We start from the raw sequence: 58,200 nt of genomic DNA, 5'->3' as shown, positions 1-58,200 counted from the left end.
ACACAGGGCGTAGCCCGTCCAGGGCACAAGGGTGTCACACACAAGGTAACTCCGTCCAGGGCATGGGGGTGTCACACACAAGGTAACTCCGTCCAGGGCACGGGGGTGTCACACACAGGGTAACTCTGTCCAGGGCACGGGGGTGTCACACGCACTGGGGGCGACACAGTCGAGGCAGGGGGCAGGGTCACACACACTGTCCCGGCAGCCACAGCTGAACACGGAAGGCAGATGGGACAAGTGCATCCTGGTTGTGGTGGCCTGGATTCAAACATCAGAGAGGAAAGAGAGGGAGAAGGGGTCTGGTCCGGTGACCTTAGTGGCAGATGCCTGTCAGCCCAGCACTTGGGAGGCTGAGGCAGGAGGATTGCCAGGAGTTGGAGGCTAGCTTGGGCTACAGGGCAAGGCCAAGAAAGAAAAGGCAAACCCTAAAGTCAAAAGACACTTCTATCCCCAGAGAAGCAACTCATTGCCAGGACCTCCAGCGCCTCAGGGCTCACGGGATCCGAACCCCAGTCCGCACTGCAGGGGAAACAGGTTGCTGTGGGCAGGAGACAGCACACCACAGGACAAGCAAGGACAGACGGAAAGCAGCACCCACCAAAGAGGCCAGGCGTGGGCCGTGACCCCAGAGACCTCGAGACACCAGGGGGAGCGGAGGAATGGGTGACGACACTGTGATGTCACAAATTACATAAAGTGATTCCAGGCATGATGGCCACACCTCGAACCCCAGCGTGGGAGGCTGAGGCAGGAGGATCTCTGTGAGTTCTGGGCCAGCCTGGGCTACACAAAGAAACCCTGTCTTGAAAAAACAAAAAACAACTGTGTAAAACCAACAAACCCCCAAAACCACCAAGGTGGGGAAACACCGAGGATGATGATGGCCTGAGACCCCAGGATCCCACACTGGCCCTTGGGGTGGGAGACATGGAATGCTGAGCCCAGTTTCTCTGGAGGGACTCTGGGGCCTGAGGATGGAGTGGGGCCCCTTGGGGGTCTGGTGGGGGTCTGAGGACGGGGTGGGGGCCCTGGGGGTCTGAGGGCGGGGTGGGGGCCCTGGGGGGCTGAGAACAGGGTGGGGGGCTCTGAGGGTGGGGTGGGGGCCCTGGGGGTCTGAGACGGGTGGGGGTCTGAGGACAGGGTGGGGGCCCTGGGGGTCTGAGGGCGGGGTGGGGGGCCCTGGAGATCTGAGGATGGGGTGGGGGGCCCTGGGGGGCTGAGGACGGGGTGGGGGGCCCTGGGGGGCTGAGGTGGGTGGGGGCCCTGGGGGGCTGAGAACAGGGTGGGGGGTCTGAGGGTGGTGGGGGCCCTGGGGTCTGAGGGCGGGTGGGGGGCTGGGGTGAGGGCGGGGTGGGGGGCTGGGAGGCTGAGGTGGGGTGAGGGGCCCTGGGGGCTGAGACAGGGGGGGTCAGGGGGTGGGGGCCCTGGGCGTCTGAGAACAGGGGGGGCTCTGAGGGTGGGGTGGGGGCCCTGGGGGTCTGAGGACGGGGTGGGGGTCCAGGGCCGGGAGTGAGATCATATATTCAGCAGAATCTCAAACAAAAGCCCCTGGCTGTCTGCCGCTCTGGCTCTCCAGTGATGAGCGATGAATTACCCACAATGCCCGGCCAAGCACAAGTGGCTCTTGGCCCGGATCCTAAACTAATTCCTACATGTTCGTGTGTGTAATTTCCCTCCCCTCCCTCTCCCTCATCAGAGGGAGTACAGAGGGAGGCGTGGGGGCAGGAGGAACCCCGAGCGGAGGCAGGGGGCCGCCCACCGAGGGGCCCTGGCCAGCTGGCATCGGCCTGCAGACGGGGAGGTGAGTCTGGAAACTACCAAGCTGGGGTTGGCATCCCTGGGGGTGGGAACAGGCCTGGGGGGGGGAACAGGCCTGGGGGGGGCGTGCCTGCTGAGTGGCCTTTGGTCAGCACCCTGCCTGCCTGTCCCAAGTGCTGTTCTGAGTTCATGCTGAGTGCTGGGCTAAGTACTTCCACTTTGTTGCCTCTGTCCAGTCTCTGACTTGAGCCCTGTCCCTCACACCACAGTCCGTCCACCCCGGCTCAGAGCCCTCCCCGCCTCCCGCCTCCCTCCCCGCACCTCGGTTCCTCCACCGGTGCCACCTGGAGCATTTGGTCCAGCCGGGGCTTTGTGCCCTTGCTGTGAGACCTCAGCCGAGCAGCTTGGCCTCTCTGGGCAGCAGCGCCGTCCATTCAGAACACTCCAGCCTTCTCAATGGAGCTGCAACCCCATTTCCCTGTCCCTCAGCTGGCGACGCTGGCCTCTGCAGTCGGCCTGCCCCAGGGCCTGCGCCCTCCCCGCCCCGCTCGGCAATGCAGACCTCAGGATCGGTGAGTGCTAAGCTGGCTGCACCGCCCCAGATGCGTTTACAAGATCCATTTTTATTTGTGTGTGTGTCTGTGCACGTGGGTGCCGCGCCCACAGATGCCGGAAGGGGGCGACAGGCTGGTGGCCTTGGCCCCACCCCAGGCCGGCAGGAGGCGACCCCAGCCTTAGAGCCACCGACCGCTACCCAGCACAGAGAGGCCTCGGAGCTGCCGGAGGTCACACAGCACTCGCCCTCCTGCCCTTGCCAGCCGGACCCCTTTGGTGGCCACCACGGCCACACGTGGTCCCGTGGGTGCCCGACTTCCTCAGACACGGGGGGGGGGGGGATCCCCACAGCAGCTATTTCTGCAGCCGCAGGACAGCGCGTCACATCCGTGGGCAGCGCCGGAACTCGGGACGCGGCTATTTCTGGAGGCCGAGGTGAGAAGAGGGGGCGGGAGGAGGGGCTGCGGCCCGGGAGAGGGATCGGAGCCACGGCCGCTGTCCCCGTCGGGCAGGGCGGTCCTGTGCAGGGGGTCCTGCTGCGGGCAGGCTGGGGGGCCAGATGTGTCCTGGGGCAGAGGACGCGCAAAGGCCCCGGGGCAGGTGGGGCCTGGGCTGGAGGAGGGAAGGAGGCTGGGGGGGGGGGGGCGGCAGGGCCAGGGTTTGGACCTGGGGGAAAGGGGGCCGTGGAGGGAGGCGGGCAGAGGAGGGTGGGGCTGACCGAGGGGCGGGGTGGGAGGGGGCCTTCGCAGGGCCTGGGGACACTGGAAACTGCTTTTCCCCTCACTCGTCCCAGGCCGCAGGAGACTGACAGACCCAGAGCCAGGCCTGAGGTGCGGACAGGCAGGGTGGTGGGTGCGAGGGAACAGGGAGGGGTCCCCAAGAGCTCTCCTGCCGAGAGCGGGTCAGCCTGGCCCTGGCTGGACTGATTCCGGAGGGTGCTGTGCGTGAAGCACCCAGCGGGGAGCCTGGGACAGCACCAATAGTCCACCATCACCCTTATCAGCATGAGAACCGGCCCCAGAGAGCACTTGAGTTAGTCTGCAAGAACCGGGGTCCTCAGGGCTCAAAAGCAGCCGCGGGAGCACCTGCCATCGCCACCTCCTCCACGCTCCAGCCGCTCCCCCTTTCCACACATTTCCAGGGTGCGCTGCGGCTGCAGGGGACACACAGGTGACCTGAGGCCACGCAGGCCCCACGGGGCCACCGAGGCGGGGACCCCAGCGCCAGCCACCCGCAGCCTCCCGGCCCCTCCAGCGCCGCCGCCAATTTATCTCTTCCTCCTCCGTAAACAAATGTCAGGGAAAATAAATAGTTTTTAACAGGCTCATTAATTGAGTTCGGGAAGGAGGTCCCTCCCCCAGGCTACAGCGGCGCTGTCCGCGCGGGTCGGGAGGGGGACCGGAGGGGAGGACGGGAGGGGGGCGAGAGAGGGGCAGGGGGAGGGCGGGAGGGGGAGGGGGGACAGGACCCCCCCCACACGCTGCCTCGTGTCTCAGGGGAAACTGAGGCCCGAGAGGAGGGCCCCGGGATTTGAACCTGGGACCTCTGGCTGTCAGGGACTTCCCACCTGCAGCGGGAGCTCGCTGATTGGCTGGGGGGTGGGTCCCGCGAGTCCCAGGCAGGCCCCCCGCTGACTCCACCTCCACAGCGCCCGGGTCACGGGGTCACAAGGCAGCGCCACACAGGGCTCTTCCGGTGTCCACCCCTCAGACTGGCTCAGAGAGGGCACTGAGCGCCTGCGGGCACACAGCCGTCCCCCTCGCACCCGCCCCGGGAGGGTGGGAACCCCAGCTGCGGGCCACGGGGAGAGCGCCGCCGGCCAGACACGGTGACGCAGGCACAGCCCACTGCCAGCCAGGGAAACTGAGGCACGTGCGTGGCTCCCGGAGTGTGGGGTGCCGGGAGTACGGGGTGCTGGGGAGTGTGGGGTGCTGGGGAGCGGGGTACCCCCAGATCTTGCGGTGCCATCAGGTTTTTTTGGACCGAGACCCGGGACCGGAGCAAAAACGGCTGGACTCGGGTGAGACGAGTGAGTGACGTGGCGAAGCCCAGGCCGTCCTCGAGCTCCCCATGTAGCCCAGGATGACCTTGAACTCCTGATCCCACTGCCTCCACCTCCTGAGTGCTGGGGTGACTGCCGGCCCCTGAGGAGCTGCTCTTTCTGAGGTCTCTGCCTCAGTTTCCCCTCTTTCGACGGTGGGAGGTTCCTAGCCTGCTCTCGTGCCCAGCTGAGTCCACGCGGTGCTGTGCAGCCTCGGACCCGGACCGGCGTCCCTGCTCAAGCCTGGAGAGTTCTGGGAACTGACCCAGTGCTTCCTCTTCTAACGGTTTCCTTTACCCATTTTGTGCGCCAAGCACGCGCCGAGGGTCGTGGGGCGCTCGTGGACAGGGGACAACTGGGAACCGGCTCCTGCTTCCACCCTGGGGGTAGGGACTCGAACTCAGGGCCACAGGCTTGGCAGCATAGCCTAGGCTAGCCCGGCACCTGCTAAACAGCCGAGGATGGCCTTGAACCCCCGAGCCTCGCACAGGCGAGGCCCCTCCAAGGCTCTGGGCGCGTCTGGGGACCCCCCACCCCCGCCTCCCCGCAGAAGTGGGGTGGCCTGGTTAGGCAGTCAGCGGCGGGGAACGCCCCAGTTTGCAACGCTGAGTCATCCAGCTCGAGGGCTTGGGGATGAGGCAGGGGGATGCCAGGGACTCGGCGCGACCCTCACACTGCTGAGCGCCCACTGTATACATCCGCAGCAAATGCACAGCACAGAGAGGTCCAGCCGCTGCCCCAGGCCACACAGCCTCAAAGCAGCAGAGGTGGGATTTGAACCTCGGTCCCGGGGCGGCGAGTGAGACGCCAGCGCAGCCACTCCGGCTGCGTGATGAAGACGCACCCGCGCGGCGCCGCATCAGTGACCCCCCGTGCCCTGGACGGAGCTACCCTGTGTGTGACACCCCCGTGCCCTGGACGGAGTTACCCTGTGTGTGACACCCCTGTCCTCGATGGCGTCCCTCCCACCCACTGCCCTGCACTTATTTCTCTCCCTTCACTTGAAAACAGCTCCTGGCCTTTAATCCCAGCACTCAGGAGGCAGAGGCAGGAGCATCTCTGTGAGCTGGAGGCCAGCCTGGGCTACATAGAGAGACTGTGTACATAGAAAGAAAACGACCCCTTTAGGCTAACTGCAGCTGAGCACCGCCCACCCCACCCCTGCAGGCTGACCTCTCCGGCCTCACAGGTTCACCCTGGCGGGATCTGCCACCAACCCCGCTGGTGGTCTCTGCGACTCTTCCTGTAAGGACTCCCGTGTTGTTCTCAGGTCACTGCAGACAGGGTGTCAGTAGGCCCAAGGGAGCATGCCTTCTGTCACTCGCCTGTAACGCTCTGCTCATGAGTCTGGTAGACAGCAAGCACTCTATAAATGCTCATCATGATGGGGCGTGATTGTTGCTGACCCCTCCGAAACTGCCGCTGGGTTTTGCCCCTTCCCCGCTCTCTTCTGATTGGCTGTTCCAGCCACAGGTCCTTTGTACTTGCTGGCCTGTCTCAGGAAATCACCGATCCTCCCTCTTCACAGAGGACATTCCCTGGGATATCTATGAGTCTTGCCTCAGTTTCCCCAATCTTCATAGATCTTGAAGGCATAAAATTCAGTCTCAGCCACCAAATAGCCAAGGCTCCCTGGCATGCACCAGCAGAGGAAACATGCCGGAGAGTAGCAGAAGCTTGCTCAAGGCTCCAGAGATGCCCCGCTTCCAGCCGGGCTGGGGGTGGGGTGTGCTGTAGGACTGCAGTGCCCTTCCCCCCAACAGGCGCTGGGCCACAGTGGTGTCACTGGGGACCCCAGCTGCAGCATTGGGGACCTTCCAGCACCACAAGCATGAGGGTCTGTCACCCTGGTGTATGCAGTTGGCATCTAATGTGAACCTGTTTAAGGCAGAGCCACGTGACACTAGCCCATGTGTGGCAGGGCTGCGTCTGGGCGACCCCACCAGTCCCCTGGTGCCAAGAATGGGTGTGACATGTGTGAGGTGTCGTGGTGTGCGCCAGCTCTGTGTCCTTGGCAAATGGGAGTTTTGTGACCCTGTGGGACCTGAATTGTCCAGCTAGGTTAGACGGTCGACAGCTGGCCGAGGAGGCTAAGAATCCTGAAATGGCACAAAAAAATAAAATAAAATAAAATCCAGGAATGTGTGATGGAGGGTGAGGGGTGAGGAGGCCCCGGGGCAGAGGATGCAGCTGGGCAAAGGTTCTGGGGTAGGAAGGAGCCTGGCATGCTGGAGGAGCAGAGAGGGAGGAGAGAGACAGAAAGAAGTGTCACTGCACCTAACCACACCTGAAAGCCTTTCGGATTAATCCCAAAGGAAAGGAAGCCCAAGGTGCCCTCGGGTGGGCGGACCGGGCAGGTGACAGTTGCTGGCAAGTAGCAGGATGTGCCCCCAGGCTGTGAGCATGGGCAGGGCGGGGCAGGCGCGTGTCTAGCCGGCACACGCTCCTGCCCCGGGTCACACATTCTCTGCTGGGTGGGGCAGCTGGGCGGAAGCCGCACCGATGGCCGGACATTCTCCAGAAGCGGCTGCCCCAGGTGTGGTGTTGGGTGTGATGGGATTGGGGTCCTGACCCACCACAAGGGGCCACGTTGCCTGCGGACCCCACTTGGAAGCAGATTCAGATGCACAAGAATGTCTCAATGAGTCACGTCATTGTCAGACGTCTTCAGCCCAGACCGTGGGACACGGGAACACCATAGTGAACCTGGCCATGTGTGTCATGGACCCTCGACTATACTGGGGACACACACTAGCATGTGGTCGGGAAGATAAACCCCGATGTCAAATTAAGGTGTTACCAGGCGTGGTGGTTGAGGTCTATTGTCCCAGCGCATAGAACAGAAGCCAGTGCAGACATAGGCCAGAAGGAAGTAGTTGGCCTCAGGGCCTTTGCACTGTCTGTTCCACCCAGCTGTAGTGCTGTTCCTCCTGTGGGATGTTTTTGTGTCTGACTCGGTGACTTCACCCAGGTTTAAACTCGAAAGTCACCCCAGAGACAGTGTCCGAGGGGACCCAGCGTCACCCAGCTCTGGAGCCTCCAGGTGCTTTTTCTGCCACCTCATGCCTGTGGTGGGGCTGCTCCTGGCCCAACCTCCACCTTGTCCCAGCAGCCCTGCACATAGTAGGTACTCAGTTTGTGTTCCCAGGAAGGACTGAATGCTCACGGCCAGGAACACTGTTTCTGCCCTGGTCCACGGGATTGTGGGTAACTTTTATTTTCCCCTTTTCTGCGGACGTCTGCGGATTTTTTTCTGCACGGGACTGTTTCATAATTAGAAGAAAAGTTATTTTGAAAAAACAAAAATTACCCCCAACATCCCAGCTGCAGCTGAGGCGATGCGTCCCTGTGCCTGCTCCCCAAGGGTGGCTGCATCCTGGTGGCGATGGAGGATGTAGTGAGAACGGTTCCGGAGCCCCTGGGGTCGGTGCTCAAGGACACCCCCTCGAGTGCTCACCTTCGAGGGGGCTGGATGCTGGCGCTTGTCTTTCCTAGCCTCACTTCTCATAACCAGTCCCTGGAAAACTCACTGGGGCTTTAGAGTCTACCCAGAATCCTCCTGCCCTGCCTCCTGGACCAGCCCTGTGTCCTCCCTCCTGCCTGCGGCTCTGTGGCTCCACCTCCCTCGGGGTTAAAGCCCACAGAACCCTGCTCTGTCCCCTCCTGATTCTGTCTCCTGCTTCTCTGCCCTTTGCTCCAGCCACATGACAGGCTCAGCACTACCCAGGGCCTTTGCACAAGTACGACCTCTACTTGGAACATTCTTTTCCTGGCACCCCCTGGCCCGCCTTTCCATATGGATCCCATTCCCACACAGCCCCTCATTTATCCACAACGCTTATTCCCCACCCCAGCCGGCCGTTTCCTGTCTGCCTCTTGGTCTCTGATGTGATTGGCTCTCTACAGTGGACTATCAGAAACATTGTTTTACAGGAGACACCAATGTTGTGACAAGGACAGGAGTGAGGTGGCTCTCTGCTGAGAGCTTCCTGGGTGGCCTGTCCTGTCCTGATGCTGGCCGGGGTAGAGGGGATGGCAAATCCCCGCTGCTCCCGTCTGAGGACACCTCTGATATAGAGGCGGGTCCTGTGACCAGCTGATGGATATGTAGGGCTGTGACAGGGTGCTTGGGGTTCCACAGATCGGGTTGCCCAGTGGAGAAGGACACCTGGCCCAGATTTCTCTGACTCCCATGGCGGTGGCTGTGTCCCAGCCCAGTGTGGTTACCATGGTGAAAAGGGGCGGGTGTCAGTTCCATACCCTTGGCAAAAAAAAAAAAAAAAAAAAAAGACCCAGGCTGGCTGGGAGCAAGCCGCTATCCCTTGGCTACTGTCCCCTGTGTGCTGGGCAGCCCAGAGGCTCCTCCCTATCTGCACCACTCTGCCCAAGGGGGTTAGGCAGGTAGACATCCTAGCGCGTGCTGTGGGTTGCCTGGGCCTGTGCATGCCTGGGCCCGGCCAGACAGGCATTTTGTTGATTTTGGAGACAGGCTGGCCTCACACTTGCTATGTGGCCCATGGGGCAAGCATCTGGCCCGGGGTTGTCGTCTCTAGGTCACTGTGTCCTATACCAACTGGGTGGCAGGGGACTCTAGCCTTGCTGTGTCCCAGATGTATCAGAGGGCCTTTAAGTTCGTGGTGAGCCGCCCGGTTGTGTGTGGGTCGCCCCGCTCTTTGGGACACGGGGGAGGGTGAGAGCAGAGTCCCCTGCGCGGCCCCCAAGCCTCCGCCAGATCTGAAGCCAGATAGGCTGCGCGCGGAGGGTGTGGGAAGCAGCATCTGTTTCCAATCTGGCCCGCGGCTGGGCGGGAGCCTTGGCCACCAGGTCCCCACGTTACAGCCCCGGAGATCCCAGGGGAGCCCAGCGCGGGGACAGAGGTCTGGGCTGGCTTGGGGCTCCTGACCACCTCCGGCCCTGCCTGCATCTGTTGCTATGCCGACGGTGCCGCTGTGAACCGGGTCCGGGGTGTCAGTGAAGGCCATCCCCCCGCTGAGACTCACGGGGGGGGGGGGTCACTCTGCCTCACTTCTGGCCGGGGTCCCGCCCCCCACTCCCGCAGGCCCTCAGGAGCCACGCCTCTAACCCAGCTTTGTAGCAGAAAGCCACGCCTACCGAAAGCCCCGCCCCATAGGGCCCTACAATCCACGCCCCTAGTCCGGGAGAAATCACGCCCCCAACCTGCCAGTTTCTCCCAACACCACCGGAATCTCCGCCCCTGGGAGGCCTTGGAGTCTCCTAAGCCCCGCCCCCAGACGCTCGCCAGAAGCCCCGCCCCGCCCCAGCCCTTCCCTCCTGCCTCCGGCTCTCAGCCTGCCACAGCGAAGCTCCGCCTCCTAGTAGCCTTTCTCGGAAGCCCCGCCCTCGGCCTGGCTCTAAGAGGCCCCGCCCCCGGCCAGCCTCCTCAGAAGCCCCGCCCCCTAGCTCCCCCTTCCTCCCGAATCTGCCCTCAGTCTGCCACTGTGAGGCCCCGCCCCTAGCCCGGTTTCCTCGGAAGCCCCGCCTCCTGGCCCCTCCCCTCGGAATCTCCGGGCCGCGCCCCCGCAGGCCAGGCTCCGCCCCCGGTCCGACCACTGCTCCGCTGCCTGCGCCAAGTCTCGGCGCTGCGTTGTGCCGGCGCTGACGGACGCGCGGACGGACGGACGGACGGTGCAGCCAGGACCTCGCGGCCGCGGTGAGTCGCTCGGGCAGGTCGTGTCCCCGCCCGGCCTTTGTCACCGTCCTGGACTCCCCCACAGAGCCTGGGGACCCCCGCGTCCCTGCGCGCCCGACTTCGGGGCTGCTCGGCCGCGATCGGGGCCGCTCGGCCGCGATCGGAGCCGCTCGGGTCCCCTCGGCCCCGCGCGCGCACCCGGCCCGCACCCCTCACTTGGCTGAGCTCGGGACCGTTATGCTCCGCGGTCCCCTCCCCCACCTGGGGGCGGAGCCCGGGGACCGTGGAGGGATCCGGAGGGGGAGGGGCGCACGGAGCACAGAAACTTTCCCGCTCGCCGCGCCCCGGGGCTGCCTGCACCCTTGCGCACCTTCAGGGTCCCGAGACTCAAAGGGGTCCGGGCCACGCCCACCGTGCACCCCACGACTTCACGCCTGGGCCCCTGCTGCACCCAGGTCCCCAGCAGACTTGCATCTCTGTCTCCTGTCCGCAGAGCTCTGCTCTGCGCCCTCAGTTTCCCCTTCTAGAGCAGAGGGGTGTCGTGGATAAAGCGCCCAGCGAGGTTCGGGTATGCAGTAGGCGTGGATGTGTGTGCTGCGACTTTGGGTTTAGTTCTTGCCGGGGAGGAGTGGGGGCGGGGCTGGGGAAGTGTATTTGGGACAGTGCCCCGACAGTGTTTTTGAGATTCCAGCTAGGGTGTCCAGGTTGGCAACATGGAGGGATGCAGGCTGGGGAAGGATGTGCAGCTTGCAAGGAACAGCACGGACTCCTGCAAAGGGATGGGTCATGGTGGACATAGATGGGAGCCACGGAGAGTTCTAGAGAGGAGTGGAGACCCAGCCCCGATGGGGGGCGGGAGTTGTCTTGGGGCTTGAAGGATGTGTTGTTGGGGCCATATCTGAGAAGGGGGCATCTGGTAGAGGCCCAGCGCTCTGAATCGTGGGTAGTGTGGAGAGACTGCAGGATGAGTGAAGGTCCCTGAGGGCCAAGCCAGCAGCCGGGAGGACCTTTCTCAGCAACCAGGGACGGTCAGCTCCTCCAGCCCGGCCCTTTGGGGACAGCAACCTCAGCCTCAGTTTCCTTGACCAGTAGGTGTGATGGGCTGTTCTCTGGGGTGGGGCTTGGAGCTCAGGCGGCCTCCACCCATTCCCAGCCTTCATGTCCACTCCTCAGTAGATCCCCAGTAATTAGAGCAGGTTCTGCGTTGGGGAGAGGTGGAACAGGCCTGAGGGACTAGTTGACTACAGAAGTGGTGCCCTGTGGGGACTTTGCCTCCTGGCAAAGTGGGGTTCCAATGCAAATCCCTCTTGGCTGACACCCCATTGATGGGGGGACATGCCCCTACACCCTGGTGTCTCTGAGCTCCCTTCCAGGGTCACCCAGGCAAGGGGCTTGAGAGTCATGGGACTGTCTGAGGACTCCAGCTTCCTGTGTTCCCCGGGGCTGGGAGAGCGTGTCTAGGCTCCAAGAGACTCCCCTTGTGCGGGTGACCCAGAGCCTGTGTGTTACCCAGCCTGGGTTATAATCACCCTTTTATGCTCCCAGGCCGCGTGGGCACATAAAGTCGGCTCCAGGCCCGCGTGACCTGCAGCCTGGTGTCTGCTCTTTCCCTGAGGTGCAGTGTGGGAGCCCCCAGAGCTGGCTAGCTAGCAAGACTCAGTCCAGACTGCTCCCAAGCTCACACCCCAGCTGAGGCAGCCTGGGGGAGCTCCCTTCTGTAAAGCAGTTGGGACCTGCCTCCAGCCAGCGTTTGAGAACAGTGAAGTCCTTGACTAATGGCTAGAGGGGTCGCCAGGACCTCAGTTTCCCCAGCTGATAATGATGGATCACATTACATCCAGCTGAGTACAAAGGCCCTGGGACACGATGGACCAACATGGGGTGACACAGTGTCCTCCCCCCAAACCTTCAAGGAGGAATGAGGTGTGACACACCTGGAACTTTCAATGTGCATGGGGATGGTGTGGGAAGTTCCCTCAGTTGCTCTTTCCTGCCAACACCCCATATCCCATCAGGTCTCAGGGTGAATGTAGGGGCGCCTTCCCATCCCCTCCAGCCTATGTCCCCATGTGGCACAAAGCTGGGACCCTGAGAGGCTAAGAGTAGTGCCACCTTGGGGAACATCCCCTATACACGCCCTATCTGGGGTGTTAGCCTTGGGACCTCCCGGGATTTGCGCTTGGTTGGTTCCTCAGTTTCCCCCAGAGGCTCTCCCAGGGCTTGTCCGAGTGGCCTGGGCCTGACTGCTCTTGTCCTCGCTGTAGCCATGCACAGGCGCCTTGGGTGGCACTGGCATGGGCAGCCTGTCCCTGGCTGGCATGGCTCTCCTTCCTGAGTGTCTGGGGCTCTGTCTGTCCACCTGGTTGCCAGTCGATTGAGTCAGGGGGTGTTGTGTGCAGTCTGGCCGTGTGGACCTGTGCTACCATGGGGGCAGGGGCATAGCTCTGCGGGGCTGTGTTTGGTGAGAGGGGCCTAGTGGAGGGCACCCAGCCAGCCTCATCCCAGCACCCTTGAAGGGGGTCCTGGCCCTAACCGTGTGTCTGATAGCTGTGGCCCTACTTTGTGCATCCCACTGTGGTCCTGGGTCCTGCTCCCATGGACCTCTGCATATTAGGCTTGTGGTCTGACTGTGCAGAATCGGACTGGGTATGGAAGTGAGGCATCTTCATCTTGGCAGCCTGAATAAGTGAATGTCAGGGTCTGGTGTCTCTTGTGTGTCCACGGCCTGACTATGTCCAGGTCCGCCCATCATCTGACTGTGTTCCCTGGGTCTGCTTGCAGCCTGATTGTGTGCCTAAGTGTGTCTACTGTCTGACTGGCCGTGTGTATGTCTGTCTGACTGTGGTCTGACTGTGTGTAGTTAGCCCCCGTCTTGCCCTCTCCCATCCATCCTGGCTTACACTAGGCCATGAGCTGGCCACTGCCGGCCCTGCCCTCTTCTGGAGATGGGTGAGGCGGCCACAGCTGGGTATTTTGGGAGACACAATCACAGGGCCACCCCGTCATTATATGCCTCTCTCCTCCCAAGGCCACAGCCTGGGCCTTCCTGGGGCGTGGTGGTCACACTATCTGACCTCTCCTTGGCCTTTCTGCCCCACTGCCTTAGCTTGAGGCCAAGTGTGAACTTCAGGACATGGGTGTGCAGCTGGTCTTGGGTTCAAGGTGTGCCCGAGGGATGCTGTACCCAAGAACGTAGGTCTTTATAGGTGGGTGGGCTGGAGACTGGCTCCCGTGTGGGATGCTGGGTAAATGCCGTGGAACCATATCTGTCATTTGCGGACTGGACAGTGGACTGGCTTGATGAAATGGGACTCCCCCAGTGTGGGAGAGGCAGCACCAGCTGCTCCGGGGGCCCTAGGAGCAGTGGCTGGGCAGGGCAGGGAGTGAGACAGGTAGGTTCAGCCGGGGGTTGGAGACAGCCCACACTAGCCTCTCGAAGCCAGAAGGCCAAGGTCCAAGCTTGGCAGGTTCATTGTCGGGTGGGGCTCAGTGTGTGGGTGGAGGTGCCCACAGGGCCCTGGCTTCCACCCCAGCACCGGAGAACTGGGAAGCTGGAGGTGGAAGGGTCGGGGGTTCAAGGTCATTGGCTGCATAGCAGGTTGGAGGCCAGCCTGGGCTACAGGAGATGCTGAATGTCTCTAGAAATTGTGTGCCCACCCAGGACAGGGCAGTGATCCCATCCAGACCCCACATGTGGTCCCTGGGTGTGGCTCCCTCTCCCAGAACCACCTGCAGGAATCCCTGGGTTCCCACCCCACACTCACTGCCGCTGTTGTCTCCGCAGACGCTGCCCCTCTGGACACCTCCGCTTGAGGCCTCTCCGTGAGGGACGGGGGTGGGGTGCCGTCCCCCACCAGGGTGGAGGCCAGAGGCCACTGCCAAGCATGGCGCCCACCTGGAGTCCCAGGGTGGCGTCTGTGGTGGGTCCCGTGGGGCTCTTCCTCATACTGCTGGCCAGAGGGTGCGCTGCTGAAGGTAAGAGGCTGGAGTGGGTGGGCCTGGCTGTGTGTCTGTTCCAGGGTGTGTGTACATGCAGCTCCCCAGCCCAGGACTTCCTGGTGTGGCCCAAACAGAACCTCCATGCTCGAGGAAGAGGCTTGGTGCCTGGATGTGTGAAAGGCCTTATACAGCAGAGGTGGTAGTGACCCTCAGTAGCTGGCCCAGTGTCCACTGCTCCAGTGTCAGGTTTGGTCCCAGACAGGCTTTTAGGAGAGAGGGCTTGGGGGCCAGGGTTTTGCAGGTATGTAAGAGTCTGATGACACTTGGTGGAGTTGACTGACCATGGAAAAGTCTGGAAATAAAAAATGTTGATGGGGGGCTGGGGATTTAGCTCAGTGGTAGAGTGCTTGTCTAGCAAGCACAAAGCCCTGGGTTCGATCCTCAGCTCCCAAAAAAATGTTGGTGGTTCTGGAGTGGTGGCACATGCCTTTAATCCCAGAATTTAGGAGGGAGGTCGAGCCAGGTGGATCTCTGAGTTTGAGAGGTCAGTCAGCCCTGACTGATTAGTGAGACCTTGTCTTTAAAAAAAAAAAAAAAATACTCAAAAGGGGCTGGAGAGATAGCTCAGCAGTTAGAGCACCGACTGCTCTTCCAGAGGACCCGAGTTCAATTCCCAGCACCCACCTGGCAGCTCACAACCATCTATGACTCCCATTCCAGGGGATCTGATGCACCCTTCTGGTTTCCAAGGGCGCTGGGTGTGCACACACAAATAAGTCTTTTAAAGTACTGGTGTACATTAGACAAAGTCAGCATCGCATTTTACTTATTGTTAAGATGTATACAGGGCCTCAGTTTGGACTTGACACCAAGATCCATCATCATGTAGGAGACCCCCCTACCCAAGTGACCTTGGAGGGTAAGGGCAGGCCAAACCACTCTCCTCATGGGAAGTAGGGAGGGGCAGAGCTAGTGAGGCAGTTGTAGAGGACAGGGCACTGGGGTCCCAACAGCTGGTCCAGGAGGGGCTGAGGAAGGCGGTGGTCCCGGACAGGAGTACCAGCCTAGGCTTGGGTGCTTGTTCTGTGGCCGGTGTGTGAAAATGCAAGCCAGGTCTGGTCTCTGAGGCTGTGCTGTCCGAGCCCAGAACATGGGTCTGTCCCACTGGAAGCCCTTCACCTTGAACCTGGATGGTCACAAGCACCGTGGCTGGCGCTGGAGTATTCAGTGGGCTCAGAGGGTCATTTCTGATAGGGAAATGACTCAGGATCCAGGGGACTGTCCCAGGCTGATGGGTGGGGTGGGGTGGGGGTTGGATCTAGGGCAGATGTCCTGTCCTAGCCCTGATTCTCACATAGGCTGAAATAGAAAAGCTGAGCCAGGCCACAGAGCTGGAGCCTCTATAACATCCGAGCTCCTTTGTGGACTTCAGTCCCTTCTAGAGTTGGGGCTAGGGGAGCATGGCCCCCTTTATATCTCAGAGGTGGAGTCCTGTGGGGCCAGGTTAGACCCTAGCTCTGCCCAGCGTGAGCTGGGGGCCGGGAAAGTTGCATGTCCCCTCTGGGCCTCTGCACAAATGAGTGTGAGAATCACTGTGAGCCCATTCAGGCCCAGTGCCGAGGGGCCTCAGTCCCTCATAGCTGTGGATCTGCCCTCACAGGCCCAAGGTGGTTTTCCTTTTTGGAAAACACAAGCAGAGATGGCATAAACCCACAAGATCTTGTCTACCGCAGCGGGCGGAGCAGGCTCTGCAGGGTCGGCTCAGGGCCCAGAGCCGGACAGACCAATGGATGTCCGCTCAGCACCAGGGGGCAGAGGGTAGAGGGTCAGGGACTCACGCTCTTAGAGGTCACCTTAGGGGTCACAGAAGGAAAGAGAGGTGTGTGGGGACTTGGGCTCACCAAAAGGGGTCAGTAGGAGGGAACAGTTCCACAGGGCTGGCTGGATTGGAGGATGTGAGGGTGTGTCCACCTCTGAGGGCGGTGGTCCGACCCAGCTGGGGTGACTCTCCCCACAGCCTTGGATAAAGACATGTGACCCCAGGTCATTCCTCTGGGCATCAGAGGACAGGCCCCAGGAGTAGTCCTCTCAAGGCTTAGACCAGACCTGACGTGGGCCGAGAGGAAGCAGAGACCTGGATTGTCATTTCTGAGTTCTCTGGGGATCCTTGTGGAAACCCATTAGTACCCCTAAATCTGTAGCAGGGACACACATGCAGCAGCCTGGACACTGGGGGCTGCGCGTTCAGGAGCAAGCCTCTTGTGGGGGGAGAGGAGGCCACCATTCCTGTTGATAGCTTAGTGTGACCCGTGACCAGAAGAGACCCGAGAGGCCAGTGTGCTCCCTCTACCCAGTCCTGGCTCACTGGAGCTGAGAGGGTTGAGAGCTCACACACCTGCCCCACTCCATGCCTTTCCCAGTTCCTCTTTTGTTGGGTGCTTGTGTTGTGTACCCAGCATTGCGTTGGGGACTCCGGGGAGGAGGTTGCAGTGCAGCTGTGATTGATGCACTGTATCCAGTGCCGGGGCGATGCTGGGCTGCTACCAAATGAAAGGGAAGCCTGGCAGAGTCTTCCCGCCTCAGATCCCCAGGCAAGCATCAGAGCAACGCAGTGGCCTGGGGAGTGGTGGGTGGGTCCCCTTGAGGCCCTCTGGATGGAAGACCAAGCCCCTCCCAGACCTGTGCCCCTGGCTCACGCTACTCTCTGGGGCTCTGGGTTCTAATCCTAACTCTGGTCATCTTTTACATTTCTTTTTGGTTATCATTTACATATTAATGACTGTGTGCATGGGCTTGCCCAGGCACATGAACTGGAGTGGGAGGGCTTGTGGCCCCCGCCAGTGCCTTAGTTTCTCGCGAGTCCCATTAAAGAGTTAGGGGACATCTTGTTTCTTTTGAGAGTGAGTCCAGGTGTAGAAGGTCATCACTGAGATGACCTCCGAAGGGTAGCGTGTGCACGTGTGAGCATGTGGGAGGCCCTGAGCCCTCAGACCTCCCCTCTCTTGCTGAACCCCCAGAGCCACCCAGGTTTATCAAAGAGCCCAAGGACCAGATCGGTGTGTCGGGAGGCGTGGCTTCCTTCGTATGCCAAGCCACAGGGGATCCCAAGCCACGGGTAACCTGGAACAAGAAGGGCAAGAAAGTGAACTCCCAGCGCTTTGAGGTGAGCTGGGCTGGGGTGGGGGTGCCCTCTGCCCAGCACACCCCTCCAGGTGGGGCCAGTGGCTGAACCTTGGGGTGCTACAAGGTGGCTACAGCTCCCATGCTGCACTCCCTGGCCCCACAGCGTTCCCTAGTCCGCCACTCCGTGCTGTGTGTCCTCAAGCAAGGCCTTGCCTTTTCTGAGTCTAAACTCACACCCCCACCTGGGAGGAAAATTTGCATGGCTGAGTACACACGTGACCATGTGACCATGCCCTGTAATCAGTGTAGAGTATGTGAGCTTCAGGCTCAGCCCCGTCCAGGTGCTTAGCGTGGTCTTGTGGGCATCTCTTGGCTCCTCCTCTCTAACTGCAACTGATCCTGGGTGGTGTCTTATGTGCACACTCACGAGTTCCCCCCAGCACACACATGACGCCCAACCTTGTGTCTGGGGTGGCTGCTGTCCCCGCCCCAGCAGCACAGTCCTGCTGGGATGGAACCCGCCTCACTGCCCACCTGTCCTGGTCCCCCATTGTGCGTCCCTGTCCACGTCCTGCCCCTCCCTCCCCACAGACCATTGACTTTGATGAGAGCTCGGGGGCGGTGCTGAGGATCCAGCCGCTGCGGACGCCCCGGGATGAGAACGTGTATGAGTGCGTGGCCCAGAACTCGGTGGGAGAAATCACTGTTCATGCGAAGCTGACCGTCCTCCGAGGTACTGGCCCAGGCGCACAGTCCCCGAGCCTGGAACCATCCTCATTGCCTGTTGCTTTGTTCTTTAAGGACTTGGGTTTCTGCGCCCGCCCCCACCCCCCGCATTGCCCAGCCCTGTGGTTTGTGTGGTTTAAATGTTTGCAGTTGGTGGGCTTCCGGCTCCACTTGATCGAGGTGCTCAGTCAGTGCTGTCTGTGTCTGTCCCCGTGTCTCCTGTGGCCCTCTGTCCCCAGGTAGCCTGGTCACAAGTGCCCTGCCACTCAGAAGCAGATAGCCGTGGTTGGTCTCATGTCTACCTGGAACCACCAGTGGGCCAGCCACCACAGAACTTAGCAAAGGGTGGGTCCCCCAAAGGCAGGACGGAACAAGCCCACCAGCCTGAGCCCCAGACATCCCGTACCCTGGCTCATTCTAAGGGACACTGAGATGTTCCTTTAACACTGGCACCAGACAACAAATCCAAGGCAGCCACTTTGGATCTGGGTAACCCGGCCGGGTTAATGAACCTGTCAGAACTGGGGTGTCTGTCCCTTAGGGACATTGCATTGTGGCCATGAGCGTCTGCCCTGGGCATTGCAGGACCCCAGGGGCTCTCTTGTGAAGCTGAGACGTGGGGCCAGTCGCATTGGGGAGAGCTCTGAGCCACTCAGGGCACTGTGTTATCGGGGGGATTCCGTCATTTCTAACAAGGGGCCCCACAGCGCGCTCTGTGACCGCCAGAGCCACTGTGGGCAGGGGCGGAGCTGGGCAGAGTCCACACACCCCAGGGCCCCTCCTCTCCCTTCTCTCTTTGGGATATTTTTTGCCTTGACCTTTCCCGGCACAGACTCGGCAGCCAGCCTCCTCCTGCCCATGCCAGCCCCATTGTCAACACTCCCAGAGTTGGGACTCACTGCATCCATCACGCACAGATCACTGGGAGTCTGGAAAGATTCTCAAGCCCCAGACACCCCGACCACCTCCCTTTGTTCTTTGACCATTGCCTACTCCCCCCACTGAGGAGGCCCCAAGACAGACCCCCTCCCTCTCCCTGGCCTCGCAAGCTCAAGCTATGCCTCCTGCCTCCTGTGGGCTGCCAGAGCCAAAGCCATTACGCCTGCCTCCCTCCTTCCTTCCTCTCCATCTAATTATGACCCAGGGTGTGTGAACACCGAGGAGCTGGGCACAGTGTGGCGTGTGGGGACACCGGGAAGTGTCCCCTCCCCAGCTCTGTACCCCAGCTGGCTGCTGCAGTGCACATACACTCACACAGGACCCTTCGGGGCTGTCTGGAGCCCGCTACACTCCCCTCCATCCACAGCACCCCAAGTGCTCCTGAGAATCCAGGCTTTTCCTTCCAAACACTTTCAACTACAACCCAAACGGCTCCCATTGCAAACACCAATGTCATGGCCGAGGACGTGCCACAGATGACAGGGCCACCTGTGCGAGAGGCTGTGCCTGTCACACTGTTAACACAGTTCTTGGTCCTTGGTTTATCCCATCTTTTTCTAACACAGCCAGTTAGGAGCATGTCTGGCGACCCCCACGCTGGCTTTAATGTCCTGTCCTTCCGTGTATGGCAAGGCCCCTTGCAGCGTCTCATTTCCATTGCCATCTCCAGGGACTGACGTGGTCATGTCCCAGTAAACTGTGTTTGACATTCTGGAGGGGACGTTTGGGTTCTGAGAAGTTCTGGAAGGATCTAGAACAAATCCCTCCGTTCCAGGGGGCATTTGGATGGAGGCAGGAGTACAGGGATGAGTTTGGGAGGAGGGGAGGCAGGAGTAGCAGGGTGGTGGCTGCTCCAGCTGGCGTGCTAAGGGGCAGGTGTTGGTGTCACCTCTCCATGACACCCAGTGTCCCCATCTCTGGCTGTCCCAGGAGCAGTGTAAGCCCAGGTTAGTCAAGGTAATAGGGAGCTGTAGCAGGTGACAGAGAGCTGGACCGTCAGTCAAGCCCGAGATCCTCCTGCACTACCACAGCAGCCATGGAGGTCTCGGGGCGTAAGCCAGAGAGGGTGGTGGGAGGATGTTGGCTAGGACTGCGGCCACCCAGGGCCCATCCTTAGGCGTTTCCCACAGTAACCAGACTCGGGTCCCATTTTCTCCCCATCTTCACACCCCCAGAGGACCAGCTGCCCCCCGGCTTCCCCAACATTGACATGGGCCCCCAGCTGAAAGTTGTGGAGCGCACGCGCACAGCCACCATGCTCTGTGCCGCCAGCGGGAACCCCGACCCCGAGATCACCTGGTTCAAGGACTTCCTGCCTGTGGACCCCAGTGCCAGTAACGGGCGCATCAAGCAGCTTCGATCAGGTGGGCAGAGGTGGCCAACGGCATGCGGGTGCCCTCAGGGGTAGCAGACGGCCCACACCTCGGGCCTGGTGGGGATAGGCTGGTACACGGCGTGGGTGGCGGTGACCGAGGATGGACATGGTGCACATGGAGCTGGCTGGGAGCAGGCTCAGGCCCAGCACTCAGACCACAGGGCGCCACTGAGGCCCAGTGGGAGCAAGGCTCTGGGACTCAGTAGTGTGTGTTGTGGGTGAGGACGGCTGTAGCCAGTGGTAACTGCACGGCACTGGCCATGCAGGCAGGGAGGCAGGGGTAGGACCCTAAGTTAATAGGAGGTGATCAGTCAAGGTAATGGGGAGCCATGGGAGGGGAGGGGCATAGTGATAGAGCAGTCAGGTGCAGGGAGCCCAGGGGAGCTGGGAATGGCGATGACCGAGGGTTTGCAGCACCAGAGGAGATTGAGAGCCTGTGGGGTGATGGGGGCCACAGAGGCTCCTGGGAATGTCCTCGGTGCTGAAGGTGTCAGAACCAAGCTGTGTAGATGAGTGTCTGTCATCAGCCAGTCTGGGGAGGCCTGGAATAGAGGCCAGGTCCAGGACTGGGGAGGCTGGGTGCTTCATGGTGATGCTTCAGCAGAGACCCCACTTGGCCCATTGACCAGTCCGTGTGTCCGTCTGGTCTGTCACTTGTCTATGTCTGTGTGTGTGTGGCTCCCTGAGTGGCTCACCCTGCCTTCCGTGTGTGGGCAAAGAACAGGGACTGGGCCCTCTGCACACGAGTGCCCGCTGGCCCGAGTGTCGCCTGTGACCCCTGTATCTCCTGGTCTCCCCAGCACCCCACGCCAGCCTCTTCACATTCTTACTCTACTCCTACCCCCAGCACCTCCCTAGCAAGGTCACCCCTTGTCCTCGGGAGGGCCACTCCGCCCTCCCACCCCGAAGTCCCCAGAGGTGGCTGCCCAATGGCAGCCGCAGTGATCTGCTCACAGCTCGGGGAGCCCTCGTGCTCTGAGGTGTCTCCTGACCACCCCGTGGCCACGGTCCAGGGGCAACAACTAAATCTTGTGTGAACACACCACCCTGGGGGCTCCCCACGCCCTGCGGTCCCTCCTCCCTTGTGCCCATGAGCAGCCAGATGCCCAGTGGCCACCTTGTGACCTTCTTCTCTCTTCTCCTTCCTCTCTGAAACGCTCAGAAAGCTTTGGTAAGTCCTCACTTCTTTGCCACGTCAACCACTAACGCTCCTGCCACCCCTCTGCCCCCACACTAACAGCCACCGGGACAGTAACTGACCCACTGCGTGTGGCATGTTTACTAACGCCCTCTCCTGCCCCCCATAGCGGGCTGAAGACAGACCCCACCCATAAGGAAAAGAGGAAAAAGGCCACCAGACCCCAGGCTGGGGGACCTCCCACCTCATGAGCCCGCGCTCCAAGCGGGTGGAGATGGGATTTAATGCCGAAGATGCTGTGTCTAACTGGAGCATTCATTCTGACACCAGCTGCCGGGCCAATTCTTGCTAAAGTTGTAGTGACTGGTACAAGCTGATACCCAGAACCATCACAACAGAAGTGGAAAAGGAAACAGGGTTCCCTGTGGGGACCGCAGCACCCCGCCACTGCAGTCCACACAAAGTTAGAATTCCCACCACACAGTTGACAGGCTCCCACTGGCTCCCACTGACAGTGGGAGGAGAGGCCTCTGTCTCTATGGGGCATCATGGTTACGTACCTTTAACACCAGCACTCAGGAGGCGGAGGCAGGAGGATTTTGCAGTGAATCGGAGGCCAGCCTGGTCTACATGGGGGGTAGCAAGCACACAGCAGGGAGGGTTCAGGGTGCACATCCACAGCTCAGAAGGTGTGAGACATGGTGTCCAAGCCCCACTGCCTTCTGCTAAGAGGCTGCTGGTCCTGCTTGGCTTTGGCCGCATGAGCGCTCCCAGTCTGGAACCTTCTATTCCCTGGGTGTGGCCGACCCACAGACAGCTTTTTCCTCTTTTCCTTCAGAACCGAAAGAGGCCACGGGCTCCCCTCCGCCCTCTGCTCCCTTCCCACATGTCCCTCCCAACCCTGGTGACCCTGTCCCCACAGCACCAGTGCCCAGCCCTCTAGCGCTAACTCCTGTCCTCCCTGGTCACTAACAAGACTCCTGGGATCCTGCTGCTACCCACCTTCCCATTTGGATTTCAAAGTTACCCCTTGCTGGAGCCCCCAAAGTAACCTGAGGGAAGAGGCTCAGTTTCCCTGGGGGCGCACCCAGACCTTGGGAGGCCGCCTGCAGGAAGCGCCAACCTCGAAGTCCCAAAGCCCCAGCCCGAAGCCCTCAGGAGCTGGCTGCAGCTGCACTGTCCGGCAGAGGGACAGGTGTGGCTCCTGGCCCCCCGGTCCCCACTCCTGTGACATTCACCTGTGTCTCTCTGTTTCCCTTACAGAAAGCACCCCCATCCGAGGTAAGAGGTCTACCCCTCACCAGCCAGTCCTCAGATCTCACTAGCCCCCACCCACCACACAGCGCCCCCCATATCCCTCTGGTGTTTGTGTCTGTCTGTGGTTTGGGCTGAGTGTGGCTTCAGGGGACCATGTGGGCATCCAGCTGCAGGGACAGGACTGTCTCTGGTGTCCACCTGAACCCCTGCCCTCTGCAGAGTCCTCACATGCACAGCCATCTACCATGAATTGCAAAAGGGCCTTCTCAGATTTAGGGGTGTTCAGACTGGAGGGATCAGAGAAAGGAATTCTCCAAAGATGGGTCTGATACCCCGCTTCCCCAGGGCACATGAAAACAGGCCCAGTGCTGACATACTGTGCTACCTCAAATCGGTTTCCTGCCCTCTCTGGTCTCTGCAGTAGCCTTGAAGTCAGTAGGAAGCATTCTATGGTGGCTATCAAGAAAGAGGACATGGGTGTCTCTAGATCCTGTTACTACTGGGGTACAGCTGTCCACAAAACCAGAGAATGTGAACAGGAAGTCTGGACCAGCAGGGTTTGGGAGCCCAGGGTTCCTGCACATGGCTGTTACTGCATCGATCTCAGTAGGAGCTGGGATGCAGGCCTGTAACCCAACACACTGAGCCAGACTCTTGCCTTTGCTCTGCCATAAATCAAGCATGGTGAGGCAGGCCTTTGGTGGCAGGTATGGCTGCCTCCACCTCACTTTCTCTTTTTAGTTTGTAAACGCTAAACTGTTTCACCGAGGCTGAGATTTCAAATGTCCCTATCTTTGCTGTGAAGGGGGAATACTTGGCTTTAGCTTGCTTGAAATGTCCTTGGGGGAAGCGTGGCCTCCTTCAGAGCCCTGTGGGTGTGGCTGATCACAGCTCCCTCTTGGGTCCTCCATATTGTTTGAGTTTTGCTTTGTGTTGGATTTTGGAACGAGGTCTCCCATAGCCCAGGCTGACCTGAGGAGCATGCTGATCTTCCGCCTTGGGCTCAGAGGGCTGGGACCTCAGATGTGGGTCCCCCTGGGCCCCAGGACATGGAGTGAGGAGTCTGGGGTCCTGAGGAGAGGTGTAGGGGCTTATCAAGGTCTCTACGCTCTACTAGGGGCTTCAGACTTGAGATCTGACCCAAGCCTGACACTATGCCTGTGGCCCCATGCACTTCCCCCAGTCATCCTCCGCCCTGAGGAAGGACTGCTCCTTTCCGCTGACTGGCAGCTGCCCTTGAGGGGAAAACCTGGGCTCACTGCCATCACATGCGAGTCTGGGTGGCCTGTTGGTCCACAGGAGGCTAGGGTGGCCTCTGTTTCCTCCCCTGTGACCCTGGGAGTGGCACCCCACGATGCTGTGCCCCATGGAGCCCCTTCGTCGGTGGGCAGTACAGATGTGGCCGTGGGGGTGCTCATTGGGCCCAGCCCCGACCCAATGGTGTCAGTCATGGCCAAGGTCCCGTCCCCTGTCCCCGCAGGTGCCCTGCAGATTGAGAGCAGTGAGGAGACAGACCAGGGCAAGTACGAGTGTGTGGCCACCAACAGCGCAGGTGTGCGCTACTCATCACCCGCCAACCTCTACGTGCGAGGTAGGGAACTCCGCCAGGCAGAGGCAGGGACCCACTGTCCCACCCTGTCCCATCCCTGGGCTCACGGCCTCCCGGCTCCCCTGTCCTGTGCTGACCCGAGCAAGAAGGCTCTGACCCCATCCACGGGGTCATTGGAAGGACAGTCACCACACTTTGGGCCTCAGGGGGTCTCACTGATGGCAGGGTGGGTGGGAGCAGAGCTGGGTTTGGGAGGGCCGATCTCGGGCCTACAGGGCTGGGGGAGCCTGAGGGCCACTGCCCCCCCCCCCCGCCACGTCCCCAACCCCCAGTCGGCTTGTGTGGTGTGCGCCTCCTGTGTCCTGCTGGCTTTGCTTCTCTGACCCTGTGGCCTCGTGGCTCCCTGCTTCCCTGCCCCGTCCAGTGTCCTCTAGTGAAGACTGTGGGGAATGGGGTTTCCAGATCTCCTCCCACTGGCGTCCCAGAACCCAGTGCTTGCTCTAGAAGGAATATACCTAGACCGTGGGAGGCCGGGGCCACGGCTCACGCCGTGCCAGTGGCTTGGTAGCGGGACATGCTGCCCTTGGGACCCCATGTGGGTCTCAGAACCCCAGGCTCGCTCAGTTGTGTCTGGAAGCCTGGGGTCCTTGACAGCCGCCTCCCCAAGCCTCCGCCCCCGAGGCTTGCTTCCTGCGGGACCCTTGGTGCGCCCTCCTCCATGTCCCGCGCTACATCGGGGACTCCCATCTGCTTGTATCAGTTGACCTGCTCACCTTCCCGCCCAGCCTCAGTTTCCCCGCAGCGCCCCTGGCCTTCATCCCTCCCACCCAGGGAGGCCGGCAGGCTGTCCCTCCCCTCCAGCCCTTGCCTTCCTCAGCCCCTAGTCAGCTCCTTTGGGTCCTGGCTGTGGGTTTTCCATCTTGGCTCCAAGCAGGAGGCCGTGTGGAGGGAGGGTGCGAGTGGATGGGAGGGGGGCCAGCCTGATCTTCTGCCACCCCGGCACCGGTGAGTGTGGCCCTGCAGGAAGGACTCTAGCGGCCGGCCTTCATCTAACTTGTGTGTGTCTTCGTGGACACTGGGGATGGGGGTTTGTGAGTCTGGTAGGGTTCAGAAAAGAGGGGACGGCAGGGGTGGAGTGGGGAGGGTGGAGCCCTTAGTGAGGGTGTGAGGAGGGAGGAGGGCCCTGTGTGTCCCGGCCGCCCCGCCTTGGGGGCAGGTGAGGGTCGGGAGAGCTAGTCGGCGGCGCTGCTGGCTGTGCTCGGCGCTGAGCCAAGACAGGGAGTTTATGTTCTTTTTTCTTTTTTGATTTTAATTTTTTTTTTATTTTTTTGGTTTAAAGAAAAAAAAAAAAGCAAACGATTGCAGCTTTAGCCGTGGGAAGTCCTCTTTTTACTCTCTGTATCTCCCCTATTTTTTCTCTCCTCCCCATGTCATTGTGCGCATCAAACCCCCTTTACATCCCTCAGAGCTTCGAGAAGGTTGGTGTGGTTTTTTTCTTTTTTACTTTCTTCACCCACATTTTTACATTCTGAAAAAAGTAATGACAGCTGACACGTGCTCACACACACAAGAAGCACACGCAGACACACGCACACACGCACACGGAAACCGAGTAGCAGAACAGACGTAAAGTGGAATGAGGTACCGAGCCTAAACCAAACAACCCAGAAAGACACACAGACGTAATGTCAGCCGCCGGCGCGGCGGCGCACGCGATGCTTGCATTGTGGTCGCCTCTGCATCCCTTGGTAATGTTGTTGCTGAGTTTTTGCACTCCTCGTCGTCATGGTAACTTGGGCCTGATGCATGCTGGGAGAATGTAAAACAATTTCTCTGCATGCCGTTCCTGTCAGTCTGGTGGACCCCGGCCTTCTGTTGGAGTGTTTGTCCTGTTTGTTTTCTTTTCCTGGTTTCTTAATCTTTTTATTCTTTTCAAACTTTTTTTTTATAAGTTTCGTTTTGGGGGGACCGATTGCCCCCTCCTCCGCTCTGCCTCCCTTCACTGGACGCCCTTCTCCCCCAAAGCAATGTCTCTGGTTCTGTCTTGTTTTGTGCTGTTTGGTTTTGGTTTTCTTGGCCTGAGCTGTTGTGGTCGTTACCAAACGCATTGCGAGTTCAAAGCCAGTGTTCCTGTCCCAGCTGTCACCCAGAGGGCGGAAGGGGTCCCACAGCTGGGATGCTTTGATGAAAAGTGACCATGTAGGCACCACAGGACAAGGGGCAGGAGTGGGGGTGTCTGGGTCCCCCAGGCGGCTGGCAGAAGGACATCCCCCAAGGGCATTTCCCATCCTCCTGCCTCAGGATATTTAACACCCTGCTCTCCCAAAGAATACAGCCGAGGGCTGTCGCCCCACTTCCCACTCAGTGTCGGTCAACCCAAAGACAGTGGGTGCTATGGCCCCAGAATCTCGAGCGCTTGGCAGAAAGTGCAGAGTGACAGCCGGCAGTGGCTTCATGCATGCCTGCATGCCGGCTGGGCTCATCTAGAACTGCCCATTGGGGGGCGGGATGTAACGTGACAGACTTTCGGAGAATACCTGGCCAGCGAGCTTGTCTGCAGCGTGCGCCTCTGCCTCCAGGGCGACGTTAGCTGCTGCTCCCCCCTCTCAGGCTCCGGGTGCAACCACAGGTGTGCTGCCCCTCAGCGTGGTCACTTTCTGGTCACCCAAGCATCAGGGCTGTGGAATTCCCAAGAAGACCAGGGGCATTTGGGGCGTGGCCACTCCCCACTCTCTCTTTTCCTCCACTCCCTCCCTCCCCTTTGTCTGCCTCTCCCTCTTTCTAAACTCTCTCTTTTCCTTCTCTCTCTCTCTCTCTCTCTCTCTCTCTCTCTCTCTCTCTCGTTCTTCTGAGATCCACACATCCACTGTCTGTCCTATCCACAATAATAAAACCCCCTTAATGCCCAATTCACTCTCCAGCTGAGGACCAAGCCCACCCACCCCCAGGTCACCCTCTCCTCCAGCCTCCTCTCTGCCTCCAGCTGATTACATCTGAAGCGCTGTCAGCAAGGTCCAGATGCCTCAGGAAGGGACATCGTTACTCTGGCTCTCAGCCTGAGCCCTGGCAAAGCAGGTCCTGGTACACTGTACCTGGGTGACAGGGCCCCCTGAGGACCACCTGGGGTTGGAGAGCAGCGCCATCCAGCCCGAGGCAGGTGCTGATGTCCATGTGTGTGACTTTGGCTGTTCATATGACTTCTTAGGGTTCCTGGTCCTCATGGGAACTATGAAGTTCCTGATTGCTTGTTGGCTCTCAGAGCCAACGGCGTCATGTGCCCTGGGTGGAGAAGAACCCAGGTACTCACAGGAGTTGAAAGGCGGGCAGGAAGGGGCTCCAGCCGTAGGTGGTCAGGCGCCTCCCGTGTCCTCTGTTTAAATGTGACAGCTTTAGGGACCATGGTGAGACTTACCTGGCTGCAGCCTGTGGGCGCTGCCTCAGAGCATCACAGTACAGAAGCAGATCCACTAGCCCGGGACCGTATGGTCTTCACTGGTGTTTTCCTCGGCCCTATCCACTGTGGGCAGGTGGCTCCTCTGGGGCCAGTGATGTCATTTCCTTGTGGCTTTCTCTGAGGAAGTCCTGGGGCCCAAGAGACAGAAAAGGGACCCTGGAGAGGCAAGGTCCCTGGCACAGCAGCACCCACCAGGAGAACAGCAGCGAGCCTGCAGAGTGACGCCGAGCCCCAGCCACCCTCCTCTAAGTGGCAGGCTCAGCTACTGCTGAGGGAGCCCAGGAGCTGTCCAGTCCTTGACCTCTGAGGACTAAATGGCCAGAGCCCTACAGATGACTATTTTTATGTGTACATTCTGCACCTCTCTGGGGTTTCCCTGAGGAAGACAGTGCCAGGAGACAGACAGATGGCGTCATTGCAGACTATTCCCATTTTCCTCATCAGTAATTTAAAGCTGTGAGCCTTTAACAGTTCTCGGTTTAGCCGAAAAAGACGGCACCTGTAGGCCCCCATCGGAATACAGCATTACTGAACCATGATGCACCTAGCCAAGTTAGTGACGCCTCCCCACCTGCTGCAGAGGGACTTGAGGTGCTGAGCATTCAAGCTACCCACTGCTGGCTGAGAGACCCAGTCCCTGCTCAGCCCTCAGCCCTTGCAGGCCGACCTGCTCTGCTCCTATTGCTTGGGGAGACAGGTTGGCTGTCGGCGAGGCTGCACCCACGTCCTGGAATCTGTCTTCTAGGTCCCTCCATTCCCAAATGGGGCTAGAGGAAATGGGGTTCTTCTCACTACTCATGTCTCCCAGGTGCTTCTGTGGGGTGGGTCTGTTGGCCAGCTCCCCATTCCGACGGCCCCGACCGGGGAGGTGAGGGTCCGCCATCTCCCTCATCCTGTCGGGTCTCAGGGCGGCGAGACTCCAGTGGGGTCTGGTGGGGGGCGCAGGAGCTGCCCCACAGGAACACTGAGCACTGACTGACATGTGGCCTGCTGCCTGCCTCACCCTGCATCTGTGTCCCTGTGGGCGGGGCTGGACGGACATTAGATTACACCTGGTCCTTGGGAGAAGCCGCAGTGTCCCTCAGCCACAGTGGTGGTTGGGGAAGGGGAAGCCAGTTGGCTAAAATGTGAAGGAGCGAAGAGGCTGAGACTGGGTACCCCACATTGATCAGTTGGGAAGTGATCTGTAGTGGAGTATAGTCCCAGCGGCCTGCCACAGCCACTGCTCAGATGCCCAGGCCATGGCTCAGGCCTTCTGGACCTTCATGTGGCCGCTTCATGGCCAAGGGAGCTGGTGGCGGACAGGGGGCAGGCGGGAGGGGTCTCAGGATAGCGAGGGTGGAGGGGCAGGGAAGGGAGATGGGCTGTGAGCATGGGCCTCTGCCCTCCCTTCCGTGACAGGTGTAATCTAAGCTTAACTCACCCCCCACCCCGGAGGCTGCACAAGTCCTTGGCACCCCCCCCCCAGCTCCCATCCACATATCCATTTTGGAGTTCAGAGAACCAGCTACATTTTTCTCTTACCCCAAAATGCCCCATAGACCCCCCTCCCCACCTGCAGCTTGCTCAATGTTAATCATGTGACACTGTCGGACCCCTTACCTAGCGCTTCAACCAGATCACCTCACTGTTTTGAGTTTTCTTCCCCACTCACCCCTCCTGTCCCTGCCCACCCACCCCTCACCCTCAAACCCCCACTTTTAAGTTGTAAGTTTGGTTTCTGCCTCTCTTCCTGCCTGGGGGAGGGGCTGTCTCCTGGTTGCTTTGATGGTTTTTCAGTTGGTTTGATTTTTTTTTTTTTTGCCATGTGAATCGGGGTTTGAAGCGACCATCCCCTCCTGACCTGCCACCACCATCCCCCACCCCTGCCCCCCAACCCTCCTGACCCTACTCGCCCACGCGGGTTCCCCCTGCGGGGACCCTCCCGGCTACTCGGTGACCAGAAGCGCTGGGGACCAGAGCCAGCTGGAGCGTGCCGAGGACCAAGGCTGGTGTTGCCCCTTATAACCCGCCTGGACCCTCCTTTCAGGTCGGTAATTTGGGGCGGGGGTCCCGCGGGGCCTGTCCGTCCCGTGGGCTCTGAGCCCACTTTATATCCTAATGTGCACCTCAAGCCTGCAGCCGAGGGGTGGAGGAACAAAGTGGGCGGGCAACGGCCCAGAACTGGGCAGAACACAGCATCAGCCATCACCCCCACGGGCGGAAAGGTGCACAGAGCGGATAAGAGCCCTACAGCACCCTTCCCCGCAGACTCTGGCACACCAACCCACTTCCTGAAGGACGTAGGAATCAACAAGGGGCCATGGAAGCCAGTGAGCAGCATGTCATGGATGCCCCAGACACCTTCGCAGCCAATTGACATGTCCGTGTAATGACGGGAGCTATCAATTAATTGATAGTGGCTGGCTGTTCAACCGAGAGCCACTGGCCGTTCAGCTGATGGTGGCTAGCCACATCAGGGACAGTGAACGTGTCCTTGTGTTCTTGTGGTCCTTCCCATCCAGCATTTAATGGCTGCAGTCACAGCTCTGGATGGGAACTATATATTCAGGTCGCCCGTGGCTTCTGTATTTGGGAAGCTGAGGTCTTTTCCACACAGCAGTGCCCTCAGCATAAACTAAGGTCGGGTCAGGAGTGAGCAAGGCCTCTGGAACCAGACATCTGCTCCTTTTTGATGACAGAAGTGAGTCCTGTTAGGTCCGGGCTCTGCCCTTTGGGGTTCCACACGTTTGCATAAGAGCTGTTCACCAGTGGCCTCTTCTTGAGTGTGACAGATATCCCTCAGCCAGGGCCCACAGCTCACTTAGCTGAGAGCTTTGGCCCTCTTCTGGGTCCCCAGTAAAGACACACATTTAGCGGAACCCAGGTAGTGAGAAGGGGACATTCATTCCGCTGTCCCGCTGGCCGTGTGCAAGTGGCGGAGAGCGGGCAAGTGGCTTTGCGGTTGGCAGCTGCTCGTTCTCATTAGCTTCGTCACCTCTCTGACCTGCTGTCTCTTCTGCGAACCGGGCTTGCTGAATGGGATCGAATGAGGCAGATGTGCCACGAAGATCCCAGTTCCAGTGTCTGTCACAGGCAGCTGTAAAGGGCACATCTGAGCTGAGGCTGAACCATTGCCTGGAGTTGGAGGCCAGCCTGGGCTATAGAGCAAGACCCTGTCTCAACAGATAGTTGTTGGCTGATTGACAGCAGATAGGTAACAGGAACTGGGGATGACCGATGGCAGCGATGAGTGATGATAGGTAACCAGTGAATCTCTTGTCACTGAGGTCTGGACAATACTGGCAGCCACCTTCCTGGGTTGGGTGTCCTCCCTGGCTCTGTCCCCTCAGCCCGATCCCTGCAGGTCACCTCTGCCTCTGGGTTCTAGTGTACTGTGCCCTGAGCGAGGTTCAGGGGTCTAGAGAGATGGGGTTCTGGGTCTGGGTTGGTCTGCCCTGAGGAAGCCTTCTCTGGGGGCTTCCGCCCCTCAGGTGCCTCACTACCCAGCCGAGGACCCTGGGTGCTGGGTGGGGGGCCGGATGCTGTGTTCTGCTGGCGGGAAGGGACCCGGGCATCTCCCTGGGGCAGCCACAGCCCTCCTCTGTTCAGACCCCGATTTTCAGCCCCACACCCATTCCATGTTTCTTCTTGCTTGGAGTGTTGTTCCTTTCAGGCACTTTTGTTTGGTCTTTAGATTTCTGTTTTTGCTTTTTTATTTATTTATTTATTTATTTTTTGAAATTTGTTGCCTCCCCCACCGCCTCCTGGTTTTGGTTTGGACGTCAAATGCCGTTTTCTGTCCTGGATTAATTAGCCTCTCCACACTCATTCCCACTCATTCCGTTTCCATGACAACGCAGCCTCAGCATCTCCCACCCTGAGCCTTGGCTGTGGATGCTGGCAGCAGGTGGCCGGCTGGACCCCGGTGCCGCCACCCCTGCTCCTCACCCTCCACCCAGCCCTGTCGGAACGGTGTCCCCCATCCCTGCCCCGCCCCTCCCCTCCAGCCTGCATGGCCCCATGTCTTCCCTCCCTCTCCCCTCCATCCCGTGTCCTCCATGACTCTGGACTTTTTGTGGGGCTACGTTTTCTGAAGGGCTCCAGCCCGCAGACCTTCACTCCCATCTCAGTGGCACCCCTGTCTCTGTGCCCCTTGACTTCCACCTGGATTCTGGAAACAACCTGGGGTGTCCACCTGAAGGGCCAGACTGGAAGGAACGGCACAGGCTGGCTTCTCCCCCTCAGTAGAGCAGGTTAACCTAGTTAATGGCAAGTGCCCTCAGGCTGTACCCCTAGAACTGTGTGACAGAGGTCTGGCGATGGCCTTCACGTGTCCCCCTAGGTTGGGACTCAGCTTGTCAGAGAGTCTTCACACACCGAGGCCACGCTTTCACCCCTTGACTTCTTTGGGCTCTGGCTGGGTGTCACTCGGAGCCTCACCCCTGGGGAGGAGGCTACTCTTTGAAGCTCGGGTCCCTGTGAGTGTCCCACACCCACTTCAGAACCCACCCAGCTTCCGAAAACGGAGCCCTGGAAATGTCCTGCTGCCTTCCAAGCCCAAGAGGCCCCTGCAGAAGGTGGCATCCATTCCCACCCTCTAAGGAACGCAGCGAACATGCCCTGTCCCCAACGTTCCAGCTCATCGGCTCCTTACTGTTAAGAATTCTCAATTATAAGTTATTATTAAATACCCTGTTTATGGTTCTGCCAGGGCTGATGTGGCAATGTGGCCAGTCACATTGCGTCACATCTGCTAGAGTACCACGCAGCACTGAAGTGGGTCCTTCCCCGTCTCTCTGTCCCTGTTCCCATTTCTCTCTCTCTCTCTCTCTCTCTCTCTCTCTCTCTCTCTCTCTCTCTCTCTCACATCTCTGCTCTCCCCCACCATCCTGAGACCCACACCCTTCTTTCATCACCCCCCTCTCTCCCTCCCTTCCCCCCTCTCTCTCTCTCTATCTCTTCTGCATGATGTTTGTGATTTTTGAGAGCTGCATCTATTGACGGAAACTTGTCCAATCCGACAGAAGCTTCAAGCTTTAGGAGGGTTTCTAACACCCCAAAACCACAAAAATTTCATTAGCATTTTTCTCATCTTTCCCTTGGGGATCAGATCAGAAGGCCGTGGGGTTCCCTGGTCCTTTGACCTCCCAGGCTCCGACCATTCATGATCAGGTTCTGTCCTCATTCCAGGAGGGTGGCAGGCCTCACCCCTGCAACTCCGTTGTGTGTCCCTCGACCCCAGCCCTCGGCACCGGAATCTTCTAGAACCTTCCGTGGTAGTTGCCCCTTCTCGGGAGGCCTCCCACTGGAGCCACGTCTCTCCACAAAGATGAGAAACTGCCGATAAATTTTTGTGTGTACTGACTGTGCTGCGGTCAGCAACCGCTGCTGGGGAAACCCTGTTGCTATGAGATAACGCTTCCTGTCTCACTCTCGGTAGCTCTATATTGTTTGTGAAGTTCCTACCTTTCAAGTTTCCTTTGTGTTGGAATTTGTTTTTATAATTTGTTTGGTTTAAAATTTTTTTGTTGTTCTGTTTTCATTTGGGGGAATGAACAGCCTGGGGACTGTAATGGCCCTGTTTGTATTTAAATGGCTCTCTACCCTTTTTCCCCTTTTTTCTCTTTCCTCCTCCTCCTCCTCCTTTCCTCTCTCTTCTGCCAAAACCGCCGCCTGCCCCCCCAGTCCGCCGTGTGGCACCCCGCTTCTCCATCTTGCCCATGAGCCATGAGATCATGCCCGGTGGGAACGTGAATATCACTTGTGTGGCCGTGGGCTCACCCATGCCCTACGTGAAGTGGATGCAGGGGGCTGAGGACCTGACGCCTGAGGACGACATGCCCGTGGGTCGGAATGTTCTAGAACTCACGGATGTGAAGGACTCAGCCAACTACACGTGTGTGGCCATGTCCAGCCTGGGTGTAATTGAGGCAGTGGCTCAGATCACTGTGAAATGTAAGTCGGGTCCACAGTGGGGGCGGGGTAGATGTGACACATCCCTGACCCTGACATCAGGGTGGGCGGGGCTGAGGAGCAGCAGGTGTGCCTGGCTAGAGGGTGTGGGACTGATGCTGGGTTGATCCCAGGACTTCAGAACTGAAGCAGGAGAATCGGGATTTGAGACTAGCGTGGGGCTGCACAGCGAGCGTGGAACTCCGCGGCTGGACCAGGCTCTCCGTTTCCCAGCAGGGTCAGCTCTAGGAACGGGGCCGGGGAGGTGGAGTCTGAAGGTTAACCGAAGGTTCACACACTGGGAGGAGGGCAGCCTGTGCCCAGACCCTGGACTTGGGAGGGGACTCAAGACTCCCAGTGGCTTTAGTTCTCAGTGAGAATCGGAGGGCAAATTTGAGGGCCCGTGAACTCCAGCCCTCCACTTTCTTAGATGAAATGAGGTGTTTTCAAGTGGTATCATGTTTACTTGTATCTCACGGTTGGACGACACTGAGACTGGATGGTAGAGCTGAATCCCAAACTGGGCGAGTGTGCAGGGAGCCTTAGTCACCACAGGCCCGTGGGTTGTGCCGAAGGTTAAATGTGGTGTGTTGGTTATAATAGGTGGGGGTAGAGGTGGGGGGCTGGAGAGATGGCTCAGAGGTTTAGAGCACCGCTTGCTCTTCTAGAGGTCCTGAGTTCAATTCCCTACAACCACGTGATGACCCACAACCATCTGTAATGAGATCTGGTGCCCTGGCCTGCAGGCAGACATGTAGACAGAACACTGTATAAGTAAATAAGAAAATCTTTTTATAAGGAGGGGAGGTTTGGGGATTTAGCTCAGTGGTAGAGCACTTGCCTAGCAAGCGCAAGACCCTGGGTTCAGTCCTCAGCTCAAAAAAAAAAAAAAAAAAGTTGGATATAAACCCGGCTGGTGGGAAAACAGGAGATGCTGGGGGTGGGTGTCATGATGTAAGCCAAAGCCAGGGGAGGGCAGGAGCCACGTCTGTTTAGGGACAAAATTGTAGGGACACACGTGTGGAGTAGAACTCCTGGAGAGTGAACCACAGAGAGAAGGGAGGTGCTGCACACCGCTCCTGATGGGGACACTGCTCCTCTGCAAATGCTTTCTGTTTTTACAGACTGGGGGCAGGACAGAGTCTTACTGTGTAACCCAGGCTGGCCTGGAATTACCATCCTCCTGCCTCAGCCTCTCAAGGCCTGAGATGGCAGGTCAGCTCCACTACACATGCCTGCAAATACTGCCAAAAAAAAAAAAAGTCCTGGTGGCCTCTGCCCACTGTCCTCACGCTCAGGGTTAGTGCAAAGCCACCCTCAGCTACATAGTGAGTGAGGTCAAGGCTAGCCTGGGCTACCTGAGGCCCTGTAACTTTATTTTTTTGAAGTAAATATCTTTACCCTTACATTAACTTTTAGTTTCTACTGTGTCCACCCTCTCTGACATGGCAGTGTGAAAGTCGGCCGGTAACTGTTAGTGTGCTCCAATAAAGCTGTATCTTAAGACTTTGAGAACATGAGTGACGAGATGGCTAGGGTTGTTAGGCCTGAGTCTTTGCTGAGGACACTGAGGCTCAAAAGGGTGTATGGTCTTGAGTCATCCCCCCTCCTTCCTGCAGCTCTCCCCAAAGCCCCTGGGACTCCTGTGGTGACGGAAAACACCGCCACCAGTATCACGGTCACATGGGACTCAGGCAACCCCGATCCTGTGTCCTACTACGTGATTGAGTATAAGTCCAAAAGCCAGGATGGACCGTATCAGATCAAAGAGGACATCACCACCACACGTTACAGCATCGGTGGCCTGAGCCCCAATTCCGAGTATGAGATCTGGGTGTCGGCTGTCAACTCCATCGGCCAAGGTCCCCCCAGCGAGTCAGTGGTGACCCGCACAGGCGAGCAGGCGCCAGCCAGCGCTCCCAGGAATGTTCAGGCACGCATGCTTAGTGCTACCACCATGATTGTGCAGTGGGAGGAGCCGGTGGAGCCTAACGGCCTGATCCGTGGCTACCGCGTCTACTACACCATGGAGCCCGAGCACCCGGTGGGCAATTGGCAGAAACATAATGTGGATGACAGCCTGCTGACCACCGTGGGCAGTCTGCTGGAGGACGAGACCTACACCGTACGCGTGCTCGCCTTTACCTCAGTGGGCGATGGGCCACTGTCAGACCCCATCCAGGTCAAGACACAGCAAGGAGGTGAGGCCTGGGGAGCAGGTCCCCAACACCTGCCGTGGGTTTTGTGTGAGAGTCTAGAAGGACAGGATCTGAGTGCCCGGCTTCCTGAAGGCCGGCTCATCTGCTTATCTCTAAGTGCCAGCCACAGTCACTGGGGAGGAGACCCCACACGCCGTCATCACAGTGTGTGCCTTCCTAGACATAAGTGATGCACAACTTGAACCCCACCACTGAGGGAGGGGGCCGAGGCGGGCAGTTTCGTGGGAGTTTGAGGCCAGCCTGGTCTACCCAGCAAGTGCCAGGCTAGCCTGGACTACACAGTGAGGCCCTGTCAAAATAAAAAGAACGGGTGGAAATAAATGCAGGCTGTTTCCATTTGTTCTCCTTTCCTTGCAGTAATTAGAAAGGGTGGCAAGTCCCGAGCAGGGTCCCCCTGCTGGAAGAGAAGGGTGGGCAGGTAACTCCAGGGAGTGGGCACCCCCAGGAGAATACAAACAGTGCCTGGTTCTGGAAGCATCCTGAGCCAGGCAGGCAGCAGTGTTGGGAGCCTGGTTTGGAGCTGGAGTTCCCCGGTGAGTCAGGTAGCCTATGGAGACCAGCCTTCCCCACCTCCCCTCCCTCCTGTGTGCTTTGCCCCCAGTGCCTGGCCAGCCCATGAACCTGCGGGCAGAGGCCAAGTCAGAGACAAGCATCGGGCTCTCGTGGAGCGCACCAAGGCAGGAGAGTGTCATTAAGTATGAACTGCTCTTCCGTGAGGGCGACCGCGGCCGAGAGGTACCTGGGCTGGCTGGGTGGGAGGGGACAGCTGGGGTGGGCAACCCACGTGGGCCTCCACGGCTGCTGGTCAGCCCTGGCTCCTTACTCACCTCTGCCCTCCCTCTCTCCTGTCCACTCTCTGCCCACCTTGCCTCTCTTCTGTGCCTGTCCCTCATCTGTCTCTTTCCCTCTCTGTCCCCCACTTCTCGTGGGTCTCTGCATCTCCTGCATCATCACCGCCCCCCCCCCCCCCCCCCCCCATCTCTCTGCCCCTGTGTCCTTCCATTCTCAGGTGGGCCGCACCTTTGACCCAACCACGGCCTTTGTGGTGGAGGACCTCAAGCCCAACACGGAGTATGCGTTCCGGCTGGCGGCACGCTCGCCGCAGGGCCTAGGCGCATTCACCGCGGTAGTGCGCCAGCGCACGCTGCAGGCCAGTACGTGTCTCTTGGCGCCTTGTCCTTGGGGAGGGTGGCACAGTGGCCACTGACATGGCCTGAGCCCCTGGGTGGGGGCGGGGGTGCCTCCCGCCTGGCCTGCCTCAGCCTTGGCCATGTCTGCCTGCCGTGCCTCAGTTTCCCCAGAGCAGGGTGGGTCTCCCCATGGAGGTGAGACCAGCACAGAATAGCCACTCAGCCACTGGTTCCTCCTACTCTCCCTGGACATGGAACCAATCCTGTCCCCAGAATGTCCCTACAGGGCCCCCCCAGGCTGTCATCCCCGAAGGCCCAGGATGACTATCAGGTCCCCTCGGCTCTTCTTACCTCATAGGGGACATGGCTCTCAAAGCCTCAAGACAGGATCTCCTGTGGCCCAGTTGCTCAGAGCCATGTCAGTTTGCGGGGAGGGGCCATGTGTGGCCCCTGATACAGGGTCCCTGGTCCCTAAAGCAGTTTGCTGTGCCTGCCCAGTCCCCTGTCACAGATGAGTCACCGATTACTAGGTTGCTGTCTCTGGGCCACATGGTGGCCCTAATGTACCTCTGCTGTTCCCACCACTCCGCTCAGCCCTCATGGCCCCCTTGGGACCTGCCTCACACCCTGCCTGCTCTGCTCAGCTTGGCCGGCATAGCCTCTGCCGCTCTGGCTCCTTGCACCTCCCCTGCCCCCTCAGCCAGTCACATGTGGCCACCAAATGTGGTTCCAGAAGCTTCTGCTCCGGCGCCCCTCACTCCCCATGTGTGTACACATGGGTCTCGGGTCCCTCAAGGGTGATGTAGACTTGGGCCAGGGTTTCTCTGAGGGCAAGGGCCACGGAGACCTGGTCCCCCTGCCAGCCTGCCCCCCACCTCCTTGCTGAGCCCCAGGTGGCTCTGAGGTGGTGATTGCCAGGTGGAGGTCAGTGAGGGTGGCCTGTGGCCTGGAGCCACCGAGCGGCCGGTAGAGGTGGCCCACAGGTGAGTATCAGCCGGTCTCAAGCGACTCACAAACACAGCCCACCCTGCGTGTCCCGTCTGCCCTGGGCCACACACGTGGCCCAGAGGAACCTCCAAAGAACCCCGACTGGATACCATACAAGCTTGTCCAGCTCTGGCACATGTCCCCTCCTGAGACACCATGCAGGTTGGGCTGGATTGTGAAGGTCGTGACCTCCGAGGTCACCCAGAAAGCGTCTTCGGCCCAGCCATGTGCGTTCCAGGGCGGCCCAGGACAGGGAGTGGGGGAGCAGGCTCCCCACTTCTCACCCCGAGACCCAGGGCCAGGCGTGTCCCCGGGGCTGTGGGCTCATTAGGCCCTGTCAAGGGTAGGTGCAGGTCTGCCTGCTGGCCACTGCGGGTGTCCCCAGACCCCGCCGTCCCCGCCAGCCAGGAGCGGCAGAGTGGTTCTCCTGACCATGGGCCACCCAGAGCTCATAGCCTTGTACCCGGCGCCGCTCCCTCTCGTAAGAAAGTCTGTTAAGTTAGCGCTTGAAGAAGTGGAAGGTAGGTAAAGACCAGGCGTCTCTGCGAGGCGTCTGTCTGTCTGTCTGTCTTTCTTTTATGATTTTTTCCATCATCGCCACCATCACCCTCACTTCTTGTTTTATTATTTTGGTTTGGTTTTACCACCTTATCTTCCTCCTGTTCGCAGCGGAAGCAACCTTCCAGCACATCCCCCAGTGGCTTATTTTGTGTCCATCACCCCTGCTTGACTTCCCACCCCCCACCCCGGGCACTTTGGATTGGGGTGACTGGTCAAGAAATGGGCCCTACTCCGTCCCATGGCTACTGTCCAGTTTTCAGGAAGGGGAGCTGGAGGTCATTCCCGGGCCCACAGCAGCCACCATCTTTGAGGACGAAGCTGTGGTTGATTCTAGGTCCTAGCGTGGAAGGTCAGGAGTGCACACAGCATCACTGACTAGATGCCAGACTTAGGCATGCCCAGCGAGCCAGAGCAGAGTGCATGCAGGTGCAGGTCCGTGAGCCGCCTGTCTGCCACCTGCACAGGCTGCGGTCTGTGCTCCAGCTCAAGGCCAGACCACCATAACTGAGCCTGAATCTGAACCTGCCGTGTGTATGGGCTCTGAGTTGGCACCTGATCGTTCTGAGACTGTTTTCACCGCCTGCAAAATGAGATCTGCCCCTGGGCTTCCAGGAGGGTTAGAGCTAATGCATAAGTACACAGAGTGCAGTCTGACACCTAGGAGGTGCACGGCCGACCCCAGCAGCCAGATCAGTGGGCTTTGGAGCTGCGTTTCCTGTCTGTGGCCTGAGGCAGGGTTCAAAGAGTGATGACTGAGTGTCTGTGGGTCCTGTGTAGGAGCTTCCCTCATATCCAGCAGACCAGGCCACAGAGAGCCAGTGTTAGGACCCATTTCAAGCCCCAAAAAGGCATTGGGTGCTGGGTGCACAGTAGGTACATGGCATATATTATATCAATAATTTCCACAGGCTAGCCTCTGGCCCACTGTAGGGCTACAAATGTTCCCCAGGACCCTTGATGTATGCAGTAGGCATGCCATTGAGAGCCAAGTCCTGATGTCCTGCCCAACAGATAGATAGTAGGCGCTCCTTAAGGGTTGTCTGAAGTTTAGACACGGATCAAGACATACTCAAAATGAAAGCCATCAACCAAGGGGACAAGCTAAGTCAGATGCTGGATGCACAGTAGGTCCCTAGCACTCAGGGCTCTGACGGTTCTGCAGCCTCTCTGTACAGTAAGCACTGAGGCCGCTTGCTGTCAGGAAGTGGGCTTGCTGTCTGGCACGCAGCAGGTGCTCATGTCCGCACCTTGTTAGTTTGAGAAGGAACGTCGTGGCTCAGGGTTGCTCAGAGCAGTCCCTGCCAGGATCCTGGCACTGAAAATTTCTAGTGTCAGATCATGACACCTGATGCACAGGAGGTGCTTCATATGTGGACACTAGAACTCGATTTAATAAAGTCCCTACAACCTGGAGTGGCACACCATAGGTGCTTAAGCTAAAGCCCCTAATAGTACCTGACACACAGTAGGTGCCTAATAGATGAGAGCTCTTAATGTTTCACGGGGTATAATAACCCAGCATCTGACACATAGTAGGCATTAAGTATATGGAGACAATTACTCCAGTGTCTGGCATACAGTGGGTGTTTAATTAGTGTGAGGCGTTAGTCCAGTGCCCACATAGTAGGTATTTAACATGTGTAGATTGTTCTTGTTTCTCAGTAAAGCCTCTGGTGTAATACATGACACATAGTAGGAATTTATTGTGTGGTCACTGTTAAGCCCAGTCAGTGCCTAGTATACAGTAAGTGTTTAATGTATGGATATTACCAGCCCAGTGCTTGGCACACTGTAGGTATTTGATATATTAGCTCAGTGTCCAGCTCACAGTAGGTGCTTAATATGTAAGAGTTCTTGATATTCTATAGAGTCCATGGTCCAGTGCCTCACACACAGTAGGTAAATAAAGTATGGAGCCTTCTTTTCAGTAGAGCTCCTAGCACAGTACTGGTGCACAGTAGGTGATTTACCTTTTGCAGTCTGACTTTCTGATCTATAACCAATGCACAATACCTACCACCTAGGTAAGTGTTTACCCTGTAAGGGCTGCTAGCCTGCTGCCCTGGCACACAATGGGTGCTCAGTATTCAGGGACCAGTGCCCAGCATATAGTACGTGTCTCATAGGGTATGTGCAGCACCTCTGTTCTTACTTTGTAAAGCACCTGACATGTAACCAGGCACACATTAGGTGCTCAGGACACCCATTTTTGAGCAAGGCCAAGAGGACGGTGGTATCTGGAGTTGCCTTTTGGGATGGCCTCAGGGCTCAAGTACTAGATGAGCCCTAAGAATATTTAACCACTGTATTTTTAACCCTAAATTACTTGAGCACCATGCAAGGCATGCAGTAGGTGTTCAAGGAATAAGGAAATCTGCTGTTGTCTAAGACACCTTGGCGTGATATCTTGAGCATAGCAGGACCCTGCTATCTGATTGCTGACCCCCTTGACCAATACCCAGCACACAGTAGACCATCAGTATGGCACATTTTACTCTATGAAGCCCTGTCAGACACCTTGCACATAACATGAACCTTTTCCCCACTTGGTATGGCACCCAGCACATAGTAGGTATGGAGGCAGTAGGTGATTTTGCTCCCATTCTTTGAAGCCCTTATGGGGTACCTGGGACATAGTAGGTGCGCAGTTTTTGGAGCGTCAGCTCCAGTCCTTGTCATGGTGCCTGGCACGCAGCAGGTGTCCGGCTAAGCACATCCCTTTGTGTATGGAGTTCCCTGCATGTGCTTGGCCCGAAGTAGGTTTGCAAGAAATAGGCTTCTGCCATTCTCTGAAGGACATGAGAAGTGTCCTAGCAAACAGTAGGTGTTTAGTATGATTCCTCTTGTGGTGCCAGGCACAGAGTAGGAGTCTGGAAAAATGATTTTCCTATTATGGAAAGTCTGTGGCAAGTAACTGGTACACAGTAGGTCCTTAGTATGTGAGGCTTCTATTGTGGTTTCCTTTGTCATGGTGCCATTCACAAAGTAGGTGCTCAATAACTGCTTTCTATATCCTATGAAGCATGTATTAAATTCATGACACACAGTAGGTCTCTGATGACACACAGTAGGTATCTGATGACCCTCAGCAGGTATCTATCTGATGACACACAGTGGGTATCTGATGACACACAGTAGGTATCTGATGACACACAGTGGTTATCTATCTGATGACACACAGTGGTTATCTATCTGATGACACAGTGGGTCTCTGATGACACACTGTGGGTCTGATGACACACAGTAGGTATCTGATGACACACAGTGGGTCTCTGATAACACAGTGGGTATCTATCTGATGACACACAGTGGGTCTCTGATGACACACAGTGGGTCTCTGATGACACACAGTGGGTCTCAGGCACTGAGTGGGTATCTGATGACACACAGTGGGTCTGATGACACACAGTGGGTCTGATGACACACAGTGGGTCTGATGACACACAGTAGGTCTCAGGCACTGAGTGGGTATCTGATGACACACAGTGGGTCTGATGACACAGTAGGTCTCTGATAACACACAGTACGTCTCTGATGACACACAGTAGGTCTCTGATGACACACAGTACGTCTCTGATGACACACAGTAGGTCTCTGATGACACAGTACATCTCTGATGACACACAGTAGGTCTCTGATGACACAGTGGGTCTCTGATGACACACAGTGGGTCTCTGATGACACAGTGGGTCTCTGATGACACAGTACGTCTCTGATGACACACAGTACGTCTCTGATGACACAGTGGGTCTCTGATGACACACAGTGGGTCTCTGATGACACAGTGGGTCTCTGATGACACAGTACGTCTCTGATGACACACAGTGGGTCTCTGATGACACAGTGGGTCTCTGATGACACAGTGGGTCTCTGATGACACAGTGGGTCTCTGATGACACACAGTACGTCTCTGATGACACACAGTACGTCTCTGATGACACAGTACGTCTTTGATGACACACAGTAGGTCTCTGATGACACAGTACGTCTCTGATGACACACAGTAGGTCTCTGATGACACAGTACATCTCTGATGACACACAGTAGGTCTCTGATGACACACAGTACATCTCTGATGACACAGTACGTCTTTGATGACACACAGTAGGTCTCTGATGACACAGTGGGTCTCTGATGACACACAGTAGGTCTCTGATGACACAGTAGGTCTCTGATGACACACAGTGGGTCTCAGGCACAGAGTGGAGCCCAGTGGCCAGAGCCGTCACCACCCCCGTTGTCTCAGGCTGGAGACCTACTGTGCACCCGGCAGTCACCTTCCCACAGCTAGCGCAGCCCTTCTTGGCCAGCCCTCCCGGCCCCGCCCACCTACCCATCTCACCTTTGATTGACACCCGCTTCTTTTGGGTTCGATTTCTCTTTGGTTCGTTCTGTTTTGTTATCATCTTTTTATTTTCTCTTTCCCATCTTCTGTCCCCGCCCTCCCTGCCCATCCCACCTCCCCGCCCCCACGCTCTTCCCAATAGAACCGTCAGCCCCCCCTCAAGACGTTAAGTGCACCAGCTTGCGCTCCACGGCCATATTGGTAAGTTGGCGCCCGCCACCGCCAGAAACTCACAACGGGGCCCTGGTGGGCTACAGCGTCCGCTACCGACCGCTGGGCTCAGAGGACCCGGACCCCAAGGAGGTGAACAACATACCCCCGACCACCACTCAGATCCTTCTGGAAGCTTTGGAGAAATGGACGGAGTACCGTGTCACCGCCGTGGCTTACACAGAGGTGGGACCAGGGCCCGAGAGCTCGCCCGTGGTCGTCCGCACCGACGAAGACGGTAAGCACCTGCCCTGGCCGGACCCAGGGCTGCGCCCGCCCGCGGGCTGGGGTCAGAGCGGGAGCCAGGAAGCCAGGAGCCAGCCGTACCTACCTCCGGGGGCCTCGCCCCAGGTGGCCGGAGCCGGGGCGCCCTCCACCCCAGGGGCGCCTCCGCGGTGGCCTCCTTAACCCGAGTTTTAGACTCTCGGTGGCCCTGCATCATCTGCCTGGAGGCAGGCGGCCACCTTCACCAGCATACACCCACGGTGGCCTGTTAACAGTCCAGGCAGCTTGAAGCGGGAAAGCCATGTGACAGGCTAGTGTGAGCTACAAGCTAGGTGCCGGCATCGGGCACCGTGGGACCAGCGCTGCCAGTGCCCCGTGCGGGGAGGGAGGGAGGCTTTGGGCCTGATAACAAACTGAGAAAAAGATCCCAGCCTAGCCGACTAGGGTGGATGCGTCCGGACTGCCTGCCTAGAGTGTCCCAGCTTTGTGATCACCTGGGATCCCGGATTCCGTTTTCCAGGCTCAGTTCCCTATCTGTAGACTGCAGAGATGTGTATCGTTCAGAGGGTGACAAGTACTAAGAATGGGGCCTTGGAGAGGGGACCGCGGTGGGTCCTTGTGTTGTGCAGCAGCAGGTCCTGGGAACGTAGGGGGTGGAGGGGGCCATGCCCTCCCGGGCCAGCAGCTGCCCAGTATCCTGGCCTGGGGCAGGGCCTGGCGCCCCGGTAACAGCCCCGCCGCCCCCCTCCTGCCCGCCAGTGCCCAGCGCGCCCCCGCGGAAGGTGGAGGCGGAGGCGCTCAACGCCACGGCCATCCGAGTGCTGTGGCGCTCACCCACGCCCGGCCGGCAGCACGGGCAGATCCGCGGCTACCAGGTCCACTATGTACGCATGGAAGGCGCCGAGGCCCGCGGGCCACCGCGCATCAAGGACATCATGCTGGCAGATGCCCAGGTGGGCGGGCACGGCTGGGGTGGCAGGGGTACCTGGGCACTGTCTCCTCTGCTCCCCACTCTGCTGCTGGTCCCCCTCTCACATGCCTCCTCTCTCCTGTGCCCCCGCCTCCCGCTCAGTGGGAGATGGACGACACAGCCGAATACGTAAGTAGTCTCCGGGTCCAGCCTGCCGTCCGCACTGTGTGGTCTGCACGCCTGTGGTCCCCAGGTCCCTTCCCGTGCCCTCCACATGCCCTCTGTAGCGTCTGATGGACCCTGGGTGGGGAAGGACAGCTGTCAGGCCGCCTGCCACACCAGAGCAGAGAGGAACGGCTGTGTGTCCTCAGGCAAGGCACTGCCTGTCTCTGGGCTGCTCTCAGTCCAGAGACAGGAAACAAGGGCTCTGAGTAAGGTCTAAAGTTGCCACTGACCTGCTTGGGCCCCAGGGGAGGCCCTCTGTCCCCCCTGCCTGTGTTTCTGTCCCCTCCCCACTCCTGTGCTCCTGAGGACTGAGCTGCCAGGCATGCCGTGTGTGTGTGTGTGTGTGTGTGTGTGTGTGTGTGTGTGTGTGTGTGTGAGACAAGACATGTCGGTCACCACTGTAGAGTCTACAGGCCCTGTGCTGTGGGCTCAGAATGGGGTGGTGACCAAGGCTGCCCAGAGTCCCCAGGAAGGGGGTGTGTCGGGGGCAACAGGACCCAATGTGTGAACAAACTGCACCCCAGCATGGCACCCCATGGTCACCTGTATAGGGAGAGCCCCGGGCACGGGGCAGTCCGCACAGTGCGGCTTGCTGCTGGGGGTTGTCTCTGACACAGGCCTCCCTCCGGCACCTCTGACGTCAGCCTCTGCCTTCTGTGTTGACTTTAAGTCTGTAGTTTACATCTTGGCATTTGATGCTGTGTTTCATAACTGGTTTTCAAAATTCCAGATAGTGCCAGGCGGTGGTGGAGCACGCCTTTAATCCTAGCACTCGGGAGGCAGAGGCAGGCGGATCTCTGAGTTCAAGGCCAGCCTGGTCTACAGAGCGAGATCCAGGAAAGGCTCCAAAGCTACACAGAGAAACCCTGTCTCGAAAAACCAAAAAAAAAAAAAAAAAAAAAATTCCAGATAGTGTGACTTGAATTTCTCAAGTTGGTTGTGGGCATCTTTAATAATCCAGTGGGCTCAGAGGGAGGCCAAGCCATGCAAAGGCCCTGGGGCAGGATGGGGCCTAGGATGTTAGAGGAGCACCCAGAAAGCCCTGTGGGGTTCTGGGAGGGAGTAAGAGGGGGTGGGGAGCAGGGCCTGGTGGGCTGTAGGGCCTTGGGCAGAGGATGGCTGCTCAGAGTACTCTGTGGCTACTGCCATGAGAACAGGCGCTGGGGACCTGGTGGTGACAGCATGGCTCAGGGTGTGTGTGTTGGCAGGAGTGTGGGCACTGCATGCTGTGGCCTGTGCATGCGCTCACCAGCATGTCTGCCTGTGAACTAGAGGCATCTGTCTCCCCTGTGTCTAAGGGGAGAGGCTGGGCAGAGCCTGCCCCATTGCTGACCGCCTCCCGGTCGCCATCCACAGGAAATGGTGATCACGGACCTACAGCCTGAGACTGCTTACTCTATCACAGTAGCCGCATACACCATGAAAGGCGATGGTGCCCGCAGCAAGCCGAAGGTGGTGGTGACCAAGGGAGCAGGTACAAGACTACCCACTGCACTCCCTTTGGCTCCACAAGGCCCAGCGCAGTTCCCATGATTCTCAAGCCTATGTAGTTAAAGATACACCAGACCGGTGGGCCCATCTCTGCCCTGGTTATGCCCTCTGCCTGGACCCTACTCATTTGGCTGTCTCTCAGCTGCAATGTGGGGGTCAGGCTTCCAGTGCTGAAAGCATGCCCCAAAGATGTTCTCGTGCACCCCCTGGAATCCAAGCCTTAGCTTAAAAGAAGTCCTTCCTGTAAAAACTAGACCCTAAGGGATAGAGGCCTGGTGAAGGTGGGGCCTTGCCTGGAACCCCCCAGTGGGGAGCTGGTGGTCAAGGGGGGTGCTGAGTGCGGGGCTGGCTCTGGCCGCTGGGCAGCTGACCTTCTCTCTCCCTAGTGCTGGGCCGCCCCACCCTGTCGGTGCAGCAGACCCCCGAGGGCAGCCTGCTGGCGCGCTGGGAACCCCCCGCGGACGTGGCTGAGGACCCCGTGCTCGGCTACCGCCTGCAGTTCGGGCGTGAAGACACGGCCCCGGCCACGCTGGAGTTAGCGGCGTGGGAGCGGCGGTTCGCAGCGCCTGCGCACAAGGGCGCCACCTACGTGTTCCGGCTGGCGGCGCGCGGTCGCGCGGGGCTGGGCGAGGAGGCGGCGGCGGCACTGAGCATCCCCGAGGACGCCCCGCGAGGCTTCCCACAGATCCTGGGCGCCGCGGGCAACGCGTCCGCAGGCTCCGTGCTGCTGCGCTGGCTGCCGCCGGTGCCCGCCGAGCGCAACGGCGCTATCGTCAAGTACACGGTGTCCGTGCGGGAGGCCGGCGCCCCGGGGCCCGCGACCGAGACCGAGCTGGCGGCTGCGGCCGAGCCGGGGGCCGAGACGGCGCTCACGCTGCAAGGGCTGCGGCCGGAGACGGCCTACGAGCTGCGTGTGCGCGCGCACACGCGCCGCGGCCCGGGCCCCTTCTCACCCCCGCTGCGCTACAGGCTCGCGCGGGACCCAGGTAGGCGCCGCCCGGCTCCCGGCCCACTCCTCCCCGCAGGTAAGTCTCGGCCTCCGCGGACTCAGCCCAGGCGCCGGAGGCTCCGGTCTGCACAGGTGGGATGCGGCTCGGCGGCCACGCCCATGGCGGCCACGCCCCCCCGCTTCTCTCCGCAGCAGCAGCAGCAGCTTCAGCAGCTTCAGCAGCTTCAGCAGCAGCGCCAACTCTGCAGCAGCAGGCACTGGGGACAGGGCAGGCAGGGCCGGGCCAGGCAGGAAGGCCGAGGGCACAGCGGACCGCAGGGACGACAGGGGCCGCCCCACGCGCCCCTCAGCCCTCGCTGGCGCTCACTGGGCCTCTCTTTTCTCTCTCCTCCGTTTGCCGCCGCCTGCAGTCTCCCCCAAGAACTTCAAGGTGAAGATGATCATGAAGACATCGGTGCTGCTGAGCTGGGAGTTTCCTGACAACTACAACTCGCCCACGCCCTATAAGGTACGGCAGCCACGGCGGGGTCACAGAGAGATCCAGGCTCTGGCTGGCATCAGCAGTCAAGGCCAACCAAGGTCGGGATTCAGTGACACTCGGTCTAGGATCAGTCAGGAATCACCTCTTAGTTTGAGACTGAGGCGCAGTTTGGGGTCCAGGAAGAGCCTGGGACCCCATCAGGTTTGAGACTGGAGATGCTCGGTCATTGTTGGGCCTCTGCCTGGGATTGAGGCGCAGTAGGCGATGGGACTCACCTTGGGTTGCAGCTCAGTCCAGACTGGTACTCAGCTGGGGGCTCCACCTGAAGCCAGGATTGGGGCTTAGCATTAGGGACGGCCCTCAGGCTGGCTTCAGGGCTTAGCCAAGGTTGAAGGTTGACCAGGGATCGAGGCTTAGGTTGGACCTGAAGTTCAGTCTAGGACTGGAGCACAGTCAAGATCCGTTGTCAGGATGAGCAGACTGAGCTCATTCTGAGCATTCCGAGGTTGGGGCTCTGCTGAGGGCAACAGGCTCCAAGCACCACCCCCTCCGCTGAGCCAGCTCCGCCCACAGATCCAGTACAACGGGCTCACTCTAGACGTGGACGGCCGTACAACCAAGAAGCTGATCACACACCTCAAGCCGCACACCTTCTATAACTTCGTGCTCACCAACCGTGGCAGCAGCCTGGGCGGCCTGCAGCAGACTGTCACTGCCAGGACCGCCTTCAACATGCTCAGCGGCAAACCCAGTGTCGCCCCGAAGCCTGACAACGACGGCTTCATCGTGGTCTACCTGCCTGATGGCCAGAGTCCTGTGACCGTACAGTACGCCCACCCTTCCCTCATGACCCTTCCCTAGCTGTCAGCCCATTGTGTGACTGAGACCAGCCTGTGCACGGTCTCCGTACCTCCATTTCCTCACTGAGAGGATGCGGGTCAACGAGCCCACCTCATGGGGCTGTCCCCACAAAGCCTGGCTTTTCATCGGGCACCTTAGACCCTCTCTGCAAGGATTGATTCTGTGCTTCCAGGCGGGGGAAGGGGGGCTAATTAGTCCCCAGTGAGGAACTAGAGGGAACTAGAGGTGCTGCCTGGAGCAGGGAAAGGGTGTAAGAGTATTTGGGCGCTGACACTTGGGCTTTGAGGGAAACGTAGGAGTTGAAGAGCTGGAACACCATGAAGTTAGCAGAAGGCATGTAGCCCAGAACGGGATGTGGAGCTGTGGGTGCTGCGTGGGCTGGGGACAGGTGCCACCGACGCTCCCTCCCACAGGAACTACTTTATTGTGATGGTCCCACTGCGCAAGTCTCGTGGCGGCCAGTTCCCAATCCTGTTGGGTAGTCCCGAGGACATGGATCTGGAGGAGGTAAGGCCAACACCCCACTCGCCACCCCCAGGCCTGCACACGGCCAGGCTGTGGTGCCCCAGGAGCCCTGAGCCACCATGCCACTGTCTCCACAGCTCATCCAGGACATCTCCCGGCTGCAGAGGCGCAGCCTGCGCCACTCACGCCAGCTGGAGGTACCCCGGCCCTACATCGCCGCCCGCTTCTCCACCCTGCCAGCTGTCTTCCATCCTGGGAACCAGAAACAATATGGCGGCTTTGACAACCGTGGCTTGGAGCCAGGCCACCGCTACGTCCTCTTTGTGCTTGCCGTATTGCAGAAGAACGAGCCTGTAAGTCCTCCGCGGCGGCGCCTGCACCCCAGCTAGGCCTCACCACCAGCCTGGGGTAGGTGTGGAGATGGAGGACAGAGGACTTCGGCTTGGCCCAGTCACCCCACTGAGCTGAGGGACAAGGCACCTCTCAGTGAGGTTGACCCGTTGATCCCCGAAGCCAAGCATAGACCTCACCAGCTCCCAATTGGTCAGGCCTGGACAGAGGGAGGGCCTTGAGGCAGAGGGGTTCCCAGGGGCTCATCCTTCGGAAGGAAGGACAGCGGAGCAGGGTCTTTGAAGGGTGAGTAGGAGCACAGCAGAAAAGGGATCCCGTCATGTGCTCCAAAGAAGCCTTGAAAGTGGCGGCAGCAGAGTCAGGGAGCTGAGGGTCGGGGTCGGGGTCAGGGGCCAGGCCGCAGTTGTGGCCAGCACTGACGGCCCCTCCCCTGCCCCTGTCCTGCAGACATTCGCAGCAAGTCCTTTCTCAGACCCCTTCCAGCTGGACAACCCAGACCCCCAGCCCATCGTGGACGGCGAGGAGGGGCTGATCTGGGTGATCGGGCCAGTGCTGGCCGTGGTCTTCATCATCTGCATCGTGATCGCAATCCTGCTGTACAAGAAGTGAGCCCTGCGGCCGGCGGTGGGGGTGGGAGGCAGGCAGCGTGAGGGGCGTGGCCATGCGGGGTGCGTAGCTGCTTAGGTGAGGGACCACCGCACCTTCCCCAGAGAAAGCTGTGGTGAGCCTCCTCGGAGTGGGGTCCAGACAAGAACAGCAAGCCCCACTTGCCAGGGCCTGGGGGTCAGCAGGGTCACGAAGCCACCGTAGTCACAGATGGGGCACTGCCTGACCTGCACAGTCTCACTTGCTGTTCCCTCCTCTCCTCTCTCCTGCATCCCGCCCGTGGACAGCAAACCCGACAGGTAAGGACTGTCTGAGGAGGGTGATGGTGGGTGGAGCTGGGCTCATGGCAAGGTCTGGGATCAGGGCTCAGTCCTGATTTGGACCCCAGCTAGAATCAGGGTTTATCTGGGATTGAGCCTCCGTCTGGATTTGGGGCTTGGCTACACCAAGATTGAGGCTCAGTTTGGGATCAAGGCTCCATAAAATTAGTGTAAATCAGTGTAAATGGCCCCTTCCTTGCCTGGGTCACACACGCCTGAGTGTGCTGCACACTGTGCGCGGGGCACGTGTTGACGCTGGGCCATCCATCTCGCTCTCCTCAAAGTAAACGCAAGGACTCCGAGCCCCGGACCAAATGCCTGCTAAACAACGCTGACCTCGCCCCCCATCACCCCAAGGACCCTGTGGAAATGAGGCGTATCAACTTCCAGACGCCAGGTGTGTACTGACCCTGGGGCCAGAGGCAGCTGGGGTGAGGGTGCTGTGCCAGGGCCTCCTGTACCTGCTGAACAAGCTGGGTCATGATCGCCAAGTGAGGCCAGTTCTGAAGCAGCCTGAAAGTCAAGACAAAACGGATCAGGCAGGAGGTCTTGTACCCCATAATGGCCCTCGGGGGTGGGGTTTCGGGGGGTCATCCTGGCCATTTTCCACGCTGGCCTTGGGAGGTGGCTGCAGACTTCCCCAGGCCCCACCATCCGGCCTTCAGCTGCTTCTCACTGCGTAGCCAGCCTCCTCTTCACCTGAGGGCTGCTGCCCTGCAGTGCACCCTGGGACTGCTGCGTGCGTTCTCTCTCTCTCTCTCTCTCTCTCTCTCTCTCTCTCTCTCTCTTTCTCTCTCTCTCTCTCTCTCCACCCTCCACCCCATCTCTAGCTCCAGCCAGCGAGGGTTTTGAGTCTGAGTCTAGCTGACATCCGTGTTCTCCCAATTGCCTGGCCTCATGTCACCCCAAGGTTCTGTTCTGAACTAGCTCATAGCAGACATTCACACTCTAGTGAGAACCCCCAGCATTTAACAGATAACTTGTCTTCCGGAATGCTCCTGACATGGTCCATGTGTCCTCTACCCCTTGGCATCTACCATCTCCCAGGTCCCTGCCCCATAGGGACCCCAGCCAGGTCGGTGTGAGGGAGGGGTACACTGCCAGATGAGCCTGAGTTTTTGAGATCTCAGAATCAGAGCTAAAGAAGAGCTTGTCGCCGTGAATCCCCACAGGCAGCTGCTGCCATGACCGCCTCCTCCCCATGGTGAATTTGCTGTCTCTGTAGGCTTGGGCCTCAGCTGGGGTGTCTCTTGGGTCCTCATCTCCGTTCCCACTTCCTGTCATGTTTCCCTTTGCTTCCCCTGTCCTGGCGCCTGTGCTGCCCACTGCCCACCTGGCCTTGGCACCTCACAGGGCGGGACCTGGTTTCCGTGCCCTGGGCTGGCTGGTGTGACTTTGCCCAGCTGGATGACAGGCAGCCACAAAGGAGTTGAGGGGTCTCTCAGGGTCTCAGGTCAGCTGGGGGTGCCCACCATCCTGCAGTCTCCTGGCCTGGGATGCAGATTGGAGGCCAGTGGATCTCCACACCAGGATGTGAGACCCCAGCCACCTCCAGTACACATGGAAACTGGGGACAGCCCATCACACCACACATAGCATGCACCACCCATCTGGAGGACTTCTTTGCCCTCTGGTCTTGGGAAGGGCAGCGCCCCAGGCACCATGTTTCTGAACTGCACCAGCTGAATCTACGTCTCTGTCTCTGCCACAAGACATTGGGACCTTGGAGCCCCGGCGGGGACCAGGACATCTCAGGCCTCATCCTCTAGCTGGGACAGTGGGGACGCCACCCCAGGCTTGCCCAGCTGTCCTCTAACCATGGTGCCTTCGCCCTCCGGGCCTGTGCCCACTGATCCCACAACCCACTCGTCTCCCAACAGGCATGCTCAGCCACCCGCCCATCCCCATCGCAGACATGGCAGAGCACACGGAGAGGCTCAAGGCCAATGACAGCCTCAAGCTGTCGCAGGAGTACGAGGTAAGCTGGGGTCACTACGGGGCCTCGCCTGACCTGATGCCCCAGCACCCCGACCCTGCCATACCTGAGCCCGCCCTTGCCCCGTAGTCCATCGACCCCGGGCAGCAGTTCACCTGGGAACATTCAAACCTGGAGGCCAACAAACCCAAGAACCGCTATGCCAACGTCATCGCCTACGACCACTCTCGGGTCATTCTGCAGCCCCTCGAAGGTAGGGGGCATCTGCCTACCTGTGCCAGCCTGTCTGCTGGGTTGGCACGGTTTGGGGGCGGAGCGCCATAGCGACAGACGCGTGGGAAGCAGGAGCGACTGACTCCGCAGTGGGCCCGGTGGAGAGAGATGCAGCCCAGGTGGCTGCAGGGCCAGTGTAGCGGAGCCACAGAGGGCCGTCCCACAGCGGCCACAGAGTGTGCTTGGGTGTTCGGAGGACGAGCTGGGCAGCCCCCACAAAGCTGTCCCTGGCACCCTGCCCGGCTGCAGGCATCGTGGGTAGTGATTACATCAATGCCAACTATGTGGATGGCTACCGTCGGCAGAACGCGTACATCGCCACCCAGGGGCCCCTGCCCGAGACCTTTGGGGACTTCTGGAGGATGGTGTGGGAGCAGCGGTCAGCCACTGTTGTCATGATGACGCGACTGGAGGAGAAATCGCGGGTGAGGCGCCACCGGCAGGCCTGGCCTGCGCCTGCCCACATGTGGCTCCCGAGGCACTGGCCAAGCCTCCTAAACTCATCCCTACTCATCCTGACACAGATCAAATGTGACCAGTATTGGCCTAACCGAGGTACGGAGACTTACGGCTTCATCCAGGTCACCCTGCTGGACACCATGGAGCTGGCCACTTTCTGCATCAGGACATTTTCCCTGCACAAGGTGTGGCCTGGGTAGGGGAGGCATTCCACAGAAAAATGCGTGTGTCCCAGACCGGCAACACTCCCGTAAGCCCACGTGAGCAGTGGACAGCCCCAGTGGGACAAGGCCAGCCCAGATCCCTGGCTTGGCAGCGTGGCGTGCCCTGGCTGCCACGTGTAGGGTCTGCCGTGCCAGCCGAGCCGTGTCTCTAACGTGGTCCCACCTGCTCCTGAAGTGCCTGGGTTCTGTCGCCCAGGAGCCCTGCCCTGATGGGGAGGGACACAGTCATCTGTCTGTCTGTGTACATCTTAAGTGATGGCTGCTCTTGGTGTGTAGCCAAATCTGTTCGGTCCAGTTGTTGAGACAGATGCAGTCTACTTTGTGTTTGTTGGGGATAAGGTGCCTAGGGCCCATGACACCACCTGCCACGTGGTTGAGTGATCATGTGGCAGGAAGGAGCATTGTGAGCGCAGTCACACACGTAAGCATGCTGACCTGAGCTACCAACGACACAAGTGTCCTTCCGCTGTGTATGGGTGTGACTGTTGGTGGAGCAGGGGAAGGAATAGCCATGGTGTCATGGGAGGGGCCATAGGAGGTCTGGGCGTCCCAGGCCTGATAGAGGATGGAGCCCAGCACTGGAATGTGGAGGGCAGGAGAGGGTGGGCAGGGGCGGGCAGGTCCAAGCTGCAGGGAGGGCACGGACTTGCTTTGACTCTGAGGGTGGGGGAGATGGGAGGGCCACACTCAGGGAGCTGCAGGCCCTGGGAGCAGGGTGGGTGACTCCTGAGTGAGCACTGGGCTGGTGCATGTTGGGGGAAGGGAAGGAGGGTGGGGGGGGGGAGGGGAGCTGAGCGACCCCAGGCTGTGGTCAGTGCGGTGAGTGACAGACGCCCTGTAAAAGCCCCTAAAGCAGGGAAGAGTGGACTGAGGTGTCCTGGAGTGCACTTAGCCCTCAGTGACAGGCGCTGTCCCTCTGGTCCCCAGAACGGCTCAAGCGAGAAGCGGGAGGTGCGCCATTTCCAGTTCACGGCGTGGCCGGACCATGGGGTGCCCGAGTACCCCACACCCTTCCTGGCGTTCCTGCGCAGAGTCAAGACCTGCAACCCGCCCGACGCTGGCCCCATCGTGGTCCACTGCAGGTGCGCACAGCGGGGTCCGCCCTGTCCCCCTCCATCTCCGTGCCCCACCCCCGTCCCCGTCCCGTGTCCTGACTGTTGCATCTGACCCCAGCGCGGGCGTGGGCCGCACCGGCTGCTTCATTGTCATCGACGCCATGCTGGAGCGGATCAAGACGGAGAAGACGGTGGACGTGTACGGGCACGTGACGCTCATGCGCTCGCAGCGGAACTACATGGTGCAGACGGAAGATCAGTACAGCTTCATCCACGAGGCGCTGCTGGAGGCCGTGGGCTGCGGCAATACCGAGGTCCCCGCGCGCAGCCTCTACACCTACATCCAGAAGCTGGCCCAGGTGGAGCCTGGCGAGCATGTCACGGGCATGGAGCTGGAGTTCAAGGTGACCACCCGCAGCCCAAGCCTGGCGACCTGTGTGTGAGCCCCAGGGCCCACGGGTGGTCGGGGGAACTGACTCCCACAAGCTGTCCTCCGACGGGGCAGGGGGCGCTCCCTGTGCCTGCCCTCCTTGCCGCCTGGCCATCCCGCCTCTCGCCCACAGAGGCTCGCCAGCTCCAAGGCGCACACTTCCCGCTTCATCACCGCCAGCCTGCCTTGCAACAAGTTTAAGAACCGCCTGGTGAACATCCTGCCGTATGAGAGCTCCCGCGTCTGCCTGCAGCCCATCCGTGGTGTGGAGGGCTCGGACTACATCAATGCCAGCTTCATCGACGGCTACAGGTGCACTGGCCCCGCCTTCGGGCCCAGGCCTGCATGAGCGCATTTCCCCAGCACTGACACTTGCCCAGTGGGTTTGTCTTAGCTACTGCCCTGTGGCTGTGATAAGACACTGGGACGACTTACAGAAGAAACTTTGGGGGCTCAGGGTTTGGGGGGTCAGGCAGGGGCCATCATGGCGGCAGGCAGGCAAGGCACTGAAGAGTAGCTCACATCTTACCTGCAAATTAGAGGCAGAGAGGGGGAGAGACCTGAGCCGCTGAACCCCCAAACCCGCCTCAGTGACCCCCCGGTACTTCCCCAGCAGTTCCACCCGCTGGGGACCTGAGCCTGTGGGGTGTTCTCACTCAGACGCCATCCTGGCTGGGCAGTGGCCCCAGGGCTCCTCTGTCACCACCTCCCCAGCCCTAGGGATTGAACTCGGGACCTCACAGGCGCAGCAAGCTCTCTGCCCACTGAGCCTCCTCCATGGTCCCACGCCTGGCCTTGTCATTGCGGGAGTTAGAGCCCAGATCCCCCTCAATGGCACCAAGCTGAAATTAAAGTCTGGCCTGGGACTGAGAGGCGGCTCAGTGGTTAGAGCACTGGCTGCTTCTGCAGATGACCCTAGTCTGGTCCCTAGCACCCTGGGCTCCACGGTCTATAACCCTAGTTCCTGGGAGGACGGTGTCCTGGCTGGGGTGAGAGAACTCTGGCTGAGATGTCTGATGGCTTTGGAGAGTGGATGGAGGATGTGTGTCTGACCCCACGCTTGCCCCGTCCGTCCGTCCCCCCCCCAGGCAGCAGAAAGCCTACATTGCGACTCAGGGGCCACTGGCAGAGACCACGGAGGACTTCTGGCGAGCCCTGTGGGAAAATAACTCCACCATAGTGGTGATGCTCAGCAAGCTCCGAGAGATGGGCCGGGTGAGTGCGCCGGGCGGCCGGCGAGCGTGCGCTGGGCCGGCCAGGGAGGCTCAGGCCATGACACTGACCCGCCCTCCGCCCCACAGGAGAAATGCCACCAGTACTGGCCAGCTGAGCGCTCTGCCCGCTACCAGTACTTCGTGGTGGACCCGATGGCGGAGTACAACATGCCGCAGTACATTCTACGTGAGTTCAAGGTCACGGATGCCCGGGTGAGTGGCGGGACAGCTGGGAGGGTAAAGCATATGATGACTTGGGCTTGAATCTACAGCATCGGGATTGAAAGTCCAGCTCTGTGGCCCGTGAGGCAGGAGGAAGGGGGAAGGGGGCGTGCTGGTTGAGGTTCAGTGAGAGACATCATAAGATGGGGAGGGGGAGCAGGGCCCCCAGCCCATGCCAGGAGAGCATGGAGGCCAGGGCCTGGGGCTGATGCCAGCCAGGCTGAGCCTTGAGTGGCTGAGGACGGTTACTCAGTGAAAGAAGAGCCACCGAGAGGCTGTGGGGTGAGGTGGATTCGGCCAGGCATGTTCAGGAGAGGTCTCCAGCAGGTGGGAGCAGCTTGGCACCGCTGGGAGCTATGGTGGATTTCCGTGATTACCGGGTTTGACCCTGGAAGCTTTGGGGGTTGTGCCACAATCAGTTGTGCGGGTGCCCAGCGTCCACGGAAGGTGGCATCTTGGATGTTGGGTGGCGAAGACTCATGGCAATGATCATCACATCGTGTAGAAGACACCATTAGATGGCGGAAGGGGTTTGTGACCGGGCTGTCCTGTCGGTCCCCCGCCCCAGGATGGCCAGTCCCGCACTGTTCGACAGTTCCAGTTCACCGACTGGCCGGAGCAGGGTGCCCCCAAGTCAGGCGAAGGCTTCATCGACTTCATCGGCCAAGTACATAAGACCAAGGAGCAGTTCGGCCAGGACGGGCCCATCTCGGTGCACTGCAGGTGAGCACCGCAGAGGGACCGGGACGGGGAGCAGGAGCACGGGGAGCAGGAGTACGGGGAGCAGGAGCGTGGGGAGGCGCTGGAGCCCGTGTGACCGCACATTCCCCCTTGCAGTGCTGGAGTGGGCAGGACGGGCGTGTTCATCACCCTGAGCATCGTGCTAGAAAGGATGCGCTACGAGGGTGTGGTGGACATTTTCCAGACGGTGAAGGTGCTTCGGACCCAGAGGCCCGCCATGGTGCAGACGGAGGTATGGGGGTATGCACGAGACCCCTGCATGCTGAGCCTCGGTTTCCCTCTCCACCCCTCACCCCAGCTCCACAGCCCTGCAGGCTTGGGGCTGATCAGGTGTCTGCCTCTGGATCACAGGTCTTGAGCCTAGTGATATTTGTGTGCAGGTGGGGAAACTGAGGCCTATACCATGCTTTTTATGGGGGGCCACCAACCAGCTCCCGACTCTTGACACAGACTTATTGTTAATTATGAAGGCTCGGCCTTAGCTTGGGCTTGTCCCACTAGCTCTTAGAACTTAACCTGTTTCTCTCCATCTTCATTTTGCCTCAGGGCTTTTGCCTTTTTCTCTCTCTCTCTCTCCCTCTCTCTCTCTCTCTCTCTCTTTCTCTCTCTTTCTTCTTCACGTCTTACTTTTCACCACTTCCCAGTCTGGCTGCCTGGTGGTCACCTCAGGCTTCAGGCCCAGGGCGTGTGCCTCTCTTCTCTCCTCTCTAGTCTAGATTCTTCCTCCTACCCTTCCTCTGCCGCCCAGTGATTGGCCGTTCAGTTTTGTGTTAGAGAATCGGGTGCCTTAGGCAGGCAAAGTGAGACAGCAACACTGTATCTTTACATAGTTAAAGGGGCAGGAACAAATGTAACACTTTTCAGAGTTAAAATAATATTCCACAACAGAGGCCTGGGAAGGACCAGGCTGCAGGCCCTGGGGGGTGGGGGGACTCTGCTTCTGCCTTGGAAACCCTCAGTTCCTGGAGCAGGTGCCTCAGTTTCCCCTCTGCCCTGCAGGATGAGTACCAGTTCTGCTTCCAGGCGGCACTGGAGTACCTGGGCAGCTTTGATCATTATGCAACATAAGCCATGGCCTGCCCGACGCCAGACCCTGTGCCACGTGTCCAGATGTGACCCAGGCCCCGCGGGCACGAGGAGCCCGGCGTCACGGGCCGGCTGCTGCCTTCCGAACTCGGCACATTCCTCACTCCTTTCTGATTCCAAATGAGGTTGGGGGGGGGGGAGCCAAGAGGGGCACAGCCTCCGCTCCCCAGGGCTGAGCTCCCCGCCAGTGCTCCCCGCCGGCCTATCGGCAACATTTAATTTCTTTCATTTTTTTTTAAATAGTGTATATTTTTTTTTCCTCATTTTTTTTTAAGAAGAAACAAAAATCGTGCCGGTCAAAACTTGGAAAAACAAACAAGATCACCATGCGCGCCTCCGTGGGCGGTCTATTTTTTCACAGTCAGCTTGTCCTGTGGCAGTCAGTGTGAGTGTGGGGCTGAGCCCGTGGCCTGTCCTCAGCCCCGTGTGAGTGGCACACTCAGTCCTTTTGGTTCTTTTCAATCAATCTTCAGACATATCAGATATGGAGGGTGACGCTGGGGGGCACTCGGGCCAGACTGCAGGGACACTGATCCAGCCCTGGCCACCAGGAGCATCCTCATCCACTTGTGGCCTCTGTGCCCTGCTGGAGGACCCGGTCCCCGGGACTGCAGGACACTTGGGGACATCTGACTCCCTGGAGCAAGTGCAGAGCGGGTCAGCTCTGTCTGTGCCGTTTTTTGGGCAGAAGCAGTGGGCGCTGCCCCTGTATGTAGATAAACCAACTTTGTATTAAAGGAAGATTCGTCCGACCTCAGTGTGGACTGGTCCTTGATGCCACCC

General features: G+C 59.2%; 1 protein-coding gene across 9 annotated transcripts; it reads left to right on the top strand.

The window, feature by feature from the left end:
• Nucleotides 1–9,936: 9,936 nt before the first annotated feature.
• Nucleotides 9,937–57,683, top strand: Ptprs (protein tyrosine phosphatase receptor type S). 9 transcript variants are annotated; one of them, XM_036170610.1, is made up of 35 exons: nt 9,937–10,028; nt 13,792–13,982; nt 16,964–17,109; nt 17,661–17,802; nt 19,910–20,098; nt 23,985–24,095; nt 25,520–25,531; nt 33,175–33,444; nt 35,061–35,642; nt 36,262–36,395; nt 36,670–36,814; nt 42,826–43,131; nt 43,878–44,071; nt 44,191–44,217; nt 45,610–45,727; nt 46,131–46,730; nt 47,104–47,201; nt 47,748–48,001; nt 48,449–48,542; nt 48,638–48,853; nt 49,299–49,456; nt 49,745–49,756; nt 50,062–50,174; nt 51,658–51,755; nt 51,843–51,966; nt 52,236–52,411; nt 52,511–52,630; nt 53,597–53,751; nt 53,843–54,128; nt 54,288–54,466; nt 55,243–55,369; nt 55,456–55,581; nt 56,159–56,313; nt 56,428–56,563; nt 57,331–57,683. In XM_036170610.1, exons 2-35 carry the CDS (start codon nt 13,892–13,894, stop codon nt 57,397–57,399), a joined length of 5,763 nt encoding a protein of 1,920 aa, XP_036026503.1. In that variant the 5' UTR covers nt 9,937–10,028; nt 13,792–13,891; the 3' UTR covers nt 57,400–57,683. The 9 variants fall into 9 exon arrangements, with proteins under 9 accessions (XP_036026503.1, XP_036026506.1, XP_036026500.1 ...); XM_036170607.1 differs by lacking the exon at nt 9,937–10,028 and having other exon boundaries at nt 13,797–13,982; nt 42,826–42,884; nt 43,017–43,131; XM_036170609.1 differs by lacking the exons at nt 9,937–10,028; nt 25,520–25,531; nt 44,191–44,217 and having other exon boundaries at nt 13,797–13,982; nt 42,826–42,884; nt 43,017–43,131.
• The last annotated feature ends 517 nt before the right edge of the window (nt 57,684–58,200 follow it).

This window comes from Onychomys torridus, chromosome 21, assembly GCF_903995425.1.
Source record: "Onychomys torridus chromosome 21, mOncTor1.1, whole genome shotgun sequence".
NCBI classification, from domain to species: domain Eukaryota; kingdom Metazoa; phylum Chordata; class Mammalia; order Rodentia; family Cricetidae; genus Onychomys; species Onychomys torridus.
Note: the sequence above shows the minus strand (reverse complement) of the source record. Positions and strands in the feature narration are given on the sequence as shown.

Excerpts from the sequence above, each read along its gene's own strand:
- Ptprs (XM_036170610.1), top strand. The coding sequence starts at position 13,892 with ATGGCGCCCACCTGGAGTCCCAGGGTGGCGTCTGTGGTGGGTCCCGTG. Across the intron at positions 48,854-49,298 it reads TATTGCAGAAGAACGAGCCT|ACATTCGCAGCAAGTCCTTT; the intron begins GTAAGTCCTCCG and ends CCTGTCCTGCAG. Across the intron at positions 55,582-56,158 it reads TCAAGGTCACGGATGCCCGG|GATGGCCAGTCCCGCACTGT; the intron begins GTGAGTGGCGGG and ends CCCCCGCCCCAG.